Source organism: Arvicola amphibius, chromosome 3, assembly GCF_903992535.2.
Source record: "Arvicola amphibius chromosome 3, mArvAmp1.2, whole genome shotgun sequence".
Taxonomy (NCBI): Eukaryota; Metazoa; Chordata; class Mammalia; order Rodentia; family Cricetidae; genus Arvicola; species Arvicola amphibius.
Genome location: NC_052049.1, coordinates 153,695,632 through 153,767,720, shown reverse-complemented (window position 1 = coordinate 153,767,720; position 72,089 = coordinate 153,695,632).

The following is a 72,089-nucleotide window of genomic DNA, read 5'->3' as shown; positions in this document are numbered from 1 at the left end:
ATAAGGATGTGTTACATTTGTTTAATTATGAAAAGATGTGTTGCTGTTTCACCTTGCCTGCCTAAGGCATCTGATTGATCTAATTAAGAGCTGAATAACCAATAGCTAGCCAGAGAAAGAATAGGTGGGACTGTCAGGCAGAGAGAATAAAAAGGAGGAAAGATCTCGGCTTGGAAGAGGAATAAAAGGAAAAAAAGAAGAGAACAAAGCAGTAAGAAAGGGAGATGCCCAGGGGCCAGAAGACAGGCAGCTGCCACCCAGCCAGATGCAAGCAGTGAAAGTAAGATATACAGAAGGAAAGAAAGAATAAAAAGGCTGAGGAGAGGATGCCTGGACTGGCCTTATACTATAGCCACTCGGATAAACATCTTGTGTATCACCATAGAACCTTCATCCGGCCATGGATGGAGATAGAGACAGAGACCCACATTGGAGCACTGGACTGAGCTCCCAAGCTCCAAATGAGGAGCAAAAGGAGAGAGAACATGAGCAAGGAAGTCAGGTCCGCGAGGGGTGCACCCACCCACTGAGACGGTGGGGCCGATCTAATGGGAACTCACCAAGGCCAGCTGGACTGGGTCTGATGGAGCATGTGATCACACCGGACTCTCTGAACGTGGCTTACGACGTGGAGGGCTGACTGAGAAGCCAAGGACAATGGCACTGGATTTTGATTCTACTCCATGTACTGGCTTTGTGGGAACCTAGTCTGTTTGGATGCTCACCTTCCTAGACCTGGATGGAGTAGGGAGGACCTTGGACTTCCCACAGGGCAGGGAACCCTGACTGCTCTTTGGACTGGAGAGGGAGGGGGAGGGGGAATAGGGAAGGGGAGGGAAATGGGAGACGGGGAGGAGGTGAAAATTTGTAATAATAATAATAATAATAATAATAGAAAAGTAGCTTAACTTAAGTTTTAAAAGCTAGCCAGAGCAAACCTAAGTGAGGCTGAGCATTCATAACTAATAAGTCTCTATGTCCTGATTTGGGATCTGATTGGTGGCCCCAAAGAAAAAGCCTGCTATAGGGGACACTATCTTGGTAACACTCTTTGGCTCCCATGTGTGGCCCCTTATCAGGTTGCCACTTTCGCCCTTTCATTTTCTTTGGTTGATTGATTTTGGTTTTTTGAGACAGAGTCCCTTATGTAAGCCAGACTGGCCTCAGTGCTGTGCAGCTCAGGGTGTCTTCAAACCTGCAGCAAACCTTCAGCCTTAGCCCCCTGAGTGCTGGGACTGCGGGCATGTTCTACCATCCTGGGCTTCTGCCACTTGCTTCTGAATATAAAAATAGTCAACAACTCTTTACACATAACACTGACTCTTGTGTATATAGGAAGCAGTGATTATAATTTATTCATGTAATTATTGTCATTCACTTTAGTATGCATCTTAAACTAACAGTTCTCATGGACTAAGATTAAATAGTAAGACATAAGGGAGTTGAAGCATAGAAATAATTTATTCTATTTAACATGTTTGAGTTAAGAAAAACAATTTTTAAATACTTGGGAAGTTTTATAAAACTTGACCATGAATTTAGTCACACACAAAAAACAGTTTTTTTAAAAATAGTATTTATTATCGTGGTTTTTTTTGGGTGCACATGATTTGTGCATGCTGGGGCATGCATGGCATCGTATGGGTGGGAATCAGAGAACAACTTTAAGGAGTTGGTTCTTTTCATCTACATTTTCTGTGCTGGAATTCAAACTCAGTTGACCAGGCTTGTGTGGCACATACCTTTACATGATGAGCCATCTTGCTGACCCCCAAATCATTAAAATTTTAATGATATTGATAGATCTTTTCTTACTTATTTATTAAAAAAATACCAATCCAAATTCCCCTCCTCCCATTCTCTCTACACACCCTCCCGCCCCACCTCCCTCTAATCATAAGAGAGGGTAAGGCATTTTGCTTTGTGGAAGGTCCAAGGCCCTTCTTCCTACATCTAGGCTGAGCAAGGTATACATCTAAAGAGAATAGGATCCCCCAAAGCCAGTACATGTAGTAAAGATAAATCCCAGTGCCAGTGTCAGTGGCCCCTCAGTCTGCTCCAACTGTCAGCCATATTCAGAGGGACTAGTTTGGTCCTATGCTTGTTCCTTCCCAGTCCAGCTGGAGTTGGTGAGCTCCCATTAGCTCAGATAAACTTTTCAGTGGATGAACTCTTCATGGTCTTGACCTCTTTGCTCATATTCTCATTCCTTCTACTCTTCAACTGGACCTTGGGAGCTCAGTCCAGTGCTCTGATGTGGGTCTCTGCCTCTGTTTCCATCTGTTGTTGGATGAAGGTTCTATGGTGATATTTAAGATAATCATCAGTCTGACTACTGGGAAAGGCCAGTTCTGGCAGCCTCTCCTCTATTGCTTAGGGTTCTAGCTGGGATCATCCTTGTGGATTCCTGGAAATTTTTCTAGAGCCAGGTTTCTTGCTAACCCCATAATGGCTCCCTCAATCAAGGTATCTCTTTCCTTGCTGTCATATCTGTCCTTCCTCCATCTCCACTATCCCATTCCCTCAAGTTTTCCTCAACCCTCCTCATCTCCCTTCCTCTTCCCCTTCTCCCTTTCCTTCCACCCCCCACTCCCATGCTCCCAATTTTGTCAGGTGATCTTGTCTGTCTTCAATTTCCAGGTGGGTCTATATATGTTTTTCTTTGGGTTCACCTTATTACTTAGCTTCTTTAGGATCATGAACTATAGGCTCAATGTCCTTTGTTTATGGCTACTATGCACTTATGAGTGAGTAGATACCATGTTCATATTTTGGGTTACCTCACTCAGGATAGTGTTTTCTAATTCCATCCATTTGCATGCAAAATTCAGGATGGTATTGTTTTTTTTTTTTTTTTTTTTTTTTTTTTTTTTTTTTTTTTTTTTTTTTTTTTACCACTGAGTAGTACTCTAATGTGTAAATGTACCACACTTTCTTTATCCATTCTTCAGTTGAGGAGCATCTAGGTTGTTTCCAGGTTCTGGCTATTACAAATAATGTTGCTATTAACATAGTTGAACAAATACTTTTGTAATATGATTGAGCATATTTTGGGTATACGCCCAAGAGTGGTATTGCTGGATCCCGCGGTAGGTTGATTCCCAATTTTCTGAGAAACTGCCATACTGATTTCCAAAGTGGTTGTACAAATTTGCATTCCCACCAGCAATGGATAAGTGTTCCCCTTACTTCACACCCTCTCCAACATAAGCTATCATTAGTGTTTTTGATCTTAGCCATTCTGACAGGTGTAAGATGGTATCTCAGAGTTGTTTTGATTTGAATTTCCCTGATAGCTAAGGAAGTTGAATATTTCCTTAAGTATCTTTGGCCATTTGGAATTCTTCTGTTGTGAATTCTCTGTTTAGTTCAGTACTCCATTTTTAATAGGGCTATTTAGAATTTTAATGTCTAATATCTTGCATTTTTATATATTTTGGAGATCAGTCCTTTGACGTGGGGTTAGTGAAGATCTTTCCCATTCAGGAGGCTGCCTTTTTGTCTTATTGACTGTGTCCTTTGCTTTACAGAAGCTTCTCAGTTTCCGGAGGTCCCATTTATTTATTGTTGCTCTTAGTGTCTGTGCTACTAGGGGTTATATTTAGGAAGTGGTATCCTGTGCCCATGAGTTGAAGGCTACTTCCCACTTTCTCTTCTATCAAGTTCAGTGTGGTCAGATTTATATTGAGGTCTTTAATCCATTTGGACTTGAGTTTTGTGCATGGAAATAGATATGGATCTGTTTTCATTCTTCTACATGTTGACATCCAGCTATGCCAGCACCATTTGTTGAAGATGCTTTCTTTTTTTTTCATTGTATAATTTTAAATTCTTTGTCAAAAAAATCAGGTGTTCATAGGTGTGTGGATTAATATCTGGGTCTTCAGTTCAATTCCATTGGTCAATGCCTCTGTTTTTATACCCAATACCAAGCTGTTTTCATTACTGTAGCTCTGTAATAGAGCTTGATGTCAGGAATGGTAGTGCCTCTGGAAATTCCTTTATTGCATAGGATTGTTTTGGCTATCCTGGGTTTTTTGTTTTTCCATATGAAGTTGATTATTGTTCTTTCAAGGTCTGTGAAGAATTCTGTTTGGATTTTGATGGGGATTGCATTGAATCTATAGATTGCTTTTGGTAGGATTGCCATTTTTACTATGTTGATCCTTCTTATCTAAGAACATGGGAGATCTTTCCATTTTCTGGTATCTTCTTCAGTTTCTTTCTTCAAAGACTTAATGTTCTTGTCAAATAGGTCTTTCACTTCCTTGGTTAGTGTTACCACAAGATATTTTATGTTATTTGTGGCTATCTTTTTTTTTCTTGGTTTTTCGAGACAGGGTTTCTCTGCAGCTTTTTTAGAGCCTGTCCTGGAACTAGCTCTTGTAGACCAGGCTGGCCTCGAACTCACAGAGATCCACCTGCCTCTGCCTCCCGAGTGCTGGGATTAAAGGCGTGCGCCACCACCGCCCGGCTTGTGGCTATCTTTTTTATAGGTCACATTCTTTTGTCAAAATTCAGCAACATTCAAAGTTAATAGTAACTTACTTCTTAGAAACCTACTTCTAGAAAAATTATATTATACATGTTATAAATATTATGTTGGGCTAAAAAGGAAATGATAAAAGCTATTATCTGCTATTTGAGAAACATTGGAAATTAGGATATTTTGTCCTATGAGACATAACAAAAATAGTACCCAAGGCGAAAAAAACAATAGAACAATAATCTTAATTTTTTCATATTGAAGAAGAAAAAAAGAAAGGAACTCGTAACTCTTATTAGGCCATTAGAAATGAATTGCAAAGAAACTAAATGAAAATGCCAACTGGAAATTAAGAGACATAAACTAGATTTAATGAGATGAGACACAAACATTCATGGCAAAAGAAAAAATGTAAAAGATTTTAAAAATGCTACAATAAAACAGATAATGCTGATTATAAAAAGGGATATAAAAGTATATGGAAGACCAGGAATGGGAAAGTACGGATAAAACTAGATACATATTAGATTTAAAAGAACTTAGAAACCACATATATTTTCATAAGAAATCTGGACACTTAGAGAGATGGATGGTGTTTCTATCAAGAAATAAAATACCAAATTTGACCTAAGAAGATGTAGAATCCTTGAACAGACCAATTACCAAAGACAAGATTGAAAAGGTGAATAAAGATGTACCATTCAGACAGACAGGGCCAGATGGGTTCCTAGCCAAGTCTTACATAACCTTCAAAGGAAAGTTTATTCCAGGAGATTTAAACTATTTCAGGCCTAAGAAGAACCTAAAAATCTCCGTCATTTATCTTACAAATCTCAGAAACTTAATCAAAATAAACTCTCTCAAGTTTCAATATAGTTCCAAAATAAAATAAAACTCATGTTTCTATGAGTAACATTCTAAAAATGTTGGGAAATGGAGTAGATCAAAAGAATAACATGATGTCACTAAGAAAAAAACCCTGTAATTTCAGGGCCATTAAATAGCACTATGATCCATTATAACACCAATAAATTAAGAAAAAACAACAATCTCATCTGATAAGTAAGTTTTGAAAAGACATTTAGTAAAGCATTTAATAAAATAAAAAAGACATTTAATGAAGTCAGTGAAACTGGAGAGGGGGAACCACTTAATTGTCCATGTGTTTTATTACAAGCATACAACAAATACCACATTTAAACAGCAAAATGCTTCTAACTTATCAAAGTAGAGTTACTAAGTCAGTGATAAATAATATTAGCCCTTCTACACCGCTAGCCAACTGTGGGCAAGGATTGTTATATCTACTTTATATGTTTTAGTTTGCACAGAACCCTATGAGATTGATAATATTGATGTCTTCAGACTGGCTGTAACATGGAGATTTTTAACACTGAGCACAGAGAAGATAAATACCTTGTTGGAGACCAAGCAACAGGATCAGGTGTGTTTGAGAATTCTGATCATGAGTTGTGCTCCACACGCCATTCTCCTACTCCCTATTGTATGTCTACAGTCAATCAGAGCTAACTGTTGATATTGATCTATACCACATTTTTGGAGGAGCTAGATGCTGAAATAAATAAATATATATATATGTGTGTGTGTGTGTTTGAATAATAGGAAATAATTCAACAAATGGAAATTATTACTTAAAGTCTCATCTCTCCAATATTAATACAGAATGTTAATGAGATTCCGCTAACAACACCTGGGACATTGAGAAAAGCCATCTTAACCTGTAATATTAGAAGAGTAAAATGCCCCAAAATTGCCAGAGAAGGTGTGAAGCTGATCAAGAGCTATGAGGTCATCTCCTGGCTAGGAATTCAATGCATCATAATCTAGCACTCCATAGCGAAGCAGGAGGTTCTTGGTAGCCATGGCAAGAGGCAATAATTTCTAAAACTCCAAAAGGGGTTTTTCAGATGTTGGCCTTCTCTCTTTGCTGGAAACTTCAATGTGAAATCATACCAGCCACAGAGAATTGGAACTCAAGAGAATTCTTTATTTTTGAGATGTGTCCAACTGTCTAACCCTGGCTAGCCTGGAGCTCTTTAAGTACACCAGGTTGGCCTTGAACTCTAAGAGGTCCACTTGCCTCACCCTTTTGGTTGCTGAGCTTAAAAAAGTAAGGTTATAGAACCCAAAGGCTGAGAGTGCCTGCCACAGATGGGCATCACCCTGCTTAACCCTGCCTTTAGGTCTCTTTTCAAAGGATGTCCATAGTATTCTATATCCAAATAGAAAGTCCAAGTGAAGCATAAACCATATCAAATACGGAGGCCCAGAGAGGTGCTGGGGAAGGCTGGAGCTCAGAGATCAGATATAGCAGTTTTTCCTTCTTTGGAAAAGGGACTAAACACTGATCATGCCCGCATACTCCTAAGTAACTGTACTCACCAAACAGATGTCAAAAGTTTGCCAGAGTTTATAGACTACCCTTGTTTCTGCAAATGTGATATCCTCACAGCTGGAAAGCTGTAGTGTAGACATTTCCTCCACATTAAAACATTCCCTAGAGAGAGGAGGGAGGCTCTTAACACTTAGGAACTTACAACTCTCAGGAAGCTCAGAAAGTTACAAGATCCCCAAGTCCCATCCCCAAACTTACACAAACAAGTAACACTTGCTGAAGAGAGAAGACTGCTCGAACTGCCTGTGAATTGGGCAGGAGCTCCAGGGATGCAGGGAGCTTCAGGGATGCAGGGAGCTCCAGGGATGCAGGGAGCTTCAGGGATGCAGGAGCTCCAGGGATGCAGGAGCTCAGGGATGCAGGAAACTCCAAGGATGCAGGGAGCTCCTGGGATGCAGGAGCTCAGGGATGCAGGGAGCTCCAGGGATGCTTCAGGGTCTGTCATGCCCATCTTGCTTCTCCCTGCATCTGCTGACCACTCCTATGACTCTGCCCTCCTTCTTTCCAGTCCTTAGTTTGGTTGTCTTGCCTAAACTTCCTGCCTAGCTATGGAACAATCACCTTTCTATTAACAATGAGAGCAACACATTTTCACAGTATATGGAGATTGTTCTACCGCACCTTAGCATCCTGTGGCATCTGCTTTTAAGTCATTTTCCCAAGACTTAATGTGGAAATACCTCTTTAAATTTTCATTAATAGGCCAATAATTGAAGAGCCCTATGTCAAGTAAATCTAGTTGGCCAACATATTTGCCACTAATATAGGATTCTCCAATTAACTTAAGCAGGTGCTCACAGACACTTGCAGAGAGCATGAGAGCCCTGGCCTATCCGCGTTCCAAGTCCTGACTCAGGAAAGTATAACTTTTTCTTATACTTCTCCCACCTTTCATTGAAAATAGACTTTTTTTCCTCACATAATATATGCAGGAGCTCTAGGGTTGCAGTTTCATGCCTATTATGGTTGGGTCTTTTTTTTAATTGTTGTTTTTGGTTTGTTGTTTTACACATTCTTACATGTGCCTTTTAGAGGACCACTTTTTAGACATGAGTTCTTTTCTTCCACCATGTGAATCCTAAGAATGAAACTTGGCTTATTAGCCTTGGCAGCAAGTGCCTCCTGAGCCCTTTAACTGGACCTAGAAGAATGTTTCAATGATGCAGCTACTATTGAATCACCCACACTTTGTCAGTGACTCATCTTGCATATTTCCAATTAATTCATTGGTCCACTAAACTAGACTTGACCAAATCGGACTCTCTGAGGGTGGCTGATGGTGGAGGCTGACCGAGAAGCCAAGGACAATGGCGATGGGCTTGGTCTCGATGACATGGACGGGCTCTGTGTGAGCCTTGTCAGTTTGGTTGCTCACCTTCCTGGACCTGGGGGGAGTTGGGAGGACCTTGGACTCAACATAGTGTAGAGAACCCTGATGACTGTTTGGCCTCAAGAGGGAGGGAGTGGGGGTGTGGGTGGAGGGGAGGGGAGGGAACGGGGAGGAGGAGGGGAGGAGATGGCAATTTTTAATAAAAAATAAAAAATAAAAAAAAAATAAAAAAAAATAAAAATTAAAAAAAATAGACTTGAGTTTTCTTTAGTCTGTTGTTGATGTCCTATTTGAGGTTAATTTATATTTATACACACCTTTCCAGGAAACATCATACAACAACAGGCTAAAGTTGGGTTCTAGACATGCTGTTCAGCAGTAGAGAATTTAATTCACATGTTCAAAACACTGGGGAGAAAAAAGGGTGAAAATCCTCGGTTGTCTCACTTATAAACTAAAGACTATTGCATAACAAGGCTTTGGATGTCAGCAAGCAGAGGCGTCTGCACCTTTTGGACTCATTGGCTGGTGCCAAACAGCAAAGAAGGTTTGATACCCCAGGGATTACTTCAAACTGCCATGTGAAGATTTGCTACAAGGATGTGGATCAGTTTTCATCCCAGGATGTCACTGAGCTGACAAAGAAGATGCTGGTAGCATCCAAGATATGGTGCCAAGAACAGATGCGGCAACTATTACAAGGTCTGTTATTTGAAGCAAGACCTGAATTCTTAAGCTCCAATTTGGTCCTTTCAGTGGTGTAGAAGGTTATTCTCCTGGCATATCATATCTTGCTTCGCACGCTGCCTTTAAGTTAAAGCTTCATGGCTGTGGTTTTCGTTTTTCTCTTGGGACATGCTATTTATGTTGGGCCTATAATGAAGCAGGAAGGTGATTTGAGAAGCAATTCACATTTTCTTTCACCAGTTTATAGTTTGGGCCTCTTTGCACTTAGACGATTCCCTCTGCCATCTACAGGATTGGGATGTAGAGTGTACAACACCGCAGTCCTTACCGTACTTTCCATGTTGAACAGTAATAGCAGTACAGGCCATTGGACCAATGTTTCCCAATGAACCACCATATTTTCTTTTGTGCTGTGAATTGAGTCCAAACTCCATTCACTACATTTAAGAGCTGTTTCCTTCCCCAGGGCTCAGTAGGATAGTGACCGTCTACATGTAGCTAAGACAATGACTGAAGTGTATAACCCTTTAATCTGTTTCCCTAGTACGTGCAAATGAGTGTGCATGGATTTTGTATTACCCTTCAGTTTGTTTCTGGGGACTGGAAGAAGTTGCCTGTACCCCAAGTAATCTTTCCACTTAAAGCAGCTGATATAAGCATATAGGGAACAGTATCCAAGAGGAAGAGAGCAATTCTGTGATGTGCAATGTGGTATTGCATGTATATTAGATTTCAAACATGCCAGCTGCTGCTAACTAGACAGTCTCCCAAGGCTCACACTACCTTCCAGAACTCTGTGGTTAGTAACAAATGGGCCATTGTGGGTGATATTGCCACTCTCTGCTCTGGGAGCTAAGTTTTCAGCTCCTCAGACAGAATCACACTGTTGGGGACATCTAGTGCACTATCCCTCTTTGTCTTCTTGTCCTTGGCTCTCACACAATGAGTTCCTAAAATGACATCCTGGAAACTCCAGCAATAACTGCCTCCCTTTATGACAACATCTCCTGGCCCTTTGGCATAAGGACTAAGAGAGTTTTCCAAAGGAGAGAGAATGACCGCCGATTGTTCCCAAGGCCGTTTGTGCTGGTTTCTACTGATTGTTGGATTGCATAAAGAATCTGCAGTTGGAAGACCAACACACTAGTCAGTATCTCTTCTGCATCTTGGCCCTACAGTTAATCTCTGTCAGGAACTCTCCCCAAAGTCAAAGGTTTCTCAGAACAGGCAAGAGTCATTGAACTGCCCCCTCCAAAAATAATGTGTAGATCTAAGGTTGGCTTAAAGATTAAGAGAAGGGACTAGGACAAAAGATGCCTTAGTGTGGCCACTCTTCTTTAAGAGGTACAACATGCCCCAGATCTTTGATGCTTAGACATCAGCCTGACATAAGCACTAAAAACGAACTTGATTTCTGGCTGCAAATTTGCTCCCTTTTACATTCCGTATACATGTATGTTTCTGTAACTCTCTGCTGAATGGGGCCCTAGCTGTCTAAGATGAATCAGTGCTATATGTTATAATGTGGAGGACATACAAGTGATAACCTGGATTGACAAGACCACATATTAGAGGAGGTACTTAGTACCTAAGTGTAAGCAGAGTTTTCCTGTGGTGGAAGCCACTTCCCAAACAGCCACTCAGAGTCTTAATATGAATTATAAATGCTCGGCCAATAGCTCAGGCTTGTTACTAACTAACTCTTATATTTGAATTACCTTTTCTCAGTTTGGCATGCCCATCTTGCTTCTCCCTGCATCTGCTGGCCACTCCTATGACTCTGCCCTCCTTCTTTCCAGTCCTTAGTTTGTTTGTCTTGCCTAAACTTCCTGCCTAGCTATGGAACAATCACCTTTCTATTAACAATGAGAGCAACACACTTTCACAGTATATGGAGATTGTTCTACCGCACCTTAGCATCCTGTGGCATCTGCTTTTAAGTCATTTTCCCAAGACTTAATGTGGAAATACCTCTTTAAATTTTCATTAATAGGCCAATAATTGAAGAGCCCTATGTCAAGTAAATCTAGTTGGCCAACATATTTGCCACTAATATAGGATTCTCCAATTAACTTAAGCAGGTGCTCACAGACACTTGCAGAGAGCATGAGAGCCCTGGCCTATCCGCGTTCCAAGTCCTGACTCAGGAAAGTATAACTTTTTCTTATACTTCCCCCACCTTTCATTGAAAATAGATTTTTTTCTCACATAATATATTTTGATTAGGTTTTCCCTCCTTTTACTCCTTCAAGTTCGTCCCCACCTTCCCTCTTATCTGGATTCATCCACTTTCTATTTCTCATTTGACAAACAGGCCTCTAAGAAAGTATAACATAAAATAATAAATATAATATAGTATAATAAAATAAAACAAAGGCTAACATATCAGAGTAGGAGAACACAAACAGAAGGAAAAGGCCCTGAGAGAAGGCACGAGAAACAGATATAGACTCAGACACACTTATGTGCACATTCAGGAATCCCATAAAATCACTGATCTGAAAGCCACAGTATGTATATGCAAGGACCTGTATGGTAAAATAGAGCAGAAAATATATAAATAAAATAACTATGAAAAAACTAAGATAAAATTAAAAATAAATAAGGAAAAACCCTTTGACATGACGTTATAAGATGAGGAACCTCCAATGATACCACGGAGTTTGTCTTGTTCTGGCCATTTACTGCTGGGCATGCAGCCTACACACAAGGGTAGCTTGTTTCCCCAGTGAGACTCCCTTGAAGAAAAATAAGTTGCATTTTACTTTGGAAATTGTTTCTGGGTGAGGAATGGGGCATGTATCCATTTCTCTCAGCTCTAGGACCCTGTCTGGTGCAGTCCCATGCAGGCCCTGTGCATGCTGCCACAGTCTCTGTAAGTTCATATGCTCATCAATCTTGTTGACACAGAGGGGCTTGTTTGCCTGGTGTCCTCCATCCCCTCTGGCTCTTACATTCTTTCTGCCTCCTCTTCTGCAGGGTTCCCTAGAAGAGGGATTTGACAGAGATATCCTGTTTATGGAAGCGTGTTCTGAGGTCTCTCACACTCTCTGCACATTGTCTGGCTGTGCGTGCCTATATTTGTTCCCATTGACAGAAGCGTCTCTGATGATGGCTGAGCAAGGCACTGATCTGTTTCCCTGGCAGGCATGCCCTTGTACTTTGCTTTATCCTCGTTTTGAATACTGGCCAAAGGCTTAGCTTGCTTTCCCTGGGTATTTGGGCTTTTTAACTATTTCTCTAAAGCCCCGCCTCCTCTTGCGTGTGATTGCTTGTTGATCTCCACTGCAAACACCGAGGCTCCCTCTTTCTCTTCTCTAACTCCTTTCTCCCAGCACCTGCCAAGATTTAGTGTGCTTGCTCTATTGTTTTATATTTAAACATTAATAAAATTATCCTCCAGTGAATGAGAAATTAATTCAATTAATTAAAAAGTAAATAATGAAAAGATTCCCCGAAGTTTCTTCTCTTTTACTCACAATGGTGCATCTGTAACCATGCCAGCCTCATCACAAAACTTGACAAGTTAGACAAGTCGAAGGCTTTTTAATAAATCTTATTTTCAAGGTTGTGTGTTAGCCTGCCAAAGTTGTAGAAAAGGCATAAGATATCTAGTACATTTTATTATTGCTTATTGCAATAGAAATAGCCAGGTAGACCATTTGCTTCTGTGAGTACAAAGAACTAGCCAAGGCTGGCACACTGTTGAATGTTTTCAGGGTAATAGTTGATTGTCGTTGTCCTTGACAATATTTCCAGAGATATATGTACAGAAATAGCCTGGAAAGAAAGAGACTGTCTGCCTGCTGAGCAAAAGGCAGACGAGTGTAGGCTTAGAGCATGAAGACAATGACTGGCTGTGGAGCAACTTTCAGATATAATTTCTGACTGTTAAAAACTTCAGGATCCTTAAAGGCAAAGTCTCCCCCTACAAAGCAGCTTGCTATACGCAGAGAATCCAAGCAACTAATATTGATAGTTTCATGCTACAGTTCAGGTGTGATCTGTTCCACAAAGAGTCGTATGATGGGAGCTTGGTCCCCAGTGTGGAGATTGTTGGGGCATTGTGGGAGGTGCCACTGGTACCACCTGTTGCCAAAGGTGAGCTGGAATCAGCACCATGCCCTCAAACCTCCTGAACTCTGAGAAGGGCACTATTCAAGTTACTTATGTTTCCACTAATTGTTCAAAGATCATTAAACTTTTGACTTAGAAGGAAACTATGGTCAATTCAATGCACTCTCTTTTTAAACACCCGTTGCAGATTTAATCTTTATTTTAAAAATATTAAATGTATTTGAAAATAAGTTAAGATGATGTGGGATGCCTCTCTGTATGTTGTGAACATTTTTTATTACCATTGGATAATAAAGAAGCTTATTTGGCCTATGGTATGGCAGGATATAGCTAAACTGGAAATCCAAACAGATATGGGGGGGAAGGCAAAGTTGGGGTGATGGTGGCAGCCACCAGAGAAACAAGATGTGAGGTAATTCCATGGTCACATGACAATACATAGAATAATAAAAATGGGTTAATTTAAGTTGTAAGCGCTAGTTAATAAGCCTGAGCTAGTAGAACAAACATTTTGTAATTAATATTAAGCCTCAGAGTAGTAATTTGGGAACTGGTGAGCAGAAGAGAAACCTCTAGTTACATTAAGGAGCATAAGAAAAATTATGTTGGCATATATTAGATCTAAAATACATCCCGTATTCTGTTTCTCTTCTACTCAGGTGTTTAGATGAAGTTGCCCCTGGCGTGTCTTTATGGTTTCATGTTTTAACAATGAAAACAACAAAAAGTTCTTCCATTTGAAGTATTTTCTGTATCCACAATGAGGTCAGTTTCTTGGTGTCTTCTTCCTTTCCATGTTGCACTGGATTTCAACGACATTTTCAGTTGGTGAGTGACTTGGCGAGAATGAGGCTATAAGTGAAGTACACAACTAAGTGTCCAGGCTCCTTAGAACCGAGCCAGTTCTAGTGCTACCACCACCTAGCCATGTAGCTTCAGCTCATTTGAGCTCTGTGTAAAACGGAAAGAAAAATAACAAATGGGAATCTTTCTCCCAAAGAGCAAACTCAGTCCATATCATAGCAGTGTTGGGCTTCAACATCTGCTGAGAGGGATTTAGATCACACAGGCTTCCCCTTCATGGTTGATTTGTGTTGATTATAAAAGGGCCAGCACATGCAAGGTTGTTAGTCCTCTCACCCCTTTTCTTTCTACTGTGGCGTGCTGTGGAAAGAAGGTTCCCTCCGATGCCAGCACCTTGATGTTGAAATTCTCAGCTCCCAGAACCATAAGGACCAGTCATCCTTTCCTTATAAATATCCATTCTGTAGGAGGTCAAAAAGTCACACACAATGGACTAGGACTTCCTCAGTGAACTGTTAGATTAATGGAGGTAACAAGGTTGAAACTTGGCCCGCCTCTGGGTCCAGAGCTAATTGTGAGCAAGAAAACAAGATGAAAACGATAAATATGATGATGATATCAACATACCAGAAAGGAGCATTCAGGAAAAGCCAGTATGCTGCTCATACAGACTAATAGTTGTGGGATTTTCAATGCTTACTTCTGTCCTTCTATATGTCATATTACATATTGCCTCACCTTCCTGGGCCTCCTCCGGGAGGGATGAGTGATGCCAGATACTGCTGCTGCTTCTTCACCTATGAAAAGCTAGTGCGTGGGGGGAGAGGGCGAGGGATGTGAATGGGAAAGGGTAGTGTTTGGATGAGTGGACAAAATAAACACACGCTGTGCCCAGGTGTGATTTCTGCAGCCGGACAGTTTTTTTTTTTTAAAGCAGTTCATGAAGCTGGGGTAACTAATCTGACCCAGAGCCCTATTAGGAAAGTCAATATTTTTCTCCCTGTTTTACAGATAGAGGAACTGAGCCAAGACATGGTAAATGTCTTTGTCAAGGTTATATAGAAAGGCCGAGCTGAACTGCACATTTATTTCTGAGTATTGATTTCAAGGCCTTGGGTTGTAGAATTCTGACAATGAAAAACATAACTGGAAATACATTCTGTATGCTAGATGATTATAAAATAGAATAACTCAAATATAATTCTAAAAAAAAACCTCCCAAGTCGTTGTCACACCTTTGCAAATCTCTGACTTCTAACTTGATTACACTGGTGGCAGCTGAAGCATGAAAGAAAAGAAATTGCTGATTGTATTGATAAAGCAACTTTTGGAAAAGGTTGAGGGTGGGTACTGCAGAGGAGAGGGGTGATTCGGTGCATTTAAAAATTTAAACTCCCTGCATTTTAATATTCAGTTGAAATTAATAATAATAAAAACACCCTGGAGACATTTCTGATGACATAAAGGACTGTACAGAACTTCCTTCTCCTGTTCCATCAACTGCCCTGTGTCTCTGTGTCCACAAGGGAGGCAGATATGCAAGTGAATCCATCACACATTGTAGTCGCTCTGGTCCAGCAGAGACGAGCCATTTATTCCCTTTGGGAAACAGGGTGGGGATAGATACTTTAATTAGAAGTGTATCTAAATCGAAGGAATAGCTAACTATTTCCTTTCTCTATTTTGGTCCTCAGCCTCTTGCTGAAACGTGTGATCAAGCTGCCTCTGGAATCCAGAAACACTTTAAAATGGCACAGACAGATTTTTTTTTGACTAAATTTAGCAGGACAGGCAGAATTTTAGTAGTCTGTCTCACCCACTCTAAGTTAATTTCCCATTAGCATTTGTGCCTGCTAACTGGCTGTTGTTTGTGTTGAACTCTGTGGTTTTGCTTTCCAAGAGAAAGGAGTTGGGAGTGGAGTACAGTCGGCCCCCAAACAGTGCCTTGGCCAGGATTAAATACTATTTTCATCTTCTAGGGGGAGATTAAGCCAGGCTTGTACAGACAAGTCCGATACAAAAGCCATCTCAAACATATCCACTTTCAGCAATGCTATTTCATGTAAGCTTGCAGCACCAAATACTTTCTCTAAAAATTTCCCAGTTGCTAAATTTAGTGGAAAAAGTGATATTCCATTTGGATAATGGATAAAAGGGTACTATCCCAGTGATATTTGATATAAGAAAAACAGTTTCATGGGGATGGCTAATTTAAGAAAGAAAAACCTGCCATGCCTTGGTGCTCATTTCAAACACTGGCTTTGCTCTCAACGTCGGCCACACCGCACGAGTCACATCTACCTTCACTCTCAATAAGGAGCTAGAATGTGCTTGGTTAAGAAGTTCATTGTGGTGACTGATTATCACGCCAGAGTCCAAGCAGACTGATTTTTTTCCTTGCCTTTCTTTCTCCACAGTACCTAGATTATGTCATGAAAGAGGAGCTAGACCTCTATCAGCTCCATGGCAAATGTCCTGCACAGCCTGTTTGTCTCTCTCACTCGGGTCTCGTCTTCCAAAACTCTGCCTGCTGCCTGTTCTGCCGTTTGTGAGCTGGCCATGTCTGCCTGAATGAGCCTGATGGGGTCCTTTTCCCCTTTCCCTCACAAATGCCCTTTGGTTGGTTTTCTGAACTGCTCTCCTTCTTTTCCCCTAGATCCTTTTTATGTGGTGGTGGTGGCAGTGGTGGTGGTGGTGGTGGTGTGTGTGGTGGTGTGTGTGCGTGTGCATATATAACTTCTGTGGGGGAGTTTGGGGGTATCTCTCTTCTGAAGATGGGGAATAGATAGGACTAGAAAACAAATTATTTATCTTTTGATTATTTTTTCTCCCAGGCTACAAAGCGAAATTGAAAACATTTTTCTGTTCTTTATAAAACATCACGTTTCTGCTGTATCCAGGCCAGTTTTGAGCAGAGGAAAAGGAGGCGTTTCCTAAGTGAACAACTGTATACATGAATATTAGAATTTCCAGCTTTAGCGTCTGTGAGATATAAAAGAGGCACCTGTGTTTCTTAGTAGCCTCATGAGATTACGGGCAAGAGAAGAGGCTAAAACCTAGAAGGCAAACTCCCCCCAGCCAGTAATTTTGCTCAAGGCATCTCTCTGTTGCTGGAGACACGTTAGCATCATTAGTGACAGATGTCTATCTGTAGTCTATTGTAAAACCCTGGTCTCTAAGAGAACTGTGTCCACAGGAAAAACTCTAGTAATGGAAGTGCTTATTCTCCAGCAAGACTTGATAAACCTAACTACTGTCTACAGCTAGATTAAAAACACCCCAGGAAAGAGGCAGAACCTCATGGAGGTAATTTTCCTAATGTGTATACCAGACATAGACTCCAGTGTCACCAAGGAGGAGTTCAGGATGTCTATGATGAAGATGATGGAACAGGGAGGACTTGATGTTGCTTTATTCTGTGCCCCATGTGTAATGCTAGGGTTATATCCAACAGGTATCTCTGGTCCCAGGCATCTGAATCAAAGTGGGGCCACATGAAGATGACAGGGGAGGTGTGTGACAGGGACGGATCTTGTGGTAAAAACATATTAGTGCTTGACAATTTCCCAGGTATGTTCCTGGGAGTGCTGGCATCAGATTAATGTACATATTTGATAAAATGATAGATTTGTGACTGCATATCGCTCCAGATAAATCAGAATTTTCTATTGATTGAGGGCCTGGGATGTTTGTTGGAGAATTATATTAGTTTGCAAAGGCTAGTACAACAAAATCTTCAGATTGGAGACCTAAATGGCAAAGGTTTTCCTTCACATGTCTGCAAGATCAAGATGAAGATGGCAGAAAATTAGATTTCTGTCCTTGGCTTGTTGGTGCCCCCTCGTTTCCCCCTTATGTGATGCCATCAGTAATTCACATCTCTAGAGAGTCCCTGTGTGTCCTCATCTCTCTTTTATAAGAACACCAATCACCTGGTGTGTGCTACTCTGGGATCACCAGGCACATCTGTGAGAGCCATTACCATCTAGGGCAAGGAACACCATGTCCATTTGAACCTAACGAGATGAGTCTTTCCTTCTAAACTTAACTCTCTCCTTAGGAACTCGGGGGACAGTAAAACAATTTAACATGGAGCTTTGACAAATTTACAAGCATACATTTTATTTTGTCCCACACAACAGATACCATTGTAGGAACAGTGCTGCCTAATAGAGACACTAACCTCTCCCCAACCATTAACCAATGTTGACCAAGCTTCCATGTACAAAGAACCAGCTTGTCAGCAATATAGCATAGCTCCTAGCTAGTTGAGTAGCTATGGGATATGACATTTGTTGTGTGCTCTGATTTGAGTGGTGGTCAATGTTGAGTTGCCATTGTCGATGCACCGTAGTAACTGCTGTGTCTTTAGAAAGTAGTTGCACTACTCCATTTTCATGAATGAAATCAATGTTCTTACAGAATTAGTTTTCTGCACTATCTGTGGCATTATGTCTGTCTGTTTGAGGATGTAGCATCCAGGAACCGTCTTGGAAAAGAGTGGTCTTCATCAGACGCTGAATCTGCTGTCAGCTTGACCTCAAGCCTTCCACCTCCAGAACTACAAGAAGTAAGTTTTCTTCAGACACCTGCCAGTGATATTTTGTAGTAACGAAGGTTACACCACTGTCTAATTAATCATAGGAGAGCTGTTTATGACTGTGTGGTGCCACCTTTCACATTATATCACATCAGTGTTTACATATTCATCTTTTCTTTTGCTATGTGGAAACGTTCAGGAAAGGGAAAAAGAAAAATTTTTGCCTTTACTGTATTCTTCTCTAAAATATTGTCATAATTATCTTTGGGCAAACGATGACTTTATTGGCAGAATGCCTTTAGGTTTGAGGTTTGTCAGGAGAAAATCAACCTTTATCTCCACTAACCTCACCACTGGATTATTCATGTTTGCCTCTAAGTGTGGAAGAGGGATGCTTCCACCTGTCTGCAAAGCTCAAGAGCTAGCAAATGCAACTAAATGCACGGATGGAGTTCAGTACACATTCTGGAGACGAAGTGGTGGCCATGACTTAGAACAGTTATGAAAGAAGTGTAAATGGTATAAATCCTGTTGGGCTATGACATCCTTAAAATTAACTGGCCAAGTTTCAAGGATCACAACCTAAGCCAGCATCTTCTGGGCACACGTAGTATGCTGTTGCTTACCCCATTTGTCTCGTCTTCCTTATGAACAGAGAAGAGGCTGTTGGCTTGGCATCAGCTATGTCCTGAGAGATGATGGGATTTGGCCAAAGAAGATTCTGCCATTTAGATTGTGCACTAATGCATCTCCCAGAATGGATGTAAGAATAGCTTTCTGTGGTTTGAAAACAATAAGCAGTAACTGGAAGGTGCTGAGATTCTGAGGCGGGGTGGGAGCGGGGACTGAAGTAGAAATAGACTTCTGAGTGCTGGAAAACAAAGTATTTGTGAGACTGTTTGGGATTGAACTCTGGCACTGGTCTTAATAGACCTGGCCAAGGCAGAAAGGAATCAGTGTGGCACATGTCTGCAGTCAAGCTGAACTTACTTAGAAGAGTGACAATATGTCCCAAGACAGGAGATCCGCAGCAACTAATCACAAGGGCCTGTTACCCTGTTTGTGTATAAAGCAGTGGTCCCCTCTCCTTTAGGGACACGGGGAGCCTAATGTTAACCTGTTTGCTTTTTTTTTTAAATGTATTTCTTCCTGCTCAGGTATTATGGTTAACCCCAGAGGACAGTTAAATAAGATGTAGACTCACTTGGGAGCTGGACCTTTGGCCATGTCGGGAATTATCCTGAAGTGTGAAGGCCCGCCCACTGTTTGTTGCTGCCCCCTGGCTAGAGAAGAGGAGAAAGCTGAGTAGCAGCGGCTTTTGTCGGAGTATTTTATCACAGCCACAGGAAAAGAATGAGACATCAAGCTACCCTGCAAAACACAGGGCTCTGCAACACCTGGCAGAACCCTGATCTATGTTCCAATTTACAAGTTACTAATAAAAAAAAATCCATGTCTGCCAGGCAGTGGTGGCACACGCCTCTAATTCCAGTACTCGGGAGGCAGAAGCAGGAAGATCTCTGCGAGTTCAAGACCAGCCTGGTCTACAAGAGCTAGTTCCAGAACAGGCTCCAAAGCTACAGAGAAACCCCATCTCAAAAAACAAAAAACAAACAAAAAGTTAATCTGATTTATTGAAATTTTATTATTTGATAGCTCTTCTTCCTAGATAAAAATAAACAACTGGACAAGGAACCTAGAGGCCCAGTATAAGGATGGTGTGCCTCTTCTTTATATTTGAAATATTGCAAGGGACTCTTTGTGTGGTTGTGGTATGTTTGACCATAGATATACTGGTGTGCGCACTGAGTTCAGTGGGTCATTTGGACAGGGTTACATTTACTTTGTTGTTCAAAGTATATATACCTCTCTTTAAGTGTTCATGTACTTAAAATGCATTTATTAAAGCATATTTTGGAAATGAGACTTACCTACTTCTTAGTTTTCTTTTTTTTTCTTAGCCTGGCCCTCCTGTGCTCACCTGTTAGGAGCTCACCTGCTCTGCTCCTGTTGTTAGAGTGGAGTCAAATCACTTCACGCTAACAGGACTTTTTTACATTCTTGTATTCTCCAAAGAGCAGAGTACAAAACAGGAACATAAAAGTAATCAATAAAGATATATTGCTTGCTGAGAAGTTTTTAAAACTCTGATAGCAAAAATCCCACAAGGATCTTCTGATTTTAACTCAGTCGTTTAACTTGCCATAAGTCTCTCAGAGAAAATTTTAAGGAAAACACTAGGCATTAAAGCCACCAGTTCCCTTTTCTAAAAAGATCAACCCTCTGTTTTTGCTAGACACTAGAGTAAATATGAACCCACTGAAGTCTCCCCTTTGTGGCTCAGTAGGCCCAGTTTTTTGAAACTAATCTTGAACTGAGCTCTATTGCCGTTTGACTGCTACAATATTTCCACATTTGTGTCAGATCCAGCTCCTCAGCAGTCTTTCAGATATGGAGTCTTCTGGCTGTGCATCAGCCACCCCCTCCATCCTCCAACCACCAACTGGGAACCCATAGAGCCACTACCCCGCCTCTCCACACTTTATATCACACAGTGATAAGGAGAGGCATCTCTCATCTTGGAAAAGAAGTAAACTGTCTCTCTTTCCTTCCCTTTCTCCTGCTGAGTGTTTCTGAAACGTGGGTCAGTCGCTGGTCACCAGCTGTGCTAATACAAACCACAGCAGTACCTTTGTTAGAGCCTCCCCTCATCAGCTCTGGTCCTGATGACTGCATTTGAATATGTACACCATTGCTCTCCAGAGGAATAGAATGGGCTTGTTTAAAAATAACCATCCCCTTCCCGTCTGCGCTAGTTTGTTCTCAGTAAATGCTCTGTGTTGGAAAATGAGTTTTGCTTTTATGGCGACTGTGTGAAGAAAGATTTCACACACACTATGTATCAGTTATTGTTGAGGAAAGAAAAGAAAATTAACCATTAAAGGTTTTTCCGATTTAGTTGTAGGATGGGTATGAAATTTAAGAAATAATATTAATGGATTACTTATTATTTATTATTATTGAGAAAGGAGACCCTTATAAATGCCAACTTCTTGATTAATTTCTCAGTAGTTTTGTGTCATAGAATCACAGAATCTTAGGGATAGAAATGTCTTTACAAATCCCTTATCCAGCCTCTTCAGTCTCATTTCAACAATTAACAGGAGACTGTACATCCTCAAAGGTATCAAGCTTCCTTTAATTTTAAGATTAAGTTTTAGAATAAGTTACACTTGCAAAACTAGATAAAGAATTTCCCTTTTCCCTAACACAATTTCCTCTGTTACTCCTATCGTAAATTAATGTGGAGCCCTTGTCATGGTCAGGACACCAAACGCGCTCGGCTATCACACATTAAAGTTGATACATTTTTCCTTTGGACTTCTTCCGTCTTTATCTAATGTCCTTTTCCTGTGATGCATTTCATATCCTCAGCATACATCTTAGGCCTTTCTCAGCCTGGGCAGCTTCTCTGGCTTTTCTTTCTTATGACCTTGGTGGCCAAAAGAAGTGCTGTTCAGGCATTTTGAAGAATGCTTCTCAAGTGGTATTTTTAAAATGTTTTTTTTTCATGTATTGGCTTGGGTTATGAGTTTGGGGGAAGACACAGAGATGAGTTATCATTTTCTTATACACACACACTCTCACAATGACTTCCCACTGTTGTTGGTGGCTCTGATCACCTATCTAGAGTGGTGTCTGTTGAGTTTATCTCCCACAGTTACTATTTTTCCCATTTCTAGGGTATACTCTTGGTACAGAACTTAATCCCCCTGGATTATTCTTCTGATAGGAGATTTGACTATTCTCCTTTATTTGTTTGTTAATCTATCACTATATATATATATATATATATATATATATATACACATACATATACATTTATATCAGTGTTGGATGTATGATGGACATTTTATTACTTTGAGGTATGTCTTAATATTACTTCATTGGTTTTGCCTGTAAAATATTTCCAGCACTGACCCTTGAGAGCTCTCTCAGTTGGTTTCTGTATTCTTTTGATAAGGAACCATCGTTGGAAGGTTTTACATATGTAGATATTAACTGAACACACACACATATACCATTAATTAGTTATGTTCAGTTTCATATTGGTGTTTCCAACTCTAGCCATTACATCACAGACAGTTCTATCCTCTCTCATCCCTTCTCCCTGGCTTCCCTTTCTAATAGTGAAGATACATTTTCCAACACCTTCCAACTGTGTGTTTACTTGGTCCACATACACTGATTTTCAATTTATCCACCTGTATGCCTGTGGAATAAACCTTTACCATCAGTAGCACAGTACTCATATAGAGCTTCTCCTGTATTTTGTCTTAAAGATTCTTCTGATTTACAAAGTTCCACAAGTTATTGGCATTTACCCTGTCAGTGAGAACGTTACTTCCTTTATACATTATTAGTACAACTGGGGGTTCTTGTCCATAGTTTGTATTCTATTTTGGGATATTCTAACATCCTAGATAATTTTCAACCTTGCATCGAATATATGTCTCTTTCTTCTATAAATACCTATAAAAGCTTATCAATACATTATTCCATTTACCCATCTTATCTATCAGTCAGGTTGATTTCACTCATCTGGAATGTCTGATAACTTCGCTCATTCAACACTCTCATCTTCTCTTTTCCTAATTCCTAGACAGCCCTCTTCAGAATGTGCCACAAGTAGAATGATTCAGAATGATCTTTCCAGACAGGCTTCTTGCCAATGCTTGAGATTTAAGATGCGCATAAGACTCATCTATGATTTTATAGCTCTAGTAGCCCATTCCTTTTGTTGTTGGATAGGTCTGTATGGTATGTGTATACTGCCATTGGTTGAGCTACTCATTGACAGTGGTACATTCCAGTCTGGGAAGACAATAATTAAAGTGGTAGGAACAATTTTTTAGCACTGAGTAGGGTGAGTAGGAGTTGATAGTAATATAAATACTTTGTTCAATCTTCCAATGATCCAAGTCAAAAGAATCTGACACCTTCAAGGTAGGGTTGCTAAGTGTTACCTGGCTATTAATAATCAATTTTCCAATGGGGAAGGAGAGAAGAAGTAGAAAGGTGTGCTGTGGATTTTGTGTGCAAGGTCTGTATTTGGTATGTACATCAATTCTGTTCACATTCTTTGATGGGAATCCAGATTAATGACACTAATAACTATAGGCTGGACACGTGCCCAGAAAGAGAAGGAAATAAGATTGGTAAACACAAAGCATTATCTTGCCATAACACCCTATTTATTCACAGAATACTTGTTTTCCTTCTATACATATAACACTCACATCCTTCTCCAGACAGCAAAATCCGAAGTCCCAGATATCTTTATCCTGACAAAGTCTAGAATCACAGACTTAATGACAAGATGTGGCATGTCTTGCTCTGGTGATTTTTGAATTCTAAAGATAGCCTGTGGTGACAGAGTTGACGAGGGTGGGCAGAAGTTCTACTTCCACTCAGAGGAGTGAACATAGGGCAAAGATGTTCCTTGTACAAAGAAACATGGGAATGCTGAAGGCCCAGTTTGGGGAAGTTCCTCAGGTGATGGAAAGGGGAACTTCTGCTCTCTGGTTGAAACTGCATGGATCCTAGGTTTCTTCTTCAGCCAGTTCCTCATGCTTTTCTGTCCTTATGGGTCACATTTGAGATGGGCATTTGGATGCTCCTGTTGGCAGCTCCCTTTATGTGTAAGAAAAAATTAAGCACTGGAGTCACAAGAAGTCTGTCATTTTCTGAACCCATGGGCCTGGATTCTTTCATAAAAGATAATACAATTCCCTTAAAAACACAGTAGACATCTGATCCATGATCTTCCAGTTGTTCCTTATGCTCATATTCTTATCACAAACCTCCTCTACATGTGATTCTCAATTCTATTTTATTTCTTGGTTTCTCCATCTTTTGCCAGTTTTATGTGTCTCCTTACCAAATGGTCACTATTTTGAGGCTATTAATCTTTAAAGGGAAAGACACACTCTTAATTTGATCTTGTTACAATCCTGGGCTTTAAAGATTTCTTTGATTCAAAGTCTGTCTCAGTCTTAAATCTTAAATTGAGATATAGAAGCAGTTGACTTTTCCAATCCTATCCAAATCTCTAGAAACTAGATGATTAATTCTACAATACACCTTTTTCTTATACTGCCATGCCAAACTTAGCCAGGGTAACTGATAAACATCAATTTATTATTTTATCCAACTGACTCCCCCAAAGTAGCCCCTTCAGTAATAGCCCCTGACCTATTTTCCACATTAGTGCAATTTCCCCAGTGATTTGCCACATCAAAACATTGATTACCATCCTTTTGGCACTGAGTAGTGATTTCCCTGTTAATGTCACACATTTTAAGTTTGTGTGACAGCAGTGTCCTGTGCCAATGGTATTGATTTGAGTATTAGGCAAGATAATTATTAGAAATGCTGGTTTTCAACAAAAATCCTCAAATAAAAATCTCAGCCACTTAAACAACAACAGCAAATTAATTCCTTTTGCCATAGTCTTATAAAAGTTTGCCAAAGAAATTGTTCCACCTATCTATTTACAATACTAGATTGACAGTCAAATTGCCATCTCAACGTGTGACTCACGAAGTCACCTTGAACATCAGTATTGTGCAAACCAATGAGAGGAGATCTCACTGATATATCTACTGTCCATAGTCTACTGGCTCCCAACTCAACAGTGTGGTTTCATTTAGCTGCCAAGTAGGATCAGGTGTGTGCTCTAGCCCTGAGCACGTCTATACAAAAGAAATAAGACATAGATTTGGTCAGCAGAGACCACTGATTTTTCCAGTAGTCTTCCTAAATTCTTATAGGGTCAACAATAAACTCGGTCAGCGATGCACTTTATGTTAATGAAGACAAGACATATTGATCTTTTATAATGCATCATACAGTCAGTAGTATTGCATGGCTACTGGTTATAAGTCAACAGTCATATTTTGTTTTTGTCTGTATGTGTCTTTCTTTTACTGATTATCTATACTTGTTCCAAAGGTCCTGTTAATTTACATGAAAATAGCTGGACTCCACCACACACGTATTTGACTTTCTGGTAAATGGACACTAAAGATGAAGAGAACCTTCTTGGTTTTGTTCTTCCATCCATAGATTTTTGTCTTCATCAAAAATCCAGCGTGTCCTGGAACACAAACCATCTGTAATTAGACTCACCTAGACTTTTATTATTTTATAAGGCATACGCTGAAGATAAAGATCATACTCGCTACATCTAGATCTGCCAGACAGCTCCTGGTGATAAGCTTCAGCAAATGACTCTCTTCTCCCAGGGTAGACATCAAGATGTCAAGCCCTTTAGACGGATACATCATGATAATCAGTGCTTTAAAAAAAATACTGAATACTGCATAATGAAGATACAGAAATGCTGGAAAGGCTTGGCAATGTTTCACCTTAATTGTCTCAGGACTGAAAGCCTGGAATCCCCCAACAGCTGGAAGCTGCTGCCATGGAAACCTTAATGCTCCATCATCTGAGAGATTAAAAATTGAGACTATTAATGGACCCGACAGTAGTTTGCATGTTTCATTAGTAAAAAATGCCATTATTCTAGAGCTCAGGGGAATTGATTTTTGAGTGATGATTTTATTCTTCATTAAAATAGCCCATAATTTGGATGAAATAATAAAAGAAAGAAAACAACTGAGGAGGAAGAATGAGGACACTTTAGAAAATCAATTCTACTTCCCCCCACCTTCTCTTGCTGGCTGGTTATCTAACTGGGCAAAGAGACGGCTGTAAGGAGGATAATAAATAAGGAAGAGGCTGGCCTGATACCCTCTTCTTTTCTAGAAAGGTTTGTTACAAATGCTCCCCGTCTCCAAACATGAAGATGAAGTTAGTGTTGATAATAAAACAATTTCAATGAGCCTCAGTCAGAGAGTATTAAGAACAATGAGACAGGATAAAGAACACCGCATCGTTAGGCTAGATATTGCTTTCTGAAACTCTTTGTACTGGTGTACCATGCAAAGTGATTTCCCATTGACCATAAATGTCTGAAGAACATGACTATGTACATGACTGAGCATCCAGGCTATGGAGTTAGAGCATCTGGATTTTACTTGAAATTTTGCCAGTGCTAACTCTATCCAAGCCACTTACCTCCCCACTCATCCATATGCCCGTGTGTGAAACAGGAATGATAATAGCAGAACCATAAGCCTGCTCTACAGATTAAATAATTAAGGCACGTACAGCAGTTGTAATATGTGTGGCACATAGGAAGTGCTCACACGAGGGTTAGCTATTGAAACTAGATCACTGGGTTCTTGAAAGAACTGTATCTTTCAGTCATTGAACATGCTCATCTTTTCAAGTATACTTTGTGAATAGACTTTGTTGTCCTGTTTTATAAAAGCATTCTAAAATTTCCTTTTAGGTACAAAATACATCATATCTCCCAAATATCTATTGAAATCCAGATGCAGATTTTGCGTCTGTCCTTTGATACTAGAATAATGGGATTTTCCAGCCTCATGAATTTCTTGCAAAAAAGTTGTAAAGGCAAATGTATTACTAGTCTTGATTTTTGTAAGAAATGTTTTTTTTTTTTTTTTTTTTTTTTTTGTCGCTGCTGCTGTTGCCGCTGCTGCTGTTGTCTGTTTTCAGCTTCCCCAGAAGGACTTCATCCTTTCCGAATGAACCACTGAGGTTCCATTTATTGTGGCAAAACATTAATTCATTAAATGGTGCCTGAATGTTACCACAGTCTCTAAAATGGAAGACACATTTCCAAAAGCTGGTCCTGGTAGAAGAGGGCTCTCCGTGGCCGATATGCAATATTGCTCTGAAGGAACCAGTCAGCAGAGCACAGCATAAAGTCTTGAGTTACCCCTGGGTCTCCTAGTAAATTGTACCTTTGGGGATCTGAATGCATGGGTCTCCTTGTTTCCTAAAAGGAAAAGACATATAGAAAACCTTCTTTTAACACAGAGGAACTTTGTTAGACAGAGCCTGTTGGAAACGAAGATGTACTGGACACTGAAATATGAGGCTAGCTTTGTCTACTGGAATTCTTTACCTTCACCAAAACCCCGGATATGGAAAATGAACTCACGAGCACAGTCCCACCCTACTTTTCATAGATGCTGCAGTTAAGTGATGTGCATCGAAAGTTAGAGCTGGAAATGACCTAATGGTCCAATCTTCTCCTCAGCTCTATTTTTAAAACTGAGAGTGCAGAGGCTCTGGGAGATTGGAAAGGACAGGGGGTTGATGATAATGACAACTTCAATTTCCTGAGCCCCACGCTGTAACTGTCCTGGGTGCTTCAGTGAATGGGCCATACATTGAACTCCTTTCTGGCACACCTGCTGTGGCTCTGTAATACTGGTCTTGCAACTCCTGTTTTCCTGATGAAATCGAGGCATTGAACAACAACAATAAAAAAAAACCTGTTGACTAAATTACCAAAGGTAATCCAGCCAGTAATTATTCTAGCATGTTCTTCTCAATGACTGGAATGGAGACTTTCACTTGCTTTCTCTTATCCCATCTTCCTTCTTTGAGTCATTTGAGGGCCTCGCTCTTGCTTATTCCCTTTGCAGTGTTCACCCGGGATAGTGCTGAGCCTGAGTATCACAGCTTTCTGCGCTTAATTTAGAGCAGTTCCCCCACCATCCGGCACAACCATGCAAGCTACTAGCCCTATTTACCTTTCTCCAGTGTCTAGAATCTGCCTCTGTCTCTGTTCCTCCAGAGGCCTCATCCAAGTCCAAGCCTATCAACAGAAGTAGCCTTCAAGCAGCCATCAACTCCCACCCGAGACCCTATGCTGCTCTCTAGGCAGCAGGTAACCATGACTCAGATCACGACTTCCATGTTCTAACCATTTGTCACTGGCTGGAGAACAAACTTGCCGTAATGAGGCTCCCTTCTGCTGACTCTTGCCATCCCCTGTGCGCTTTCTCTGCCCTAGCTCAACCAACAGCCTTGCTTCCGTGGGCCCTCTCCGTTCATTTCTGCCTGAGGGGTTTTGTGATTGCTCTTTCCTCTACTGAAATTTTGTCATCCAAGTTCGTAACTGGCTCCTTGTCATTCAAGTCTAAGCTCAGATCTCGTATCACATGAGAAGCCTTTCTTGGGCATTCAGTATGAGCACCTTTTTATGACAAAGACATCAAAGAGAACTAATGATGGACTTGACTCCAAAATAAGGTTTTTTTCCCCCTCTCTTGTTATCCCTTTCATCTTTCAATTCCCTGAAGTGATTTCCAAATATTTTTTTTTTTGTTGCTGCTCTTTAAAGCCCAGAAACCTCAGTCAAATCTTCCATATTGTCACCTTTATTGGAACCATAGAAGTCCAATGACATAAAGGTAGAGTCTTATGATTTCCAGGGTTGTGTCTCCTCTGGCTGGCTGTTCCTGGGAGCCAAGGTCAGGCCTGCTCTCCACTCGATCCCCCTTCACTGACAAGTGGAAGCCAGCTGTACAAACACATGTAAATATATGTCCAATACAGCACAGAGGAGAAACTTCAGGCCCCACCTGTTCCTCTCTGCTTTTCATATTCACAAAGTAAACTCTTACGTCAGAATGGCCAAGTGTATGCTTGCTGTTTCTAGGAACAGAACCAAGGCATAAGTGATGCCTTTTATTGAGGCTGTGCTCTATGCTGGGTGGGTGAATTTACCTGTGTCATCTCTAAAGTTCAGAGAAACAGGAAAACTATCTAAGTTTCCATCTGAAAGATACCTCTGGCTGCATCCTTTCCAGAACATTGTTGCCTTGAAATAGCATGCATTTGAGTAGCTGCCCTTTAGGGATAATTTGTGATCAATGCATTCCATTTCTTTTGCCCATCCTTCCTCCGTTTTAGCATCTTTGACATATACCTACTCAAGTCTTCTCTTTGTTTCTTGGCCAGTCAGACAGATGTGGTATAACATGGCCCACCTTAAAGACTGAGAAGAAAGAAGCATGATATATATGTATGTGTGTGTGTGTGTGTGTATGTATATGCTTAGTCACATGGAGAAGAGACAGAAGAACTGAGAAGATGCTCTAGTCCTCAACATAAAGTCCATCAAATGTATTATGTAAGCAGCCACTTGTCCTTAAAGGGTCTGTGGATAGCCTTCATCCTTACCTCCGTCCTGTAACATGTCCCTACCCTGGACCCTGGCTCTCTGTGCAGTTCCAACTGCTGGGAGTATTCACTCTGCTCCTGGCTCTAGTGCACTGTACCCTGTAGACTCTTTAGAGTCCTGCCAGGAAACAGCCATGTGCAGCTGCTGTTAAATGTATGAAAGAATATTCTCTATAAAAGGTTCCTCAGCTGCTTCTGAGTGCAGACACTTTTTTAAAAGAACTAGGTAGATGGTTAACTTGGTTGGTGTTCTTATGTGAATCTTAACAGTTGGCATGAGATGATATCTTTGACTATTTCATCTACTCTTGGGACCCTTTTCCTCCTATTGGGTTGCGTTGCCCAGCCTTGATATGAGGCTTTGTGCCTAGACTTATTGTATCTTGTTCTGTCATGTTTGGTTGATAGCCTTGGGAGTTCTGCTCTTTTCAGAAAGGAAGGAGGAGTGGATCTGGGGGAGAGGGTAGTTTGTGGGGTACTGGGAAGGGTTGAAAGAGGAAAACTGTGCTAGGAGGGGAAACTATTTAAAACAAGCAAATAAACAAACAGAAAGAACTAGGTAGACGTTCTCACAAACAAGCTGTGACTTCTTTTCTGTCCCTACGATGCAATGAGGCAGTATTGCCTGGTCACTGGTCACACTCCAGACAGCAACCATTAGTCATTATTATTTTCTTGGCCTGAATTTCATTTGCTGAGCATGCTGTTCAGAAGCTCCACTCCCTACTTGATGACCCAGATGCATCTGCGGGGTGTGTATCACCAGAATCACACAGCACTGGTGATCAGGAAAAGCAACGAGGGAACTTCCCATTTCTCCAAAGGTCAGAATCTTTGCATTTAAAACCACCTTCTTGACTCCCTTTAAGAAAATAATCGTGATATACAAAGTGCTTGCTTTGGCAGCATCCACACTAGAAACTCTGGAGCGGAGTTTGTGTCAGGATAAAATCAGTTCTAGAAGCCATAAAACATGGGCAGGAAAAAATATTTGCATTTTATCTTCCAACTTGAAGTTGGATTAGTTATCTTGATCCTCCATCTCTTCTTGGACAAAGCATCTGAAATGTGTTATTTTGGTTCTGCTGCCCTATTGTCTATGGGCTTCCTGCTGCTCTTCTCTCTTTTGCTCCTTACTACTGGGGCTATATTCAGCTGCATCCCCATGAAGTTCTGCAAAGGAGGAAGCAGGGACTGGCTGCTCTGGGGAGCTTCTGGGCTTGGCTGAGGATGACGGGTTCCCCAGTGTCACCTCTACATGAATGGTTCTTCTTGGCTGCAGATGCCTTTTTGACAGGTGTCATGATGGTCACGTGATTTTAGTACTGCCAAAGGCTGTCCCCAGCCTCAGAGGAATGGGTACAAGCAGCATGTAGCCGAGCCTGCTTATATGAAATCGTAGTATGGGTACCGTCAGATCCTAAGTGATACATTTCTGAACAAACAGCTTTGGCAGCATCCTGGTTTGGGCCTTTAAAAATACAATAGCCATATGTTTTCTTTAAAATATTCATCAAGTAAATATTTTATTGGCTTAAATATTCATAGGAGAAACCACAAATAAATGATGATTGGGTTTTCTTCATTTCCTATGTGTTAGGCCATGTTTCCCAGCCCTTTGTATCTTACTGAGTCTTCAAATTACTCTTTGGCACATATGTTTCCTTTACCCTACCTGAGAGGAAAGTAAGACAATAGAAATCAGTTAAATTACTCAAGCCCACTGTCACCCACTGTGGAGGGCTAGGATTTGATCCAGGACCACTTGGGCTCTTACCCAATATGTTGGCTACAGCTATGCAGTGGTTTCATTTCTGTACTGGAGGTTGCACTCAAGCTGCTGTGGGTACCAGGTAAGCACTCTACCACAGAGGTATGTCCCAAGCTCCATTTCTTATTTTTATTTTAAGTTAGGACTTTGCTAAATTGCTAAAGCTAGTTTTGAGCTCACTCTGTAGCCCAAGCAGGCCTTGAAGTTGTGATCTTCCTGCCTCAGTCCCCCGAACTGCTGGAATTTCAGGTGTATGCCACAGTGTACAACTCAGGGTTCTGACTTCACTTTCAGACAAAGGCTTCTTGAGCTGAGCCACTCTCATGGACTGTCCCACATAAGTGTCCTCAGATCACTGCACACGCTGGGTAATTCTAGGACTCACATAAGGGATATAAATTGCAATTACTAGTAGATTGCCAGTCCTGCGGAGCCACTAGTTACCTCCCGCCTTGCTCATCCCTGTTCTCCAACACCTAACATAGGTTATGGCAAATTTGAAGCCAAAATAATATACTTATATGATAAATGTTTATATAATTATACAATAGATGTTAAATAAACCACTAAGACAATATATTGGAATTCTTTACTTTCTGCAAAGTCCCAGATAGGGAGATTAGCATTTGATGCGCAGAAATCTTTTTTTATTGCTAACTGTTTGCACTTAGAAAGAGACCTATATAACAAGGGAAGATTTAAAATTTATTTATCCCAGTCAGAGAAAAGGCGCACAGTCTAAACTCAGGAGAGCAGAATTTTATAAGGAAAAAACAATAGCCTAAAAATACCAGGAAAAGTAAGAAATTGTGCTTAAAGATTATACTTAGTGTTTCTCACCAGTCCCTAGGGGATATAAACACATTACAGAGGACAAATAATACCAAAATAAATATTCTTTAAATGGCAGGATTTTAAGGACAAAACAAAAAAGAGCAAGTGGGAACCCTTTCTATTCACTGGAAAGGAAGTGCACAGCTCTGTGAACAATCAGGCACACTGGAGGCACAAACCTGAATACTAGGGCTTTTGATATCATGGGAGAGAAGATGCCTTTGGGGACTGAGATCCTGACACCACCTTAAGTGGGAGATGTGTTAGGGCAGCAATAAGACACTCTAAATGTGAATTGTAAAAGTACGTGTAAAGTCGTGAGCTGACCATCTCAAGTAGTTGAGATTCTGCTGAAGGCATTACCAACAAAAGGACATGTATGTGTCCAGAGTGAATGAAATCGATGCTATAAATAACTGTGGGGAGAAAGAGTGTTTTCCATAGTCTATGAATGAATTAGAGGGGATGCTTGAAATTGTTGTAAGAAGGATGTGACTCTGTTAAGACTGTGGTCCAACTTCATAAAGTTGGAAGAGGTCGAAACTAGTCATGGGTCAGTAGGATTGTTTTAACTCAGTAATGGACAGAAAGGACTTATGGCCTAGAGATATGTACGGCAAAGGCAATACTGAAAACCTGTTATCACAATTCTAAACACTCTCGATGGGAAAATACTCCCCATTTAGAAAGAAATGATTTAAGACCTAAACAAAGAAAAATGTTTATTATTTAATTTCAATGTAAATTCTTCTAATAACTCTTTTGTTTTCAAAAAGCACAGCCGTCCATTAATATAGTATTCTAACAAAGGTTAATTGAGAAAACATCCATATGTGGCATTGGATTCTATCCCGGGTAACTCAGTCACATGGATTTGTTTCAAGACTGGGTTTGCTATAGGTCAGCATCTCTGGAGCATCCTTCAGCCACAGTTTGTGTCTTAACATATTGCTATGCACAAATTGTAGAGTTTGAATGATGACTGTAAACACAGCTAAAGAGGATTCTGTTTTACTTTAATTTTATCATCTCATGTTACAACGTTTTAAAACTTTGTCAAAGCTAAGACTCAGAGCAGAAACTTTAGCTACCATTCATTATTGTAACAAACTAAAATACCAATGTGCCTTCTTTTTCTCTGGAAGTTTACCTCAGATAAATTAAGAACTCTGAAAAAAACAATCCACTGTGTTCCTTCCCTATTACTGTCCTATCTATTTCTGGCACAATTTTGCACATAAAGATCAATGAAGACAATCTTCACTGAATTTTTCTATTCATTATTTTCAACTCATGTCGCAGTTTTTACTGAAAATCATTTTGTCTATGGAGCAGAAGGTGCTGGAAAACTGATTTTCTTTGGGTCTCAGATACAATAGAGATGTCACTGGGTAGAAGCATGTGGATAGCTACGGATGCTTGGCAAATCTTTCAAAACCATTTTTGCAAATGAAGCTCAAGCGACCCTGAGCGAGGGGCGTGTCATCAGTTATGTCTATTGCCTGCATTTCTCACTGATCCCTTGATAAAATGGAGGAAGAATAGTCTTTGCCCAGCTCCGTACCTCACAAAAGTCTTCATCTTCAACTCACTAAGGACACTTTGGTGAGTCTCTTTGCATTTCACACATGGTTTATAGTGTTTCACTTAGGGTGACCTTGTTGATGCACAAGACAGTGGCCAGTGGTTTGTTCATTTTTATTCCTCAGAGATGGTGAATTAAAGACACTGGTAGGGATACACTAACAATGGATATTTGGAATTCAGATACCTGGTAAGCACTAATATTGTACTTGTTGTGATTATCTCTATTTCCCAATGAAAAAGAAAGAAAGCATGAAGTTTAATAAAGAAAACCATTTTTCTTCACTTCAATAAACATCAACACAGTAACCAATAGTCATGATATTTACCTGCCCTTCAGAGCTTAAACTTCCAGGTAAATTTTCTCTTATTCAATTGTGGAACAAAACTAATAAAAATTGAAACATTAAATCATTAAATATGACTCAGATATTGGCCAAAGTCATCTAAAAATTGGTTCATCACCACCCTCAAGAAGTCTGAAATATAGGACATTACCAGTATTGATTTACAAACAACAATTTCTTTGAGTTAATTTAACCTTCTATAGCAAAACATCTGACCTGGTGAATTTTTTTTAAAGGCAGCAGATAAAAACTTTCTGGACTATGAGAGTTGTTTAAATATGTCACATGCTACTTTATCAGGAACCTGAAAAGACATATGAACATCATCATCTGACTTCAGAATCAGGCAGAGTTAGACAGGAATCAGTCAAGTATTATGGAAATAAAGGCCCAGTGTAAAAATTAGGGCCTCTGATAGTCTTAGAGGGTTGTGTCCTAAGGGTAAGGAAGGCTGCAGATTTGAGAGGTTAAGGAGATCATCACTGGTCACCTCACCCTGGAACATGGATCTTTTCAAAGATTACTTGGAGAAACTGCTGATGTTCTCAAGTCTCTTTTGAAAAGCCTGCTACTAGCAGGCACTCTGAAAAGTATCTGGGATGCATGGCTATCCTTCTCAAGAATAATAGCTCTGACTCCTTCTACTGTCCTAATCTTGCACCAGATACTCTCATAAGCAAGCTCTAACTTAGCATCACCCCAAATAGTTTTTCTAGTGTTAGTAACAAGAGGACAGGTGATTCTACATTGGACCAAAACCACGTGTCCAAATGGAGACTATTACTTATAGCAAGGGATAAATCATACTTTGACCTGTCCCCACATAAGAGGATTCCATGTTGCCCGTTGATGGGAGATGGAAGCAACCTCATTCAGTTCCCCATAACATGAGCTGGATGCTAAAGCAATGGACTGAGCAGCAGATAGGAGAATTAGAATGGAAAGCTAGTTCCTGTGAAATTGAAGCTTCTCAGAAAGTGTAATCCCATGGCTGGCATGCAAAATTGCATGAATATGAATGAAAATGTATAGGGAAGTGTGGCTTTGAAAAAGAAACTAGCTTTGGTGAGGGAAATGAGAACCTTCTGGACCTCTTAAGGGTCATTCAATCTCATGTAGCTCTCCGGAAGTTTATTGGTTCTAAAAAGAGCTGCAACTTGAATAGATTCTTCGAGAAGGAAGAAATCATAAGGCTTCTTAGTACATATTCATCTCTGTCCAATGTCTAATTCTGTTATGTTGACTCAGAAATTGGTCTTTGAAGGTAGAAGTGGGCAAATCTGAGATGGTGACACACATTTTGTGCTAACATAATGCCAACTTATTAAATTTCTATGATAAATGGAACTTCCAGAGACCAGAATGTTGCATTAGTTTGAATAGAACATTTGCTTCCTGTAAGCAGGTGACATGGAGAGCAGAGACTGTGGGAAATGACTCAGATGTTCAATGACAGCAGGATCTCAGGGTTCTGTGGCCTTCACCCAGCAAGAGACCAGCATGATCTGAGTAACCTGGTTCTCCTGTCCTCTCTAGAAGTCACGCTGGCTCTGTCCTGGTGTGACTCTCTGCTAGTCTATCTCATTGTGCTGTCAGGGGGGATCAAAACACCTGTCCAACATAGCCATTTTTATTTTGATGTGTGATCTAGTCAGATGACAATCTTGATAGCCTGATATTCCTCCTGCTCCCCATCAAAACTGTCCAATTAGGGCCATCGTGTATTGATTTGATAATTTCACCCCCAGGAGCAACTGCATAGTCTTTATTTTCTGGCAATTTATTATTTAACAGCACTGAGATATGGGGGTATGTATAATTTTACGGACGTCTACCCATCAGCTGAGGGGGTTGCCATTTCTTTCCAGTGTCCTAGAACATTATGATTTAAAAAAAAAAAGAATGAAGCATTGGAAGGGATTCAGGGCAAGCCATGAGAATGATTTATGAATCTGGGAACGACTTGCATGAGAAGGTCAAAAGTACTGGAGAGAAACAAGGGGAAGGAGATTTAATGACAGTTTTAAAGCACTCGATTTTACACATAGGAGACTGAACACGTTTAAGTTTTAAAGAGTTAGAATTAACATAGAACTTCTCGTTTGTGAACAATGAATGGGCTATGAAATACTTAGAGAATCTCTTCCATGGAGTTTAAAAAATGAGGTTATTTTCATTTATTTTAGGCTATCATTCTTTTTTGAAGGTGAAGGAAAGGGCCATAGCAGTTCATTTCCCCATAGGTCTGAGATTCTTGGGTTAGCTTTTCCCAGGAGTCAGGAGATGAATCATTCCACAGGTAAGTGCCCTGAGAACTTGAGATGATGACCCAAGCTGAAATTCCTCTCTGTGCCCTGGCTTGACTTGTTTTTAATAAGAGAGGGATGAGAGCATAGGCAACTGCACTGTAGTATTGGGAGTGGTGGCGCATGCCTTTAATCCCAGGATTCAGGAGATAGAGGCAGTTGGATCTCTGTGAGTTCGAGGCCATCCTGGGCTACACAAGATTGAACCTAATAGAGAAACAGAGTTCACACAAAGGTGATCCCAGAATTTGGGATCCTACACCTTTAATCCCAGTGCTAGGGAGGTGGAGACAAGCGGTATGGCTGGGCAGAGAGAGGAATATAAAAGGGAAGAGACGGGCACTCCACAGAGTGTGGAGGCTTTAGGATTCGTGGAGACAGGATCTGGTCCATTTCAGTCTGAGGCAGAGATAACTGGCTGCTTTGTTTTTCTGATCTTCAGCTTGAACCCCAATATCTGTCTCTGAGTTTTTATTATTCATGCTAAACAGGAATGTATTTTTTTTTAATTGGGGCAATCTAAAGTTTCTTTTCAAGTCCCTACAATTAAGTCCACAGCAATGAAGTCTCTTAAACAGTCCCTTTTTTTCCAGGTCCAGACCTTGTCATACCTACAGCTATTTGAAGGGCAATGTCATGTTTGAAATACGTACAACTGACCACAGAGTGGCAGACAGGTAGGTGAGGGGAAGGCAGCAGAGGTTAAAGAAGGGACTGTCTGGAGGGTTACCATGATCAAAGACTACAAACTCCTTGCTGGGGTCACCACAGGCTCCCAGGGTGAGGAGAACTCTTACTTCTTATGGATTTTGTACTTCGGGGATTTCTTAACGCTCTGCTACTGCAATTCTAAATATGGAGAGCAACCAAGGTTGACGAAAGCAAAATGTTAGTGAGCCCTCCACTAAACAATGCGATCTTTCCCAGGTCCTGAAATCTTTGGGTAGAGCTAGAGAGATATTTTTCCCCATTGTGTTCTTTCGTTTTCTTTGAAGAAGATGTTAAATGAACAGAATTCTGGACTGTCCGTGGCACCAAATACAATTACAAGAGGATTAACCCACCACTGCACCTAGATAGGAAAGTAACTCCATGCTGCCCTTCTGACAGCAAGCAGCCTGGAGTTGGTTCTGCTGTGTGGACATCCAGACAGGCAGTAGGGGACTGGGAGGAAGCAGGGAACGGTTGCAGGCACGGAGGCTGAATGGAAAGCTCTGTCATTTGGGACTCTGGAGTGAGCCATAGAGCCTGGGTAAGAGACAGTTATAAATGAGACATTGCCTGAAAAGCATCGGCAAGAGTAGGACTCAGAGTCCCTCAGCACATAGTGATAATTCTTGCTCTTTATAATTAGTAAATAAAGGCTATGACAGTTCTTTATCAAAAATAATTGGCTGTACTGAAAAAGTCTCTTTCCTACTATTTTCTTTCTTTTTCAAGCACTTTCTTTTTGGAATACATATCTACATATGTATCTCAAAAAGCTTTCAAGTGCATATATATCATATACATATATATGTTGTGTGTGTTATATATACACACTTGACAAAATTGCCTAAAAACCACTTAATTACTCAGCTCAGTTTATGATGCTCTTCCCTGCATTTCCCATGCAGTCGCATGGTGCTCCATTGTGTGCATGTACAATGGTGTCTTCTATGTTTGTGATTTATATGAATTATTATAAAGTTGTCTTTTGTTACTGAATTTGAGGTGCATTTTTATCTTATATGGGAGTTTCGCAAATGTTTAAGTTGATTTCTGCTCTTTTCCCTTGGTCTCTGTCCGTCCATATTCCAGGACCACAGTCTTATCACAGTTATGTTCCAGGACCTGAGCGTTAAGGGTTGGGCTATTTCCCTCTCACAGATTTTCCTTTTCTGTGTTTTCCTAAGTTTTCTTGTGTATTTATTTTCATGTGAATTTTATTGTGAGCTTGTTTAATTCCATTTAAAAAAAAGCAACACTCTAGGATTGTGATCTGTAGTTTTCTTTGCTCTATGTTTAAAAACCACTCATGAATGAGTACATGTGATAATTGTCTTTCTGGGTCTGGGGCACCTCACTCAAAATAATGTTTTCTAGCTTCATTCATTTTCCCTCAAAATTCAAGATGTCTTTATTTTTTCTGCTGTGTAGTACTCCAATGTGTAAATATACCACATTTTCCTTATCCATTCTTTGGTTGAGGGACATTTAGGTTGTTTCCAGGTTCTGACTATGACAAACAAAGCTGCTATGAACATAGTTAAGCACATGTCCTTGTGGCATGATTGGACATCCTTTGAATATATACCCAAAGGTGGTATTACTGGGTCTTGAGGAAGGTTGTTTTCTAATTTTCTGAGAAATTGCCACACTGACATCCAAAGGGGCTGTACTAGCTTGCATTCCCACCAGCAATGCAGAAGTGTTCTCTTTACCCCACAACCTTTCCATCATAAGTTGTCATCAGTGTTTTTGATCTTGGCCATTTAAATCACAATCTCAGAGAACTTAGACAATAATGAGGACACTAAGAGAGACGTACATAGATCTAATGTACATGGGAAGTAGAAAAAGACAAGATCTCCTGAGTAAATTGGGAGCATGGGGACCTTGGGGGAGGGTTGGAGGGAAGGGGAGAGGCAGGGGGAGCAGAAAAAATGTAGAGCTCAATAAAAATTAAAAAAAGCAACACTGACATTGTATTTGTAGTTTATATCTTTGTAATGCTGAGTTGGTCTACCCAAGAATGAATGAAGGGTCTTTCCAATTGTTCAAGTCTTTCCTTATGGATTTCAAGAGAGTGTCCTTAATACTGTAGTCCAAAGAGGAGATATTAAGGAGAGCTCCTGGCTGTAGGAGATACTGGGTACCACTTTAAACCACATGCTGGTAATTGCATCATTTGTTATCCCATCCAATTAATATTTGCATATATCTCTCAGATAGTAGGCTCTGTGCTAGGTGCCAAGGATTCAGAATTAAACAACCTCATCCTTCCAAGGAGATGCTCACAGTCTAGTCAGTCTTCTTGGATGTTATTAAATTGACAGAGACCATGATTCTGGCTTGTTTAAAATGGCACAGCCATTTTACTGAGGAGAACTAGATTCTGTGTTGGTGATACACTAAGAGGGATATGGAGCTGGTTGTATGAAACCCAGCTCTAAATGTGTATGCTGTTGTTATTTATGCATGCAAAGACTTTTGTCTATGACCGAGTCTCCCAGAAGATAATTTAATGTCTAACTGTAAGCTCTTGCGGCCCTCAGTGTCTGTGCATGTGTATCTGCTGAGATTTCAAGCGGGATGTGGTAATTAGTTGACTTCAGCAGCAGCTGGTACCCAGCACGCCTCTCTTCTCAAATCACCTTCTTTTCCTGTGGCCATTAATAACTCGATGAGAAAGGAAGCAAATCTTTAAAGATTTTTATTGCTCTTCCCAATTTTTCCTACCAAATCTTACAATTTAACATGTGGTTAATACTGTGTGTGTGTGTGTGTGTGTGTGTGTGTGTGTGTGTGTGTGTGCGAGAGAGGGGGGAAGGAGAGAGAAAGAGAGAGAGAGAGAGAGAGAGAGAGAGAGAGAGAGAGAGAGAGAGAGAGAGAGAGAGAATATGTTGGTTGACATATTTATATGATTTTCACAGAATAGTGTTTGCTGCTTAAGTGAAAGTAATCACTTTCAAAGGACTTTTTTGTTTGTTTGTTTTTGCTGTGTTGATTATTCCAAGCTTAATTCAAATCTTATTTCAACTTACTAAATCAATCATGATCTTAAGTAATTAAACAAAAATTTGCCCTTTCAGAGTTGTCATGATTCCTAGAAAACAAAATTATATACTTTCTGCCTATCCATGGGCGAAATAGCCAACATGGGGTTTCCAGTCATATGCTCTTTGTGCAGCAACTATTCCAGCTTTCAGAATGAAGTGCGGGCCATGACAAGATGCTACTGCAGGCAGCACAGGCTACTGCAGAATTAGAAGTGGTGAGTGCTGCCCTTAGGTAAGGGCCTGGACTAGAGGGAAGGACTCCTCTTCCTTTGGTTCCTTTCTTGTCTCAGCTGGAGAGTAAAAGGAGACTTGTTCCTGTGGCTTTTGAAAAGGCAAAGAATGTTTTTTTGTGGAGTTTAAGAGTCCAAGGGGAAACTGCTGGAATGTGTAGAAGCCTTTCACAATGGGAAGCAGGTGGCTATTATCCAAATACAAGCTGAGATAGCCCTGCCTGCAACCTGATCAAGAGTCAGGCCTCAAATGTTACAGTGGTTTTTTTCTGTTAACGTGGCCACCTCCTATCCTATTTGCATTGCAGTCAATTAAATCTATTCAGCCCCAGTTACGTGTCCTGCATCATCTCTAAGCCCTTTCTGTGTTTCCTTGTATACGTTCCACGTTGATTTCCAGCAGGGTGGTACCAGAATGTTCTAAGAACAGGATAGTGAGGTAACTGCCAAAGAATAATTAAAATTAAATACTGACTGACAAGCTGAGAAGTATGGACTATGGAAAGAAGAAGACTTTCCCCCAGTAGGTCTCCCAATAATTATATAAGACTAAATCTTTTAAAATACTTTTTATTTATTGTAGCCTTGTTTTATTTTCGCAGACTGTGTGACAATATACCAGTATGTCGTAAAGACTTGCCAAAGTATATTCCAACACTATGTACTGTCACATCCTCCTACCCTGACCCATGACCTACATATACCTCTTAGTAAGAAGAAGAGGACCTTTTGCCACCATCATGGTGCTGTGGGATAGTGCTCTTGTACACTGTAAAGGATTATCACTCATATTGGTTTAATAAAATGCTGATTGGCCAGAGAATTCTGGGAAGAGGAAAGGCAGAGATGCAGTCACCAGTCAGACAGCAAGGAAGCAAGATGAGAATGCCTTACTGAGAAAAGGTACTAAGCCACATGCCTAAACATAGACAAGAATTCTGGGTTAACTTAAGTTGTAAGAGCTAGTTAATAATAAGCCTGAGATAATGGGCCAAACAGTGGTATAGGAGGTCCTTCTGTCTATGTGTTGCTTTCATTGGTTAATAAAAGAACTGCTTTGGACCTATAGAAGAGCTATAGGGGAACAGAACTAGGCAGGGAAAACTAAATGTAATTCTGGGAAGAAGAGATGGAGAAAGAAACCATGGAGTGGCCAGAGACAGACGGTGGAAATTTTACCAGGTAAACCACTGCTATGTGGCAATATACAGATTAATAGAAATGAGTTAAATTCAGATTTAAGACTTAGCCAATAAGAAGCTAGAGCTAGTGGGCCAAGCAATGTTTTAATTAATATAGTTTCTGTGTGCTTATTTTGGGGCTGAGCTAGCTGGGCAGCCAGGAACAAACAATCAGGCCTGCTCCTCCTACAAAATAGTTTATAATTAATATAAGCTTCTGTGTGTCTATTTGGCACTGAATGGCTACAGGAATGGGCAGGAAATAAACTTCTATCTGAATCATGGCCGAAGATGGATGCCCCAATGGTACAGAGGAACTTTGGGTGACTGTCCAGGCAGCAAGATGTCTCTGTGATTTCTAGAGTTTTGTAAGTTGCTTACTTCTCATTTATTTAGGTAATATTATATCCTTCTGGAGTCTTTGATGGAGTTGAAGAATAGATAGATAGTTATAGTTTTCCTTAGTTATGATAAAAGATAAAATAGATGTAAATATTGTGACTGTAATTCTTACTTGATAACTGTTTTATTATATGTAATTTTGCTATGTTAAAGTTAAACCTTTCTTTTTTGTTTAAACAGAAGAAAGGGAAATGATGTAGGTGTGTCTTCTATCTATCTGATGATTTCATTGGTTAATTAATAAAGAAACTGCCTTGGACAGCCCTTAGGTGGGTGGAGTAGACAGAACAGGAAGAAGGAAGTGAGGTAGATGGCTCAGTCAGATGCCACACCTCTCCTAAGTTAGTCAGACTGCCGTGCCTCTCCTCAGGGAGAGAGATGCGATGAAGCCAGCCACCAGGTCAGACATGCTGAATCTTTCCCGGTAAGACACCACTCATGGTGTTACAAAGATTATTAGATATGGGTTAGTCAAGATGTGAGAAAGAGGCTGAAACTAATGAGCCAGGCAGTGTTTAAAAGAATACAGTTTGTGTGTTGTTATTTCGAGTTTTAAGCTAGCGGGCGGCCAGGAGCCAGGAGGCGGGAAGCCTGCCCACAGATAGTGGAAATTCCTGAAGAAATATCATTTAAAATTGCGATTCACAAATGAGGTGTCAAAGGAAATATAGAGGAGAGGGCAGGGCTAGCAGAGGCCCAGGTGCATTGTTGCAGGATCTGAGCAAAGAAGTCCATGCTGATGTGCTCATGGCACTGGAGCTCAGTTTTCAAACCTTGATATTTATTCTAGGTTCACTTGGTAGAAAAAATGATTCATTTGCTTTTTCTAATGTTCTGGAAAACATGCATTTGAAACACTGTTTCATGAGAACTATAACGAAGGACTGTCTTTCCTTTGTCATTTCTTGTAATACCCAATCTAAGAAAGTATGATCTCAATTTTAAATTTGAATGAAGTATGTTGTAAAAAATTTGAAAATTTAATGATTGACCACTGCATTGACATCACTCTTATCCCCCCTCCTTTCTCTGACTCCCCCAATATAGCCTTCTCCCAAATTCATGACCTCTTTTTCTTTCATATCACACACACATATACTCTACTAAGTCCATTTAGTGTTGCTCATATGCTGTGTGATCATTTGGGATTGGAAAACCTGTGCAGAAGGCTCCTCTCTGGAGGAATTGCTTTATTAAAATAAATAGAATTTAGATTTCCTAACCCAAGAAGGAAACATAACCTGTCACACTACCTCCATATAACAAAAACTAGTTTTGTTAAGTGGAATTGTCATCTTAGAAACTGATTATAGCTCAGGCTTATTTATGTAAGCCTAGGAAGAGCTGAAGCACCAAGGTCACATTGGAATATAATTGAGCTCTTCCAGATCTATATAATATATGAAAAAGAATATGATAGTTCAGGACAGATTCAAAGCCTTTAATACAGACTTACAGTACCAGAAAATGCATGTTTTGCATATTCAAAAATTAAAATCGGATTTAATTGTAATTGAGCAACACTTTCACTGCCTGAAGAATTCTCCAGTGGTCCTTGTCAGGACATGACCACTCTTTGGTTTTTCAGCATGAACTGGGGCTAAGGACTCTGCTTCCTTTTGTGTCTTTCTCAGAGTTCAAGAAAATCATGCTAAAGAATTGTTTTCATGTTCAGTCAAGCAATCAGTAGCTGTTTCTACATGACTTTCATAATTCCAATGAGCAAACATAATCCAACCAGAAACAGTAAAGGGACGGAGCGGCGGTGACATACACAATACTGAGTGAGCTTGAAATACAACAGAGCACAGAATAGTGCTAAATGTGTGAATTTTTAGGGACAGAAAGAATGCAGGATGAGGTTGATAAAGAACATGGTGTGTGATTAGTTACACAAAATGGGAGAGAGAAAATCCATGTTCTTTCAATGGTTTGCTTAGTAAACATGGTTGGTGCTTTCTTTGGAGCTTATGGAACTGTATATCATAAGCCAATCCTGAGAAGGATTTCTTAGTGCCCCCTAGGAGTTGGTTAAGACAGTAGTACTGTTCCATCAGTACCCAACAGAGGTTCTCTGGCATGGTGATTAAGAAATAATTATGGTTGATGTCTGTAACCATCTCCTAGCTTAGAGACATCTTGTGGTTTCCAAACAGAACTCACTGAGTGCACAGATTTTGTTGGAAGACTGTTTGGACTCATGTTTTGGCTTCATTTATTTACTCATTGCCCCTCGCTCTTTCTCTTTTAAATCATGTTAAATAGGAAGGCTATCCAATATGTCCTCTTCTGCACAAAGGTCAGCCTATAATACCACAATTTCTGTTTATGGCTTTGGTCAAATCTCATTTTCCCTATGAGCACTGCAGCTTTTCCTGAACACCTATTGACCTTCTGTCTGAATGGCTCACCCAAGAATCATATGTTGCTAAATTTATTGGCTAATATTACTGTCTTATATAATTGTAAAACTCTTAACTTGTATGCTAGCATTTGAATATCCTCACATTTTCTTCTCTGAAGTTTTATGCTCATTGAATCCTATATCTACTAATTTTCCTCAGCCCATTATACAATATCTGCCCTAGAACTGATCTTCATTTGTAGGGGAAAAATAGCACATAAAAATTCCTTGATTTTTTTTCTTTTGACTAAAATTCTCTTTATCATCAGAAATTCTGGTTCTGAAAATTGTGGGATTCCCCAAGTCTTGAAAAGTCTTATTCTTTCTCTAAGTGTCTATTACCTTTAATAAAACCAACAAATAATCCATGCTGGTTCCATTCCTGTTGTCAATGCTATTTTCTAGAGTAGATCGCTGGTTTTCTGGAAAAGAAACAATGAAAGACCATCACCCCTAGAACTGCCAGGTCACAACTGATAGGCATTCCACTGTGCCCATCATCTCAGCTCCCTGGAAGGCCACCAATTGGGCCAGAAGAGTGATGATGACAGAGACATCTGGTTCTTCCCTTAGGATTCAGGGTGCTTTTTAACCAGTAAGTTCTCTTGTGTAACAGTAAAAGATGAAATTATAGTTATGTCAATTTAGCTTAGCTAAGGTTAGTTTATTAGAGTAGTCAGAATTCTCCAATGAAATGAAACAAAAACAATAGGATATGCAGTGTGTGTGTGTGTGTGTGTGTGTGTGTGTGTGTGTAAGCAGTCATGGGTGTGTATGTGCTTGAATGCAGGCTATGAATATAGTTTGAGGAAAGATTACTTCAGTCATTAAAAGTCATTATTTCAAGGACATGTCTCATGTTTGCTGAGATCTAAGTCCCGACGGGTGGACCCATAGGCTGAGCCATTGGAAAGAATCGACGTTGCCAATAAGGTTTGTGGGTGACCACAGCCTAGTGTCTTCTTTTGCAGGAAGTATCTTTTTTAGCTTATTCAACTCTTCAGTAGATTGAAAGAGGACCATCATATTTTTTAGGGCCACGTGCTTAACTTGAAGTCCTAGAATTTAAGTGCAAATTTCACCCCAAATATCCTTATAGAGAGAATACCATTTGATCAAATATTTGGGCAATATGAACTAGCCAAGTTGAGACACAAAATTTTCCATTGTATATATGATACAAAGGTGAAAGTAAAATTGTCTAGTAAAACAAAGTTGTGGGAGGAAAGGTGAACAGAAAGGGAAGGGGGAAGGGACAGAATATGTTCAATATACATTATGTACTAGTATGAAAATGTCCTTATGGAACATGGAGCCACATAAATGAGTATACACAATGAAAAATTAAAAAAAAACTTATCGAGGAAATGGGGCTGGGAAGATAGTTTAGTTAGTAAACTGCCTGCTGTGAAGGCTCAATGACCTGAGTGTGATCTCTAGAACCCATGTGAAAAGTCAGGTGTGATGGCAAGCTCAGGACTGGGGGACAAAGATAGGGTATCCTTGAGGTCTAGCCTAGTCTCAAGAAAATAAAAGGTGGGCATGATATCCCACTCCAACATACACCTGTGTTTACCTGCATGTATGTGTGCTCATGCACAGGCACACACACACACACACACACACACACACAGAGGGTGTTTAAAATTGCTTATACTATATTCCTTATAAATATTCAGAAAGTCAAATTGCTAACTAAATCATCTTTCTGTTGCCACATGTTTTAGCCTAACAAGATTTTTTTAAATTGAGATATAATTCCTGTACCTTATGATTCCTCATTTACAGTGTACTGTGCAATATATTTTACAATTTATGAGGTTGTACAACCTTCACCACCATCTGCAATCATTCTTCATGAACCATGCTCCAGGCCTTAATACCCACTGACCTGCCTCCTCCCTCTACGAATTTGCTGATTTTTCTTTAACTATAATGTGCTGTTTTATGTCTCACAGACTGCAAAAATATGGTGACCTCATATGAGGAATAAATGAAATAATGAAGCTTATGAGTTTTTCACAACTTATGATTTTATGCCTGGATTATTAACCAATCAAGACAGTAGTAAATTTCTGTTTAGTTACTTCCAAATGAGACTAGGAATATGGTCTTCAAAAAGACTCAATTTAATTTTCAATAAGTTTTGACAGTTACTATCAAGTTGGGTTATGAATATGGTTTGAGGGAAAATTACTTTAATTATGTTGACTGAGAATAAATATTAGATAAGATTGGGCACATCTAGCTTATGCCCAACACTGCCTGGATGACAAGGAACCAGAGGCTATCAGAGAAGTTTCTTTTTCCTATGAATTAGGATGAATGCAGATACTTGTGATTGAGAATAAGTGAGGGATGCTGAGTTCCAAACAAGGTATTTATTCATACCATCTTCTCCAAGGCTCAGGGAACATTGTGGAAAATAGGGGTAGGAAGATTATTAAGAGTCAGATGATAATGAGAAAGGCTGTGAAATACCATCTTCTCAGCAATACACAGTCATTGTAATCATGGACTGTCAACAACTATGGATGACTGCACTGTGTCTGCACAAGAAGAAGCCGGCAATATCAGGCAAGGATGAAGGAAATGATCAGATGGCCCTACCCCTCGCTGCCTAACTATTTCCTTCTGTTAGATTCAGGGAAAAGAAGAGGTACTGCCTTCAGGTATACACCTACTGGTTACCCCACCAGACTCCAATGGATAGTCCCAACAATTATACAGATGGCTCTGATTAAACTAAATGGGTCATATGACAAGACTCAAAGTCATAAATATGGGAAAAGGGTGACTAAAAATGAAGGGGTGTTGAAAGTGATAGATGAGAGAAAAAGAGAGGGTGTGTCAGAAAGAGTTATCAGAATAATATGAAATCATTAAAGAACTAAACAAAAAAATAAAGACATGAGGACAGAAAGGAAGATTTTCATGAATTTAAATCCTTTATTCTTATATAGAAAAACTCAATAATGGCATGAAACCTTAAAATGCAAAAGAATTAAAATCTGGGAAGAAAAAGTTTAGCATCATAATGTTCTTACAGTTTATTATACCCACTGTTACCCCCATTCTCTTTTGGCTCAGTAGGGTCATTATCTCTGAACTAGGACACTGTGCAATTTTTTTCTTTACTATATTCAGAGCACCATAAATGAACACACACACAGGCATGAACACATGGTGGGCACACTTTTCCGTATTTTCCTCTTCTAGTGGTGTTCAGATGACATCTGCTTTGATAACTGTCCCGGCACTTCTTTGTGTAGCTCCTATGATACACATATGATGTATGAAATGCTCACAAACTAGAGGGAAACACTTTGAAAATGAATGACCCTAAATATGTGTTTCATAAAATTTATTTCTAGTCATCCTGCTGGCCAAGTGACAACACTTTATGTTGTCATAGCCCACAGGAGCTGGGCTGTTTGTGTTGTGAGGTGCTATCTGTTTCCCTGAGCACACTGAAGCTTTTCAGAACCTGGCTTTCTTTGCTTATCTCCCTGGTTCCTGGTCCTATATACATGCCATGAATATCTTCTTTCTCTATTTGTCCCTCCTTCTACCCTCTGCAAATATCCTCTCCCCTTTGATATTTTCATCAGTCAAGAATGAGAACCCTCTTGATCCTAAGATTCCGGTGGCTCTTTGTGAGTCTTTCTTGTCTTCTGGGAAGACCATCACTTGCCTTTCTTACCTCTTAATATTTGCACAGTCTTAGTTCCTTCTCGGTTTAAAATCATCAACTTCAGCATCACCTTAGAGTTGGCATAGTCACGTCACTTTCATAAAAACGAAAATAGTGGGTACCTAGAACCTAAGTAAAACATGCAGTCCCCTACAGGAAACACTGACAGGCTCCCTGTCCCTATCAACACCTACTTTATTGTCTATAAGATAAAGTCTGAAAATTCAGGTTCTGTGATTTCATCCTTGAACAAGAAAACAATGTAAATGTTTGTAGGGAATGTCCTAATAATCAATGGATGCTGCTGAGTTTAAGGAATTTGTAAAGAAATGTTTTCTCTGTTACACTCTTACATTGTCTTCTTCCCTAGGAGACAGTACTACATGTAGAATGCTCAGATCTAATAATGTATACATCTGTAGGTGGGCTGTTTATCTGACTTCATTGCTCTAATCGCCACAATTGCAGCAAGGATGCTAAACTGGGATGTAAACAATTATAATTTGTTGGGAGCTGTGAACCCTCAGGTCCTGAATTTCTTGTAAACATCTTGTTTTCCTCTGCTCTGAGACAGCTTGCAGCTGCTCTGAGCACAAGACCCTCAGGAGTTCCTGATGGCAGGGGAGTGGTTTCTGGTGGGTTTGGCTGGAGCGTGGCTATTCCTATATAAACTGCCCCTGGACACAATAAAGGGGGCATTCTGGCATCAAGATGTCTTGTGTCTCTGTCTGTGTGTCTTTGTGTGTTTCAATCTCCAGCCCCTTGCCTGGTTCACAAACTATATGGCAGCACGTAGAGCACAGACAGGTGTGATGTGCTGCAATAATTACCTAAATGTTGGCTTTTATGTTTTTAGCGTTATAGTCTTTTTCAAGGGTACAAAGAAAGCTGTAGAGTATTATGAGGTGAGTTTCCTGTAGGACCATAGTCATGCTCCAAAGATCACCTTCAGATCAATGTATAAATCTCCAGCTGAGATCATCCTGACTTCATCATCCTCTCTAGACTAAGGTAGACTGAGCAGAAGGTAAGCTAGTGATAAAATCATCATCCCGTGTGGTTATCCAGTCCTCTCCCAGACCTTCTAATCCAGATGTTTCGAAAAGTTTGCTCCAGGTAGATATTTTAAAGCGTGTTTATGTTGTAAAACATTATGAGTGTCAAGCAAATAGAATTCAAATGGACAAAAATATTTCTACCTCTTTTAGGTGGCGAGAAAGATAATACGTTATTTATTTAATTCATTAACTATGTTATATGATACAGTGAATATTAAGTAAGCCTCCTGCTTCCTACACACACACACACACACACACACACACACACACACACACACATACACACACACACACTATTGTTGTTGGTTTTTTTACTCTCTGCTCTTAACTCTTTTGGGGGGCTCATCACCCAGCTCCCAAATAAATCGTTCTTTCTTATGAATGCATGGCCTTAGCTTGGTTTGTTGTTAAACAGTTTTAAACTTAAATTATCCCATCTACCATTTGCCTTTGGGCTTTTACCTTTCTTTATTTCTATATTTCTTTTCTTTTTCCCAGCATCCTCCTTTTATTCCTCCTTTTTCTCGCTTCTTGATCTTTTCTCCCCAGATTTCTCTTATTTATCCTCTATGCCTGGCAGCTCCACCTATCCTTTCTCTTGCCTAGCTATTGGCCATTTGGTTCTTTATTAGACCAAGCAGGTGTTTTAGACAGGCAAAGTAACACAGCTTCACAGAGTTAAACAAATGCAACATAAAAGAATGCAACACATCTTTGCGTTATTAAACAAATGGTCCACAGCATAAACAAATGTGGGTTTTTTTTTTTTTTTTTTTTTTTGTCTTTTTTATTTGGTTGGTTTTTTGAGACAGGGTTTCTCTGTAGCTTTGGAGCCTGGCCTGGAACTAGCTCTTATAGACCAGGCTGATGTGAAACTCATAGAGATCTGCCTGCCTCTGCCCCTGAGTTCTGGGATTAAAGGTGTGCACCACCACTGTAGCGAGGCGGTCGGGCGACAATGGGAAATAATCAAAAACTAGCCTTATCTGAAATAATCAGCTTTAATAAAGGAAGGAAGTGGGGTAAACTTACAGAGTCAAGGCTCCAGAGAAGAACAGCGAACCAAGAGGGAGAAAAAACAGGGGCGCCTATCCCAAACCCGGTTCTTTTTAAAGGTACCTTTTGCCCCTGGAGCGGCCACGCCCCTCAGCGCAGGGATTGGTCAGCCGCCCCAACACCACCACCACCCTGACTCAACATAAACAAATGTAACACATCTTCAACCACACCACTCAAATTTTACTCTATTTTTCTAGAGAACCTTGACTAATGCAACTAAGAACCATCAAATTATCAATTATAACTACCTTCATGAATAACTATAGCAATACATTTCATAAATTCTATTTTGCAAAGAATATTCTGTGACACTGTTGTCTAAATTACAGAATTGTCTTGATATGGTCCGTTGTTCTGATAGTGATGAGAAGTTACTGCTGTAGACATATATGTCTAATGGGATTGATATCTAGAATATACAAATAACTGAAAAAAATCCTGAAAATCCAAATTGTCTAATTAGCAAACCAGTAAATGATTGGAACAGACAGCTCTCAAAGGAAGAACAAATAGCTATCAACTATATGACAAAAGTTTAGCATCCTTAGCTGTCACAAAAATAAAAATCAAAACTCCGTTGAGATTCCTCACCTCACTCTGGTCAGATGGCTATCACAAACAAAACAGCTAAGAACTGCAGGGCAGAATGTTGGGGCAGGAGCAGTGAGAGCAGGGCAGGAACATTGCCACACTGTTGGTGGGAATGTAGACTGGTACAGCCACTGCGGAAATCAGTGTGCAGAGTCCTCAAAAGCTAAAAATGGAGCTATCATCTGACCCGGCTATACTGTCCCTGGACGTATGCCCAGAGGACTCTTTTGTCGACTCACCACAGAGATGCTTGCACTTCCACATTTATTACACCATAATTCACAGCAGGCAATATGTAGACCAGCACAACAAGTTCTAGGTGATCATATAGAAATGTGGTATATGCCCAAAGAAAAAATATTCAGTCATATGGAAGATTAAAATGATTCCATTTGCATAAAATGGATAGAACTGGTGGTCATCATGTTCGACAAATTAAACCAGACCCAGAAAAACAAATATTTCATGTTTTCATTCATATGGTAAAGTTTGTGGTTAAAAAAACTGACACAAAATAAATATTTATGCATATGTCATTTTGTAAAAACACATTGCTATTCCAGAGATGTACAATTTCTAAAGATATGTTAATTTTATACTTGTTGAAAAGTAAAAGCTAATTTAAACTCTGTCCCCAAGGGTAGCCATACTTGTGTGTGTACGTGTAATTTTTTAAGGTGGGAAGACTCACACTAAATGTGGGTGGCACCTTCTGGAGGCACTTAAGATTACAGGAGACACAAGGAGTTTGCTATCTGCCTCGTTGTCTTCATTCTGGCTGGCAAGCTCATCTGCTTTTCACTGAACCCAACTGCTTTGAGCTTCTGATGAGGGCTGAAGACCAGAGACTCTCCAGGAGTCACCCAAGCCTTTGACAATATATTGAAAGTGTCTAAATACCCAACCTTGAGGATGGAGCAGTTATGAGATTCTTGTCCTCTCAATGGTGAAAACCACCATTTTTTGATCAACCAGTCTTTATCATAAGTCAGTTTAGTAAATCCCATTTGTTTAGTAAATCTTTATCAGTTCTGTTCACCAGAGAAACTAATTCAGGAATCATATTGGGAGACAAGGTCCCTAGGGAGGAAATTAAGTTAAAATGCTTATTACAAGTCCCAATTCAACACGACTATTTCACGAAGAAGCATGAGCACACATAGAGAGACAGGAAACAATATCAAAACAGTGGGAGATAGCCAAGAGAGGCCTCAGAGGAAGTTTACCCTTCTGACACCTGCTCTTGGACATCAGGCTCCATGGCAGTGAGAAAGCACACTTCTATGGCTTACATTGCTTCAGTTTGTTATTGTGCCCCCAGAAAGTTAATACAGGATCCATATGTGTATGTTCAGAGTAAGCAGATCACTAAAATGATCTAAATGACCAAATGGGAAAATACTTAAACTCATCTATCAGTATGCTTAACCTTAAGATGAAAATTATGACTCTGTTGAAAAGGATTAGTTTGGCAGGATGTGAGTTAATCATGGGATACTATTCAGAAATCAGAAATAAAACATGCAACATATTCAGTGAATTCCAAAAAACAAACTAATCTATAACTTATTGCCCCTCACATAAATTTAAAGGCATACTGATAATAAGCAATGTATATTGTTTGTTGATCCATATCTATGTAACTGCAGATAAGGTCCATGCACTGGAGGATTCCACTGTCATTTTAATTGGTTGACCACTGAAACCAAAAATGGTTTTGCTCCTAGACAGCTGACTTTGGCTAGGTTTTATCATTTTTATGAAATCCCCCTGCATTCTTGTGTGTAGTTATCTTTTCCTCTTTCTCTGTTTGCCTCCATTATTTAAAATAATTTTTTGTCACAAATATTCTTCTTCTAATACCCTCCTGTCAAAGGTAGTATAAGGAGTCAAGAAAGACTCAGTTTTGTTCCCACATCTCTGTAACCTTTAGGACTTATCTTTATCCCACAAAAGGCAACAGAAAACATTGAGGGCTTCCAGGGATGACCTCTCAGCACCCTCACAACTTCCCTGCAGTTCCTGGTGCTGACACACAGAAAGGAGAAGGTGGAAGAGAAAGGGGGGAAGGAGGTAACTTTGTGTGTAGGCAGAGGTGCCACAGGGCAAAAAGATCCCCTCAAAAGAGACTACTTCTGTGTTTTGATTTTGAGATGTGATCAAATTTCAAACTGTCTCCTCATAGCTGGTGTCTTCACTTTGAAAGGAAAAGCCGGCATTAGACTATGGTGCTCCACTTTGGCTTAGTGGTAAAATTACCCAAGATGGTTCTTAAACATGCTGGTCTTTGCTTCCCAGTGCACACAAATGAATTGGGGTCTCTGGGGGTAAGTTTCAAGCATTGGTCAATCAACTGTGCAGCCAGGGTGGTGACCCATAGGGCTATAATCCTCATTAATGCCATCTTCTATCATAGCAAGAGTCAATGTGTTTAGGGAGAATGTCAGTCATCCGCTGAAACAGACGTCAGGAGACTCTTGTCTGTTCCTAATGAGACTCGCTTATCTGTAAGCTCTGATATTGAAAAAGAAGAGTACACTGATGGGATTATCTCTTTTCAGAAGAAGTAAAACCTTATTTTCCTGTCATTAATGACTTAATATGGAAATGGATGCATCTCTTTACTTTACAATGCAATTACACTTTATTTTATTTTTAATTTTAATTGAAATATATTACATGTATGAGGGTTTGCCTAAATGCCTGTTCACTACCACATGTGAGCCGTGCCCTTGGAAGCTAGAAGAGTGCATTGGCTCCCCTGGGACTGAAGTGCCAAATGGTTGTGAGCCTCCATGTGGGTGTTGGGAATTGTACCTCCATCCTCTGCAAGGTCAGTCAGTGCTTTTAATCACTGAGTCATCTCTCCAGGCCCTGTACTTTATTCCTGAATAAAATATGTGGAAAGGCCATTTTTTATCAACAAAATAAGGTATTTCTAATTGATCTCTAAGTGCCTTTAAAATAGCCATTCCTACAAGTGTAAATAACAAGTTGCTTCCAGACTACAATTTATAGAAATTATGAAATGTAAGTGTCAACTATATTTTTCTCCCCTAAGTGACCCAGGTAGATAGAACAGGGAGAAAGGATCTAAGAGACAAGCCCATCTGTAATGAGTACAAGCATACTATACTATAGTATATACTATAGTATATACTATAGTATAGCATACTAAATCTATTCTCTAAGATAAAGTCCCTCTCTTCTGCTCTTCTCCCAGCTGGCAACCACCATCTCCACTGAGACCTCCCACAGATGGCGGAAGGCTTGGAAAGGGTGGTTTGTAAACATTGCTAATTTATTTGCCCTCTCTTCATTTAATCCCAGGAACTAGATCCTTGCCCTCACAGCTGCCGCAAAGACTATTAATGGTTTCTGGGTTTCGAAATATAGCGACTGTATCTCACGCTGCATCTTCTTCATTTCAACAACACATTTTGGCTGTCATCACTGCCTTGATCTTCCTTGATCTGAGACATTATTTTCACTCAGCATCTGGGATGCTCCCCTGCCTTGGTCCCCAGCCAGTCTCTTTGACCACCTCTCTTGGGGTCCTTTTCTAGTTCCTTACCTTCTCCCTGGTTATCCATGGAACACCCAAGACACTGCTTCTTTCTCTTCCTTTCTCTAGACCCATGATCTAGAGTAATTTCCCGTATTGGGCAGTTCTATACATATGTAGCTGATTGCCCGTTTAATCTCATATTCTACCTATTTCCTGAAGCATGGACAGCCTCTCTTGGATGTTGTTGGGTTTTGCTAGTTTAATCCATCATAATCAGGTCTAATTTTTTTCCTCCCCCATACTAGTCATCTCACAATCTTTACATTGCAGCAACTGGAAACAGCACCTTTCTAGCTGCTTAGGTTGGTGACTGTTCCTCATCCTTGATTTCATTTTTCTGTGATCCCTTCTAGGAGTTCAATTGCTCCACCTTTGAGCGTATCCAGAATGCTACTGCCTGCAGTCTCCACCCTATCCCCAGCCACCATGCCCCTCATCTGAGTCCTTCAAAGCCTGTTTATTGTTCTCGCCATTCTCACACTCACAGAACCAACTCTGCCATCCCCATGGCACACATGGCAGCGCACAACCCCACTTGCAACAAAAGCCCTCTCTCTCCTGTCCTCAGAATTCTTGGAAGCCTTCCATGTGCTTCTGGATAAAGGTCAAGTCCTCACGCATAGTGACTTCTTAGATCTACTACATAGGGCCTGGTCTATCCCCTTGACCTCAGTTCCTGGCTTCTCAGGATTTCACTGGTCTTTCTCTAATTGAATACTACTACCATGAGTCCCTTTCTAGAATGTTCTATCCTTGTGGAGATATAAACCTTATGTCCCTGCCTCCTTCTCTGTGTAAATGTTGACTCTGCTCTGAGACTGCTTTACCATCTCTTCTGAAATAATGGATGTGTCGACACATGTCTGCAATCCAGCACTTGAGAGGCTAACGCAGGAGGACTGTGAGTGGATGGTGGAGGCCAGCCCAGGCTACAAAGCCTATTTCAGGAGGTACATAGCAAGATTTTATCTTTAAAAAATGCTGTAAACAAACAAAAAATAAATAAATAATAAAATCATGACGTCTCTTACCCACAATACTCATGCTTCTTTGCTTTATTATTTGGTGCTTTGGTACATTTATCTGCTGTCTGTCTCCTGCCCCATGATGGGAGGTCCTCAAGGGCTATTTTGTACCCTGTCAAATCTAATAACACTGAGAACAATGCCTTGAAAACAGTAAATGTTCAAGCTTTAGGCACCCCTTGAATTATATTCAATGTCTTATTTCTAAATTTTTTTCTTTTGCTCTAGGATCTGAATTTTTATCCTTTGATCATTGATTGTTTTGGAAACAGAGCACACTGACAAATTTTACCAAGCCCTGTTTGATTATTTCTCATTAGGTCCAGTTCAATAGCATAATACTTTGTGGACTTCGACAATATTTGAGATAACGTGCATACTTATTTTATACGCTACTGAGAAAAGCGCTGTTAGCTGCAGTAGGGATTGCTGGGGAGGGCACATCCTCTTTATTTGGTGGTGTAGCCACTGATTGCTGTCCAGCTTCAAACTGCTTATGCTCATACAAGTGATTAGAATTAAACTCTGTGGACAGCCCACAGAGGAGGGGTGAGTGAAAACAGCTAAAATTCCTTATATAAACATATGAAACAGGCAAAGAATGAAACACCAAGTTTAAACTAAAAACAGGTTATGCCGGGGCTGGAGAGATAGCTCAGAGGTTAAGAGCATTGCCTGCTCTTCCAAAGGTCCTGAGTTCAATTCCCAGCAACCACATGGTGGCTTACAACCATCTATAATGGGGTCTGGTGCCCTCTTCTGGCCTGCAGGCATACACACAGACAGAATGTTGTATACATAATAAATAAATAAATAAATATTAAAACAAAAAACAGGTTATGCCATCTAAAGTATGGCATGTTATTTATTAAGAAATGTGTCCTTTTTAATCATTGGAAAAAGTATTCGCATCTCAGAATTACAGAAGTGGGGTGGCCAAGCTTGCCTCATCTGCTCTGTACTCTGGGGCAACAGAGGCTGGTGAGGGGAGAGATAAGGTGTACGTGGGTGAGGGAGACAGAGATAGACAGAGACAGAGACTGAGAGAGAGTCATAATAGTGTGAGTCATGGGTGTGTTATTAAAGGAAGATGTGGGGAGAAAGTGTTTGTGTGCCAGAGGCAGGGTGAAAACTGACTTCACCTAATTGAGTCTTTCTTATTTTGTGCTTTTTTTTTTTTTTTAAAAAAAGCTCCTTTTGTTGCCCTTGAAGGATGTTTACTTCTTAAGGGATAAACAGGTGATAAAAATAACACACACAAAAAACAAAGACAAATAACTTTCCAATTAGTCCAACCAATTTCATTTTAAACAAATAAAGTCTGTTTTTATCTATTGAAAAAGAAGCAATTGACTTTGCGATCGTTCCAAGAGCATTTATAGCATCCCCAAAAGGATATTTCTGGTGAATAAAATGAAACTCTGAAATGAAGAACTGCCGGGTCAGTTATCAGAGAGTTTGATTTATGGCTGAGAAGCCGTTGACTTCACTCTGCATGTCTGGGAGCCACCGCATCAGAGCGGAGCCTCTCCTGAGATGACTAGCAGTACACTGAATCACTCACCTGGCAGCGGGTCGTAAAGGATGCAGGGCTGAAAGCCCATGAGATATTAGATTAGCAGTAGTGTTTTACAGGGACATTATCCCTGGGAACAGAACAAACACAGATATTGAAGGACAAAGAACAATTCCATCCCAAGCTGCTCACTATATTCCTGCCCAAGAATAAGTGTTCCTACTGTCGATGGTAGAAATTGAATATCTTTTGTTGCCAGAGTGATTCACTTAGTATTATCACCATTCCTAAAAGTTTTATATATAATGAAATTTGAGGGAAGCAAAGAAGAAATAAAGAGAAAAGTGTGGGTGAAAATTTCTCCTTCCTTGTAGGCTCTATGCTGGGCTCTTTGCTTGCTAGGTTAGATTTTTTGACTTGACCAGTAGACTAAACTATAGGAAAACAAAAGATTAAAAACAAAACAAAACAAATGTGTTTATGCATATGTGTGGTGTATGCCTCCCCAGCAGACACATATGTGTGTTATATGTGAACTCCAGTAGCAGACATATATGTGTGGTATATGTCCCCTAGCAGACACATATGTGTGGTATATGTCACTCCCCAGCATCAGGCACATATATGTGCTGTATGCCCTGCTGTGTAGGATAATGCTCTTGTACACTGTAAAGATTTGTTACTTGTACTGGTTTAATAAAATGCTGATTGGCTAGTAGCCAGGCAGGTAGTATACATGGGGCAACCAGAGTAGGAGAATACTGGCACATACTAAACAAATGAGAATCTTTACTAAAGAAATTCTTTATTACAGGCTTTATGAGCTCTCTACAAATGGTTTTCCAGGAAGAAAAGAGAAAAGCACAGCCCATAATAAAACTAATGAACCACACAAGTAAAAGGAGCATACTGGGTCACTCTACAGAGCAGCAGACAGTTAGAACCGAAGCAGAGAGACCCAGGCAGATGCTAGCATTGGTGGATAAGGACTGTCTCTTAAAACCTCCACGAAAGTGAAGCGAATGAAGACTGGTTTGTAGGCACTAAAGAGCAAATTTTGGAAGATTTATTCAGTTAAGGTTTATAAACAATGCCCCACCGCATACACTCAGAGCATATTCTAAGTCCATACTGCAATCCAACTTGCAATGAAAGTTAAAAAGGCAATGATAATATTTATCCCCATGTATTCTATTTTACTATTAAGTAGGAACACATTTAGCCATTGATTAGAGAAGAGGACAGGGGTTAGAAAGTATTTTGAACTGAATGACATTGGAAATTGTACATTTGAAAACTAATAGGATATGACTAAGATCAATCATGGAGAGAAGTTTATAGTATGCACACACACACACACAAAGTCTGAAAAATAGAAAATAGATGTGGCCAGCACTCACTGAAGAAGTTAGAAAATGAACATTCCAGTAAGATGAAAGACATTGGGGGGAAAAAGGAAAAGATAAAAGTGAGGACTGAAATAAAATATTACACCAATATGTAGCTGGTAGCTCAGCAAAGCCACAGGTGGCTCTGTAAGGACTAATACAGTCTACAGACTTGGGGCAGCCTTTGTGAAAGAGAGCTTTCTGACGGATGTGAAGTCCATGTTTCTTAAGAAAGTTTCTTCGGATCACGCTGCACAGGCCTGTTTGGAAACCATGGAGGTAAATGACACCTTTGCTCTTAGCAAGAAATGGCCATTTAGTCTAAAGACCCGTGTTTCATGGGGACCCTCAGGTTATGTGACATGTGTTTATTTCTCTTACCGTTTGTCATCAAGTACAGTAAACCCCCACAGACTAAGTGAAAGTGAGTTTAATACCCCATCCCACTATTAATTCTTCTTTGCATTTACCAATTAACCCTTTCCATTCTTTGTCCTTTAGCAGGTGAGCTGGCTTGTTTTATGTCTACTTGACATAGGCTAGAGTCATTTGAGAGGCGGGAATTTCAACTGAGAAAATCCCTCCATAAGATCAGGTGGTAGAAGCCTGTAGGGCTTAATTAATTAGCGATTAATGGAGTAGAACCCAGAGACCATTGTGGGTGGTGCCATCCCGGGTCAGTGGTTCTGGGTTCTATAAGAAAGCAGACTGAGCAAGCCATGAGGAGCAAGCCAGTTAGCATCAATTCCCCCATGGCCTTCCATTAGCTTCTGACTCATGTTCAAACCCCTCTGAGTTCCAGCCTTGATTTCCTTTAGTGGACTAAGACTCAGGATACGTAAGCCAGATAAACTCTTTCCATCCCCAAACTGCTTTTGTTCATGGTGTTTTGTCACCGAAATAGTGACCCTAAGACAACAGCAAGTTTAAGACAAGGCCAATGGGCAATGAGCAAAAGAAGATTTGAGAGATGAAAAAGGGGGCTTTTTGACCCGGACAAGTCCCTAGTCACAACATACTAGAGATTTTGTTTTGTTTTTTTAAGTTATTTATCCGTTTATTTCATGGAAAGAATATAGACAATCCAGTCGAAATGAAGGCAATGACCCATTCTTGGGTCCTGAAAAGCAGCATGAAATTAGGACCCTTCCCTTCATTCTTCCACTGATGCGTTTTGGAAACACTGAAAGTTTTGGAAAAACTCTTGGGTCTTTACATCTATAAAATAAAGGAATGCCATCATACTCCAAAATCCACTCTCAGTTGGAATCTCTACCCATGTGATCAGAAATAGATGTTTTCCTTTCCTGTGTTGTGTCTCTGCCTGCATATGTGCAGTTGGCCAGGAGGAAGAGAGATGGCTGAATGATGTAATCCTTAGTTTGGTTTCATTTTAAAGTCCATCTTACTTTTCCTAAGTCTTAAGTGGATACTATGTTAGCTTTAAATGTATTTACCCTTTAATTTTCTCTTCAATAAAAGTGATTTAAGCTTCTTAGGATGACAGTAGCTTGGGCATCAACATCTTAATACTTTCCAGTTTTATATTTTGTTAAGCAATGTTGTAAGTAGTAAGTACATATTTTAATAAAATATATGAAATATATACATCTTTATGGGAGTAAATTCTCTTAGGGGGATTAAGTTATTTTCTCTTTAAGTATATTTATAATTCAAATTTTATATTTTGGTGATTTCATGTGTGTATATACTATATTCTGGTCACAGTCAACAGCCCATCCTTTCTTATCCCCTCTTGCCAACCTGCTCCCAAACCCAACCAGTTCTGCTCCCACTATCTTGTCCTTTTGTTTTGTTTCTGTTTTCCTTTACCAGGGGGCGTCCTGCCTAGGCATAGGTGTGGCCCTATGCATTGGAGCAGGACTAACTCACAGCTGGTTTTAGGTTCCTGTGATTCAGAGATTGCTGCCATTCAGGACACATGTGCAGAAAGCTAAATACATATCAATCAGTAAGAAAGAAACGTGACAAAGATCGGGCACCTGCTTTTCAACACAAGTATAGTGGAAGGATGTTGGTCTGTTTCAGTGACCTTTGGTATGAATCTAGCACTGGAAGTCATAACTTAAATCCTCACAAGGCAAATATCAACTATATTATAAAGTGCAATTCGAGTCGGCAGTGGAACAATTGAAGTGGTGTGGATACTACGTCCTTGGAAAGGGGTAGTTCACACCCTCTGCTCAGCATTTACAGGTTAACACAGCAAGCCAGCCAGTAGTGGCACAAACCTTTAATCCCAGCACTCAGGAGGCAGAGGCAGAAGCTGGCAGATCTCTGTGAGTTCAAGGCCAGTCTGGTCTACTACAGAGCGAGTGCCAGGACAGCCAAGGTTACACAGAGAAACCCTGTCTTGAAAAAACAAATAAACAAAATCAACACCAACAACAAAGATGTTAACTTATCATAAGAACAAGGCATTGTGGCTTAGGGTTGTCTTAGAATTACAACCAAGGGTGAGGAACAGGGCTATAACACAGAAGGACCAAGATTAGAGTCAGAGTACAGAAAGGCTAGGCAGAACTTCTTCAGGCCCTTCAATGTTTAATGAAGGGAGGGAAAAATGTAGAAGAGGAAACATCATTCCCAGGCCACAAAGAGGTCAGACTATGATTTAACTCACCCATTAAAAAAATCTAGACAAGAAAATCTTCATGAATTGAATGAGGAAAGGATGTTTTTTATACCAATATCCCCAAATGCATAATATTTTGGTACTGGCCTCTAACACTACAAAGATCAGCTCTATGTCCTGCCACCGTATATTCTAAAGGTTGTGGTTACTTTATTGATTGTATAAAGGGCTGTGGTTCCACTGAAGAGACATTTATAATAAAGAGGAAACATGAGTGTTTTGCTGCACCTCAGGCGCTTCCCTTCTGTTCTGTTCTTCAATGTACTGGCATTCTCAGAACTTTAAGACTTAAATTTGAAAGTAGAGCGGCCGCCATGACTGGGCTATCTTCCTATGTTTTCAATATGTCTTCAAAGGGTACTATCTAACTCACCTAAGCACTGGCAGCAGGGCCTTCCTGTGGAGCTTCCAGACCATTTCCAGAAGTATAATTTCACCGTCGGGAAAATGAAAGAATGTTCATAGAGCTATTTCTCTGACTTGAAGTTCTTCGTTGCCTTCACATGGGCCTAGCATTCAATTAGCTGCCCACCTTTGCCTGCAAAATCCTGCCTTTTTGTAAAACCCCAGGCTTCACTGCTATCCTCAAACATTTTAGGGGATCCAGACCTCCTTTAGTAATACACTTCCAGAAGGATTCCTAACCACCTGGCCTGCTAAGCTAGATGAAAGTGTTAATTGCCAAGATGATGCCGATGTTACCCCTGATGAGAAAGTAGATCGGCCTGGACATGTCTAATGTTGTGTCCTGACTTTGGACAGAATACTATTGGGTGAAGTATTTTTTTTATATATATTCTAAACACTCATTGACATTGAATGTTTGGAGAATTAAAGCTAGCAATGATTCATTTACTATAATCAACTGTGACATTAAAAATCTAAAAACAGTTAAAGACGTCACCTCACTGGTTTTAAATATTAGCGAAGTGTAATGATTCACTTTTACTGTCTAAAACAAGTATTTGGGGATTCTGATTATACAAGTGAAAATAATTTTAATCTTGCTGTGTAACCCAGGGTGGCCTGGAACTTGTCATCTTCCTGTCTCAGCCTTCCAAGTTCTGGTATTACAGATATATAGCACCATGTCCTGGCCTAAATGGGAAATATTAAGGTAGTTAAAGTAAATGAACTATATCTGCAAGAATTAGCAATTCTTAAAAGAGGAGCATGGAGAAAAGCAGAAGAAAGGGCTTCTGGTACTTTCAGTACTGCCGCTTTGACTGCGGCTGCACAGTCCTACTTAGAGCAAAATGAGGTTTTCTCAAGGAAATCTGCACCTCAGAAATTCTTGATCTGATGGGTCTTAGGATCTTCTTTTTCAGTAAAATAAATCTTCTTAGATACATGTTAATTTGTTTCTCTTTCCCATCCTCTTCCCCACTTTTTGTGCATAATTCCTACAATAATACAGTATTTGATATAAATTGCTTGTGTTCATAAGAGGAAAAGTTAAATGAACTCTTTACTAAAATTCATATTTCCTGGGCCTGAAAAGATGACTGAGTGGCTAAGAGCACGTGCTGCTCTTTCAGAAGACCCAGCTTTGGTTCCCAGGACCATGACATAGCTCATGACTTCCTGTAGCTCCAGTTTCAAGGGGCCAGTGCCTTCTCCGGCCTCCCTAGGCAGTGAGTATACACATGTGGAACACATACATACATGCAGGCAAAGACTCATACACATAAAACAATGCAATTAACAAACCTTTAAAAGTCACACTTTCTAATCGCGTTGTTCTGAGACAGGCTCTCACTATGTAGCCCTGATTGGCCTCAAACTCTCAGGGTAGACCAGTCTGTCCTGGAACTCACAGAGCTCTGTCTGCTTCTATTTCCTGAGTACTGGATTAAAGATGTGTGCCAACAGATATGGCTTCCAATTATATTTTCAATGCTTAAATTAATTATTAATAACCAACAAGAAAACAACTTGTTTATTAAAAGTATACACAGGAGAAAGTCTTCCTCAACAATCCTTATCTCATATTTCTTATTTCTTATGTTTCCTCCCTTCTCACCCATCACTAGTTATTTCATGTGGCTATAGCTTTTAAACCCAATTGATATGCAGCAGCTATGTGGCCAGAGTAGCTCATTTATTAGGAAATTTATTTAGGCATATTTATGGATCAGTCAGAACACGTAAAGCAATATTCGTTTCAAGGTAGGTAAGACCCATTTATTTCTATGGCTTGGTCTATTTTCCTTTATAGTTATTAACAATACATCATTTCTGCCTCAAAAACGTCCTGGTTTGGATGATGAATCAAGGCATCGCCTGTAGGGAGTAGTGCAGAGGGATCGATGCAAGCACATGACCATTAGAACAGACACTGCATTCGCAAGCACATACGGTGATTAGGAATAAGATGTGGGAGCAACAGTAGAGTCTCCTCAAAGCATTGTTTTAGGGTTTCTAGCGCATTAGGGAGAGGGAGATAGGTGGTAGCTAGTAATTAAATAGGAAAGTTGGAGAGAGGAGAAATTTTATAGGTAGTGTAAGAAACACTAATGATGGCTGCCATGAATAGCTTTGATCATCAACTTGACACATTCTAAAATCACTTGAGAAGGAGCCTCAGTTAGGGCTTATCCAGATCAGGCTGAACGGTGAGCACATCTGGAAGGTCGTCTTTATTATGTTAACTGATCTAGGAAGACTCAGTCCACTGTTGGTGGTGCCATTCCCTGGGGTGGCGCGGAGTTGGAGTGCTGGACTATATAAGAGAAGAGAAGATATACTGAGTTTGGCCACACACATGCATTCATTTCTCTCTGTCCTTGATTGTGGATGTGATGTGACTCTTTTAAGTTCTTGTCATCTTTACTTCCCTGCTATGATGGGAATCCTGTAACCTGGAATTGTGAACTAATATAAACTATTGTCCCCTAAGCTGCTTTTACTTTTTGTCAAGACGAGAGCAACAATCTCCCATTCCATGTTCCAATCACCTTCTCTCCTTGTGGGAGTGAATTATATTTGTTTATACATCTTTTGCTGCAAAACTTTATTGGGGGAGGGAACCTATATTAGCCTAAGATAACCATATTATCTCTTTACTAATTGTCTATATTTGACTTAATGATCATGTGACTAAGAGGTATCTAATGAGTGGAAACATGTCTGCAGACATGTTCATGTAACAATATTTTGATCGACTACAGATTCTACACAGTAACATACTGCCTGGTGATGTGTTAGTAGTTTTAGTCCTTGTTTGTACACTGTATGATGTTCACATCCAGTGTTACCAAGTGATGCATTTCTCAGAAGGTGTTCCTGCCTTTAGCCCTTACAGAGAAACATCAAGGACAAAAGTCCCTCTTCTTGACTCAGCTATTGTAGGAAAAACAATAGCAAGACAGACATTCTTGGAATTACCCTGAGACCATGGGGATTTGATAAATGACATATTAAAAAAGGCAGAGTGATAAGAGAGAGAAATCCCAATGATACCAGGACATAAATTACTTCAGGAGCTTTCCTACACCAGGACTTATTAGGTAGAACAACAGAACCTTAGAAAAGGTTTGGAATTGTGTCTTCTAATAGCTGTATGCCCCAAATTCCAAGGTGACATAGCAATACTAAGGTAGAATCAGGCGGAGAGAAGCCATGGGTTTGATTTTGATTTTATCCCTAGCTGGAGTAAGACCCTGGCCACCTGAGATCCCATAGCCACGCCCCTTGCCTGCCTCATCTCCTTTCCTAACCACCAGCAGACCTCTGGAAGCAGAGATTCTGCCTCTCCCACTGAGTGCAATCTTTTCTCAATTCTATTTGGTTTTAGACCAGGCTTGTTGTTTTTGCAATGAAAAGGCCGTTATGTTTATAATGGAGTCCCAAATAAGTATTTCTTTAGTTCATGAATATGTTGAATAAAATCAAACAGGATCCAAGATTTTAGATCTAGCTATGCAATCTAGGCAGTATTAGTGGGGTATGAGACAATTAGCCACAGGTGTATAGTTGAATTTAACACTTAAAGCCCAAGGTATCTGAATACCTTTGGCATTAAAATTAATGTTTATTTCAGGATAACTAATCAAAATGTTTAAACATGTTTTAAGTCATTAGACCTGGTTTTGGAGATTTTTGATTTTTTTTTTTTGAGAAGCACAAGAACCCTGAGGCTTAATTTCTGTAAAATAGGTACAATGAGCTTTGAAAGCCACTCCACTCTAATCGATGGGACAAGCACCATATGTGAAGTCACATTGAACCCTTAGGTCCCTCTGTGCATACCACACACATTATAAGCACAGGCAAGCTTATCAGAAGCCAATCTGCCAGGTTGGGCAGCAGATATTGGTGTCTATATTTTTAAAACTGTAATGTCCTTTATCTCAGAAAATGAATAATTCTTCATCTAAACATGCTTTACATAAAGAGGATTCATACATATAATTATAACTGCTTCTTTTTATAATATTTATTTTTCAGAGAAGAAACTAGTTACATTATGCCTTCAATTAATTATTTTCTATAGACACTGCTATTTTTAATAGAGGGATTTCCTTTTCCTCCCATGTCTCTAGTAAGTTCAGGACAGATTCTATCAAATGGAGGATAATGTGAATTTGAAGTTTTCATGTTAAGTTAATTATCTCATAGTTTCCCCAGGCTAGAGAGATAACTCAGCGGTTAAGAGCACTAGCCGATCTTCCAGAGGTCCTGAGTTCAATTCCCGGCGACCAGATGGTGGCTCACAACCACCTATAGTGGGATCTGAGGCCCTCTGCTGGCATAAAATTATACATGCAGATAGAGCACTCATGAATAAAATAATTCTTTTTTGTTTTTTGTTTTTTATTTACTTATTTATTTATTTTTAATTAAAAATTTCCACCTCCTCTCTTCCTTCCATTTCCCTCCTCCCCCCTCTCCCTTCCCCCCTCTCCAGACCAAAGGGTTCCCTGCCCTGTGGGAAGTCCAAGGTCCTCCCCACTCCATCCAGGTCTAGGAAAGTGAGCATCCAAACAGACTAGGTTCCCACAAAGCCAGTACATGCAGCAGGATCAAAACCCAGTGCCATTGTCCTTGGCTTCTCAGTCAGCCCTCCTTGTCCGCCACGTCCAGAGAGACCGGTTTGATCATATGCTACACCAGTCCCATTCCAGCTGGTTTTGGTGAGCTCCCATTAGATCAGCCCCACCGTCTCAGTGGGTGGGCGCACCCCTCGTGGTCCTGACTTCCTTGCTCATGTTCTCCCTCCTTCTGCTCCTCATTTGGAGCTTGGGAGCTCAGTCCAGTGCTCCAATGTGGGTCTCTGTCTCTATCTCCATCCATCATCAGATGAAGGTTCTATGGTGATATGCATGATATTCATCAGTGTGGCTATAGGACAAGGCCATTTCAGGCTCCCTCGCCTCAGCTGCCCAAGGATCTAGCTGGGGACATCTCCATGGACACCTGGGAACACTTCTAGAGTCAAGTCTCTTGCCAACCCTAAAATGGCTCCCTTAATTAAGATATATACTTCCCTGCTCCCATATCCACCCTTCCTCCATCCCAACTGTCCCATTCCCCCAAGCTCTCCCCATCCTCCCCTTCTCACTTTTTTCTCCCCTTACCCCCATCCCAGCCCCACGCCCAAGTTTCCATTTTTTTGCCTGGCAATCTTGTCTCCTTCCAATATCCAGGAGGATGTCTATATGTTTTCCTTTGGGTTCACCTTCTTATTTAGCATCTCTAGGATCACAAGTTATAGGTTCAATGTTCTTTATTAGTGGCTAGAATCCACTTATGAGTGAGTACATACCATATTTATCTTTTTGGGTCTGGGTTACCTCACTCAGGATAGTGTTTTCTATTTCCATTCATTTGCATGCAAAATTCAAGCTGTCATTGTTTTTTACTGCTGAGTAATACTCTAAAATAAATAAATCTTTAAAAATATGTTTTTAGAAAGAAGCGTATTTCAGTCTTGGGTTGTAGTTTTTTCTTTGTCTGTCTTGCTATATTTAGAGTATACAAACCAAAAAATATTTTACATGTCAAAGCTCATCAATAAGTGCTTTCTCATACTTGTGAGCATTTTGCCAAGTTCAGCTACTGAAACACCATAGACCTTCTGATTACACTTCATTTAGTGAAAAATACATTATATCATAAAACATACACTGAACCATGATTCTTTGCAAAAGCCAAGATCTTTCAAATTATAATTGTATCATTTCAGAATTGTGTTATATAGGCTCTGAACTCTCAGGCATATGCCCTTTAATTTGTAGTGTGTGTTTTAAGGATCTTAGAAATACTGTTTTATTAACCATAATGTGTCAAATTTGAAATGTTGGAAAGGGTGCAGAAAAGGAGGAATCCTTGTTCACTGGGGGAGGGATGCAAATTAATACAGCCATTATGGAAATCAACCTGGACATTCTTCACTAGAACTATCATATGACCCAACTATTTCACTCCGGGGCATATACTCAGAGAACTCCACATCTTACTATAGAGATATTTGCACATCCATGTTTATTTCTACTTTATTTATAATAGCAGGGAAATTGATCCAGCTTAGGTATTCACCATCAGATGAATGGATGATGCAAATGTGATTCGTATAAAAATGGATTATTATTCAGCTGCAAAGAAACACAACATCATGGCATTTTCAGGAAGATGGATGGATCTTAGAAATATTACAAACTCAGGGAAAAAACCCTCATGTTTGCCCTCATCTGTGGACCTAGCCTACAATGTATTCATGCTTATATGTAAATGTCTTAAATGTGAGTATCACATAACATTTAGAAAGGAAAAGCAGAGAGGATTTTTGGCCATGTGGAAAGATGGGATGTAGGCAAAAGGACATAAGAGTTATGAAAGAAGGTTTAAAGCTAATTGTTTTTCTAGTTTCAACTTTCCCATATTATTTAATTGTAGTGGGTATGTGAGTAAATTTGTAATTCATAGTGAAAGCAGAAAACCCTAAGTTAAGCCGCATGGCTTCAGAATGGCTGTTCTATCTGTATAGGATTCTGCTGAGATATTTTAGATGTGAGGCCAGACAAGTGCTTGACTGGCTTCCTTAAACCAACTATGCTGTATTTTCATTTGTGAGTTAATTAGAACCAAGTGATGTTTATTCATCAAAAACTGATGTTTTGTTCACTTGAATGGTTAATTATGTAAACTTACCAAGTGTAACTCCATATATTAAATCACCTTGAGCACAATATTTCTACAATAATATCATTTTTTAAGGTAAATTCTTCATCTCGTTTTTGTCTTCTGGTTTCTAAATAATTGATGATGTCACTGTGGTCCTAACGGTGGGTGGTTAATATTAATGAGGATCTTATACAAATTACACATTCATCATAGTAGTGAACTTTTAAAAATGTCATTGCTGCTTAACTGACTACAAAATGGAAAAGGCTATATATTAAATACATATAAATGGAACATCATTACATAAAAATGATGAGTTTAATTGGTCTCCATTTTTGTCGTTCCAGTCTCATCTAGTGACATGTAAAGCACAGCAAGTATCAGAGTTCATATGTAGCACATGAATGAACTGAAGGATGACCAGTGGTGGGTCATCTTCTTTGACTGATCCTCTCTGGGTGAGTTGTGATTATCTCATGTTTATGATGACATACTAAACTACCTGGAAAGAGAAAAATCATTCTCTATGCTCAAAGATACTAGGCTCTCTATATACAGTGTCATCTATCTGTCTATCTCTATTTTCCACATTTATTTCATGGCTACTAATAAAAAAGATCTATTATTGGCCAATAGAATGTACTGCCCAGTAATAGATTCATAATTCCAACCCATGGCATATGGACCTGGGAATTTAGTGTAACTCTTGGGCTTCCATGTTTATCAAGACATAGCAGCAAGTATGGCAAGTGGCCGCTAGAGCTAATGTATCAAGCTCCTCCATTAATGATGAGAAGGAAATGTTTCATCATTCACCATGAAATCCTTAGACCACCACGGCATGAATTACTCCAGGTCAGACCACATGAGTAGGGGTGAGCAGGGCCAGCATACATGGATGAAATGATCTTGAATCTTCCTTTCCAACCAACTAAATGTAGCCAGGTAAGTGCAGATGAGACTAGTGGAAGAACCAACCAGCCAGTCCATGGAAATTTAAGCAAACACAATTATTTAAAAACCTAAATATGCATCAATAGACAACTGATCTAGCAGGGTTAATTACATTTCATCTGGAGTTAGCAAGCACGCTGAGCTGACACAGCTTATTCTTCAAGCTTCTCCATGTGTTCAGTGTAAACCCTGACAATACAGAATTTTAAATTGTATTTAACTTGTATTTTACATGCTACTAAATGAGACCATTAGGAACTAGAATGAAAGTGGTTTGTTTTAATGTAACTATTAATAATGTATTATAAGATTTTTTTTGTAAAGCAATCATTACCAAGGTTAAATCGGTGGAATGGCCAAGATGTCAAGGATGAGTCATGTTTGGGCCAGGAAAATGGAACACAAGGTCAAATCAGCCACAGTACTGATGCAGGATTATTTTTCCTTTTTAGTATAATGGGACTTTCTGAGCCCCACTATACTTGACCTAAGGGTTTAGGGAGGCAGATACTCATCATGAACAAAGATGAACTTGGGCCGACGGTTCCTGAGCTCATGTCCCACTCCAGTAATGATTAAAGATGCAGATGTTCCTGCTGTGGGGGCAAACAGGGTGGAATCAAGTTTGTTAAGATATGCTAAAGAAAGCTGAAAACGAAAGGAGATGTAAGAAATTAAAGAAAAGGAAGTAATTTCTAAAAATGAAAGGGACTCCTTGGAGAGTAAAGGCTCTTGAAAGTCCTTGTCTCTGCTGTTTGGCTCTGGTTTTTAATAGAGCCACAGCAGAAACTAGACAGAGGCTGAGGTAATTGCTGTGAGCTGGGTTAGTCACCTGGGCTGTCCTCAGCTGAGTCAATAGAGGGCCCACACACTTTACCCATATGCCCCTGACCCAAAAGGAGGATGATCATGAGTTATTTGTGTGCTACCCAACCTTTAGTCATGGCTGAAGCATCTCTGACTCCTGCTTTGTTAGCTGTTGACCTCTACTGCCTGTCAACTGTTAGTCCTGGCTGTTGTTGCCACCTTTGACCTTCCAGGTGACTCCTTTGCTGTTCATTCTAGCAAGCCCTTTTGTTCCTCTTGATACCAAAAGGTAGTTGCAGCTCTTTGCTAATTCTTTGTCTATGGAGTGGTCCAGAGTCTCTTTCCTAAGTTGTAGGGGAGGCCTTTTTAGAAGCTATCTTTCCTTAGTCTTTTACAAATAGTGGCACTTTTGAAGCAACAGTGTACAGAAGAGTGATAATATCTAGCCAATGCTTATTGGATGATGTGGGGTGAGGTTGTCTCAGAGAAGTTAACCTGCTACCAACACTGGCTTTACTTCCCAGAGCCTGCCTGACACTCATCAGGTTGGTTTGACTGTCTTACACGCCACTGCAAGCATCTTTGATTCTTCTCCCCAGTGCCCTTGGTTGAGACGTTAACACAAAAATTCCATGTAACCCTTGAGCCTCATTCTAACACAGGTGACAACTTGAAGGTTTTTCTCATGGCTCTTTTCCCTTTACCTACAGAGAGCTAGCTCCTGGGCCACTGCAAAATGAATTTCTAAAGAATTGGGGCTCTACGCCAGGCATGAAAGCATAAATCCATAATCTCAGCACTTGGGAGGCTGAGGCATGCATGATGATTATGAATTCAAAAACAGCCTCAGCTACATAGCAAAAGTCTGTCTTGAAACTGACCAACCACTCAAACAAGTTGGAAACTGGGACTCTGCATAGAACATCATAATGACACCCATTATTTTGTACAATAATTATATGCTAATAAAAAAGAGAGTTCTACTAGTTCTGTGTGAAAATTCAAATGGTAAGTTGTTGAATGTGCTCAAAATTTCACAACATGAGCAACCAGAAAAAAATGTTTCTTACTCTTCTTCGTCAAACTTAAATGTACTTAAAATAGAGCCCCATAAGCTTCCACCTTCATGGAAAAGAAGTCTCTCGGGGAGATGATGGAGCTTGGTGGTAGAATGATTGCATAACATGTCTGAGTCTTGGACTGAATCCTCAGCACTGAAAAAAAAAAAAAACACAAAGCATCAGTTCTAAAAGCTCATATATTTAGAATTTGTTCTTCATGAGATTAATGGCTTTAAAAATTTATAATGCTATCCTCTCCCCATGGGCTTCTGAGCACACATCTTTGAGGCAAAGGCCTTTGGGCCCCGCACCCAGCTCTGCTGAGGCTTTCAGCTGTATCTCCCACCTTGATTCTGAAATGTTGATTTTTCCTGATGCTTTCTTCCCTTGTTTTACGGTGCTGTAGCACAACGGAAAGTTAAAGCAGCAATTGATTTTTGACAAATGAAAGGAAAAGAGTAACATCCTAGGGATGTTTATTATTCCGTTTCCTCTAGGTGTGTGATTTTTGTATCTGTGCAGTAGCTGACGTTATGAAAGGCCCAGGCGCTTTGAAACTTCTGCCTGGAAACGGTGTAAACACTGCTCTACCTGAGGTCAGCTAGGTGTGCAAATAGCACTGTCCTACAGACACGACTCTTCAAGGGACTGTTTCATTTGTTTGTTGCTCTGTTTATTCGTCAAACTGGGGCTTGTCCTGCCACAGCCTCCTGAGTGAGGGGATCACAGGCTTGAGCTCCCATGCCTTGTTCATGGGAGTATTCACAGAGAGGGCTTCATACACAGCTTCCATTGCTGCCCCGGTCGATGGAATTTGGTTGCAACTGCCCACGTGACACAAGCCTGAAATGTGTGTCTGGCAAATGCAAGTGAGGGAGACTGAGCACAGCACTCTGTGTAGGAAGAAGAGACAAAGAAACAGAAAGCAGAAAGATACTTTTGACCTAACCCAAAACCCGCTCCACTGAAAATGACATGGCATGCTTTTTATGTTATTTTTCTTCAAGCCATTTTTACTCAGATATTTACTTTCCTGAATGTATGTGTGTGTGTGTGTGTGTGTGTGTGTGTGTGTGTGTGTGTGTGTGTGTATATATGTATCACCTAGGATCTTAGGTATGCCAATTAATCACTAATTAATCACTCCATCACTGAGAGTTCCAGCTCAAATATTTGAAGTTTAGTATCTTCTACATACACAAGCACATGGGGTCAGGGAGAAGGAGAAAGACAGAGAGAGAGAGAGAGAGAGAGAGAGAGAGAGAGAGAGAGAGAGAGAGAGAGAGAGAGAGAGAGA